Here is a 60,948-nt window from a genome sequence, read left to right as displayed (position 1 = left end):
AGTATTTAATTCAAAACTAATTCAAATTTCCTTTAAATACTGACCCCACAATCTTAGTTAGTGGGCCACGTTCTCTAACATTGGAAAAGACAACACTTTAATGGTAAAACTGTCAAAATAAGATCTTGACATGTGTCATGATCAAAGGTCCATATAAAAACAAACTCACCTTTACTCTTCTCACTTTTCACCATTTCATTTTCACTTTCACTGTTCCTCTTCTCCGCCAAAAATTTTCTCGAAGAAAACACTTTGAATTTTCTGCAACTTCTATCTTTAACCACGAAATCTTCACTATTCATCAAATTCTCACAAAAACACTTAAACAATGACGAACGCAGCAAGAACTTCTCATGTGAATCGCGAAGAACCCATTGATTTTACTAAAGAAATCGCCAGTGCTGCTCCTGCTTTTATGAATGAACCAGAGATCAATGAAGCTGAAAAAGCTATCTGGAAAACCCAGGTAATCATCCCTTGTACTGATACTCCACATGCATTCTTAGGCCCCATTTCTCTAGAACCTGAAACTCCAGAGATTAACTCTCTTTTCCCATGCATCGAAACTCAACCTCCTTTAATTTTCACAAAAGGTCCTTTTGACCTAAGTTTTGTAAAATCCAAAATTAGGACTGAACCAAAAACTTATCCAGAATACATTGCTTGGTTAGACAAAGTTCAAAAACAAAAGGGACAATTCTGGAAGGAGAAAGGGATTTTTGATCTCATCCAAATATCTCGATATGGTCCAAAATACCATAATGAATTGATATTTGCTGCTTTACATTTTTGGAACCCAATGAACAACAGCCTTCACTTGAAATGTGGAATGCTCACTCCTACCCTTTTAGATGTGGCTGGCCTTACTAGCTTAAAACCAACTGGATACACCTTTAATCCAGATGTTACCACCTCTCAATACTCAGTAAATTTCGATAGCCCTGCCTATGGTTTGTTTATAGCTAACAACCATGATACCGAATGTGCTGAAGTATCTGCAGATGAACATGTAGCTTTCTTGACCTACTGGTTATCTATGCATGTTTTTTGCTCAAGGTCAGTACAAGTCCCTAAGAAATTCATGTGTCTAGCTAGTCAATTACATGAAGGAACAGATATCTGTTTAAGCAAACTGATTCTAGGTTCTTTGTATGAAACCCTTAACCATACAACTAATAATCTTAGAGATTATCCCCAAACTGGTGGGAATTTAGTTGTATCAGGACCCATATGGTTGTTCCAACTATGGCTTTTAGCCATTTTTGGATCAAAACTTGCTTCGATTCTACCTTCCTCTTACACATCAGCATACTCAGACAAGACCACTGAAGGTATAGGCTTAGCTATGTTTCACCCCGATGGGAATAAGTCTTCACAACAACTTTTTGAGAATGCTTACGAAACCCTGCTTGATTGTCCCATTTTCACCCCTATGATGGCACCATTTACCACTAGGAAATATGGACCTAACTGGTTCAAAGAGGACTTTCCCACTACTTCGAAAGCAGCCAACAAAACAGAAATCAATGCTATATGGGAAGCTTATTTGACCCCTACCTATCTATCTAGCAGACTTACACCTGGTAGTCCTTATGGAGTATATGGTTATCAACCTAACCATGTAGCTAGACAGTTTGGTATGGTTCAATCGAAACCCAGCTCTTTGTTCAAAAGTATAAGTGAATGGAAAATTCCTCTGATCGAACCTGTGTGGAAATCCATAATTCAAGCCAGGAAAACAACTGTGTTCGAGCCTACATATTTCTCAACATCATTTGCATGCTCTGAAGCATTCTTTCGATGGTGGCGAAATTATTACACACGCCAATCCAATCGAGGGAATCCTGATGAATTGCTGCCTCAACTGACCAGTACTTTTCACACTTTGCAGAACAAAGACAAGAAGACTAGAGGTACGCACATTAAAGAAATTCAGCAATTTCAAAGATATTATCAAACAACATATGACCCTTTACATCCAAAGAGGACAGTATATTATGCTGCTCAAACTCTGAGAGATAAAGTTCGAGAAAAAATTCCAGAAACAATTTTTCCCCCTGGAACACCCAATAAATATCTTTATGTTTTAGAAAAGAAAATGAAACTAGCAAAACTTCCATCTTGTAATCTTGCTTTGGCCTTTAGGCCACCATACCCAAAATGGTTACTTTATAATTTCAAATTCCCACAAAATAATTTAGTAACCTATGCTAAATGCCATTTATACCAATATAATGGTGAACTTGGCTATGAATTATCCCAAGTTCGAATCGAAACTCCCAGTATCATGGGTATGATTTTTCTTTTACTAAAATATATTAATACTATTTTTAGAAGAAATAGTACTTATCTGTATAATCACATATTTCAGCTTTGCCTTTAACTCCAGGAGAAGCAAAGCTCGATGATGCCAGCACCCAGAACACTTCGAAAAGCAAGTCTGACAAGAAGAAAAAGAAAGCTTCCCAAACTAAAGAAGTTGAATCGAAGAAATCTGAGACTGCATCAAAGGAACCTTCTAAATCAAAGGAACCCAAAGTGAAAACAACTTCATCAAAAAGATCTTCTAGATCAAAGAACAAGAAAGAACAAGCAACTGTCGATCTCTCTGATGATGATAGCGAGGTGGAGATAACTAAAGAACAGATTGAAGCTTCCAAAGTAACACTTCCCAAAGTCCATACTGAAGGAAGAAGGAAAAGAAAACAAGAACAAATTTCACTTGTCCAAGAAAAGGAAGTCGAAGTGGAAGCTTCTGAAGGTTCTCCCCCCATCTCACCATCTAAACCATTCAAACGTCTTCGAAAGACTTCTCATTCTAGTGCTCATTCACATGTTGGTGATAATGGTTCGAAGGTATTTTATCAAAACCATATTTTATACGCAATGTTTCTAAGTATCTTGTTTTAAGCATTGATCTTATTCTTTTTAGGGTATCGAACAAGAACAAACTAATCCATCACAACATGGGCAAGTTCTTCCTTCTTCGAAGACCACTTCACCAATTGCTGAAGACAAAGAAGATGAGCATGATGATGCTAGCAGTCCAGAAGGTCTTAAAGTGGATCCTCCTCAACAACAACAAACAGAAACACCCACTGATGACTTGGTAAATGATGAATCACTCAACAATGATCAATCTTATTCTGCACCCACCCTTGGAGATAATGTATCAAACTTTGCTACTGAAGATACAAACATAACTACTCGACAAAATGCTCCTGGTGATGCAGAGATGATTGCTCAACAAGATACCCCTATGATCGATCTAGAAGAAATCGATCGATTGGCCAAAGATGATCCTTTCAATGCCTTTGCCTTGATAGCTAAGAGTAATACTCTTTTCTCAACTAGCACTGGCCAAACTTCTGATTCATCCAAGGGAAATCCCTCTGAGACTTCAAAGAACAACCTGCTAGCAGAATTTCAAAAGAAGATCATCGAAGCCAACTTGCTAGAGTTGATTGAAAAAGATGCTGGAGCTCTTGCTGAAATCAGGAGTTTATTTGAAAAACTTGGTGCTCTCCCAACTGGTTGGAAATTTCGAAACCTGTTTAATTATCTTGAACCAATGTTGGAGAGTGCTAATCAAAACTTCCAGAAGAGGAAAACTGATCAAGCTCAAATGGCAGAGAAGAAAGCGCATCATGATCAAATTGTAATCGAACTGTCATCCTTCCAAGAGAAATTTAAAACTCTTCAGCAAGAAAGAAACAATGCGAAGCAGCAAGTGGTTGACATCGATGCCAAAATTAAAGAACTGGAAGCTCAAAAAGCTGAAATTTTGGCTAAGGATGAAGCCAGAAATCGAGAAGCCAATGAAGCTATTAACAAATTCAAGCTCTCCAAGGAACTAGAGTCTACCATTGCTCAACTTGCAAGTGACAACCATGCTCTCGATACTCAACTGGCTGAATACAAGAGCCAAATCGAGAAACTCATCTCATCATTTGAGATTTAGTTCTGTTTCTATTTTATTCTCTAAGACTTTTATTTTATTTCAGCCTTATCGAATATCTTGGTCTGTAATGTCTTTATAACAATTCGTGGACCATTTTCTATTTCGAACGACAATTTCTTTTCAATCATCGAAATTCCTTTCTTATTTTCTTATATCGAATTTAAATTTTATTTAAATCCAAATAAGATTGGAACAATTTCCAAGACATTTTAATGATGAGGAAACAAAAAAGTAACTTTTTTGTTTAACCCAACAAGTTAAACTTGCCTAGGAAGTTGAAAAGAAATAAAACAAATAAATGACCTTTTAACACAGATTAATCCTTTTTTTTTTTTAAAAAAAAAAAAAAAAAAAACCTTTAAAACTTCCCTCAGGTTACGAAGTTAAGTAACCATTGGCCATCGGAATAACTGTTCCTACGTGTCATCATCTTCAAAGCAAGAAGAACCGTTTGATTGAGCCACTTCTTTCAACTTCCCTCCACTATAAATATGATTTTCCTTTTTATAAAAATCACTCTTTTCTTTGTTTCGTCTTCGTCTGAAAAATCCTTCTTACTCAAAGCTTTTTCTTTCTTAAATCATCATGACCACCATTGATAATCTGAGTGATGATCTTTTAGTCAAGATTGCTGCAAAGATTGCTGCTCAAAGCAGGAAAGATCTTTTCGCTTTTCGCCATACCAATAGCAGGCACTGGCGCGTCAGTGAGGATTCTGAAGTTTCTAGGGCTTTTGGAAATGATGTCCTCTACTTCCTCTACGACCCCAATGAATGGTACAACAATGCTATGGTGGCTCATTCTAAGTTTGCTTTTAAACTTAGACTCTGGAATCATGGCAACGCCATGTTCTGTATTCTTCGAAGCACTCAACACATGTTGGATGCTAATCCAAACATTGAAGAAATAAAACGCCTCCTTACTACTGCTATCAACGCCACTGGCTCTCTGAGTGCAAGGTACTACCTTCTTCTCATCAATGCGCTCTCCATGCCTATGCCAGAAAACATCCTCGAAAACTTCGAAGATCTTGCATGGACACATCGATTGGCAGAATTTCGAAGCGACATTTTGGGAGGAACTTCAACTTATCGATTTCGCTGTCCTTGGTGGAATAGGCCCATGCCTATTTGGCTTACTAGGCGTCGTTTTTGCAACAACTACCACAACTGTGCAGGAGATGGGAGAATTGGAGGTTGGTATTCACTTCTACCTGGGCCAGATCATGAACACTACTTGGTCAATGCTTGCTTCAAGTGTCGTCTCGATACAGAAATTCGCTGGTTTCTCGATCGTTTTGGGATTGTAACTGAATGGTGAAAACCATCTTTAAATGCTTTTAGTCTTTAAGTACTTTGTGTTTTCTTTTGTAATGGTTTTTCCATTTTAAGCATTTCGATGTAACCAGCCCATCAGTTGGCATTTTTAAATTAATGCCAAGTTTTTATTTCGAATCAAATTACTCTTGTGTAATTTTAATTTCTTGTAACATCGGTTTATATTTTTTCAAATATTTACCGTTTATGCGTATAATTCTCTGATCTTCTTGTAATTCTTCGATCTCATACGCATTATTCGAAAAAACTCTTAGAATTTTCCATGGTCCTTCCCAACTAGGAGACCATTTTCCTAAACATCGATCCTTTTTATCCATCGGCAAGATAACTTTCCAAACTAAGTCCCCTTGCAGGAATAATTTCGATTTAACTCTTTTGTTATAGGCTTTTGCTATTCTTTCTTTTTGCTTTGTAAGCACTTCTAAAGCCATTAATCTTTCTTCATCAATATCTACTAATTCATCCAACATCATATCCAAATATTGATTTGTTGGAATTTCGATTTGTCTTTGAATTCGAGTAGATTGAAGTAAGATTTCTGTTGGCAATACAGCATCATGGCCAAATGTTAATCGAAAAGGAGTAGTATTTATAGATTCTTTAGGAGAAGTTCGAACTGCCCATAAAGCTTCATAAAGAAACTCATGCCATTCTTTGGGTTTTTTCTTTTGGCTAGCTTTTCTTTTGATTATAGTAATCAAATTCTTATTTGCTGCTTCTACCTGACCATTTGCCTGAGCATAATATGGTGTTGAAGTCAACAACTTATATCCTATTTCTTCAGCAAATTTTACCATCTTTCGACCAGTAAATACAGATCCTTGATCCGTAGTAATAGTTTCTGGTATGCCAAATCTATAAATAATAAATTTTTGAATGAAGTTTATAACTTCATCTTGAGTAACATCTTTTAGTGGAACAACTTCTATCCATTTAGTGAAATAATCTATTCCAACCAAAATATATTTGTAGCCTTTGGATGACTTAGGTTTGATTTCCCCAATTACATCTAAAGCCCATCCTCTGAATGGCCAAGGTTTCACTATTGAATGTAATTCACTAGCTGGTACTTTTTGAATTCCAGCATGTTCTTGACATTCTTTACAACCTTTAGCAAAATTTATGCAATCTTTTAACATGGTTGGCCAATAAACACCTTGTCGAAACAAAAGCCATTTTATTTTATGGCCTGCTTGATGTGTACCACAAGCACCACTATGAGTATTCGATACAGCCAAATATGCTTCTGCTTCACTAAGGCATTTAAGTAAAACTCCTTCTGGAGTCTTTTTAAATAATTCATTGCCTATTATCACATAACTCAAGGCTCTATACTTGACTTTCCTACAAGTTGTGCCATCTGGATCTTCCAAAAAATTGACTATGGGTTTTCGCCAATCATTATCATCCAAATTGTTAATGACCAAAATTTCAGAAAATTTTTCACTCTGAAGGTATCCTTGAGATGCTTCCATGCTCCCAAGTTTTGGTCTTAACAATTTGTTAGGCACAATATCTATCGAATTACGCTTTGTTTTAATTTCAATAACCTCTTGCTCTTGTTCCTTCGAAAGTTTGTACCCAGAAGCCAATTGAGCTAAATCATTAGCTTCTTGATTTTCTGCTCTAGGAACATGTTGAACTTCAATTTGAGCAAAATGTTTAAGTAATGCATTAACTATAGTGTAATACATTATCAAAGTTTCTTTGAGGCATTTATATTCTTTTGTTATTTGCTTTATTACTAATTCAGAATCACCTCTAATAATTAAACATTTCGCCCCCAGTTCGAGCAAAATCTCTAAACCATTTATTAAGGCTTCATATTCTGCCTCATTATTCGAACAATATTGGCTAATTCGAAATTTATATTTGGTTACCTCATTTGTTGGTGAAACAATAACTATACCTATTCCAGAACCATTTTTATGACTAGACCCGTCGAAATATAATGTCCATGGAAATGTTTCGATGCCCCCAGTCACAGGTTCTTCAATGGAATGATCAGCAATAAAGTCAGCCACTATTTGGCCTTTCACAGTTTTCAAAGATTGATAAGTTAAAGAATATTCTGTGAGTGCCAAAGCCCATTTACCAACTCTACTATGCAGAATAGGTTTAGATAACATGTGCTTAATAATATCGAAATGGGAATAAACATAAACATCAAAAGGCTTTATATAATGCTTAAGTTTCATACATGAAAAATATAAACAAAGACATAATTTCTCACTAGGATGATATCTTGTTTCAACATCACTTAAAACTCTACTAAGATAATAAATGGCTCTTTCTACACCATTTTCATCCTCTTGTGCTAACATACTCCCTATAGTTCTTTCAGATGATGCTATGTATAACTTCATCTTTTTGTCTTTCAACAAAGGTGAAAGAATAGGAGGATTAGATAAATATGACTTTATGTCTTCAAATGCCTTTTGGTGTTCAGGCTCCCATCTAAAAATTTCCTCTTTCTTTAATCGAAGTAATGACGAGAATGCTTGCGCTCTGCCACTTAGATTAGATATAAATCTTCTGAGGAAATTTATTTTGCCTAATAAAGACTGCAACTCTTTTTTGGTAGAGGGTGCTTTAGCCTCCATTATAGCTTTAGTCTTATTTTGATTGATTTCGATGCCCTTTTTATGGACAACAAATCCTAAAAAATCACCTGCACAAACACCAAACGCACATTTTAATGGATTCATTTTTAATCCATATTGTCTCATCCTTTCGAATGATAAACGTAAATGTTCTAAGTGTTTGTTTTCAGAAGATGATTTCACAACAATATCATCAATGTAAATTTGCATAAAATCTTCAATAAAATCATGAAACATTGAATTCATTGCTCTTTGATATATAACACCAGCATTTTTAAGACCAAATGGCATTACTATCCACTCATAACATCCTAATGCCCCTGGGCATCGAAATGCTGTTTTAGAAACATCTTCTTCAGCAATAAATATTTGATTATAACCTGAATAACCATCAAGCATACTCAAATATTCGAAACCTGCTGCAGAATCTACCAACATTTCTGCTACTGGCATAGGATATTCATCTTTAGGAGTGGCGAGATTTAAATCTCTAAAATCAATACAAACTCTTATACTTCCATTTTTCTTTTTAACAGGAACTACATTAGCTAACCAATCAACATACCTTGCAGGTCTGATGAAGCCACATTTGAGGAGTCTTTCGATCTCTTCTTTTATTTTTGGTAGAATCTCTGGTGCAAACCTTCTTGGAATTTGCTTCACTGGTTTCTTGTCTGTCCTGATTGGCAATTGCAACTCTACTACCTTTCTACTCAAACCAGGCATTTCATGATAATCCCAAGCAAAGCAATCCTTGTAATTTTTCAACAGCGCCACAATTCGATCTCTGAAGCTCTTAGGAATCTTTGAACTTATGTATGTTGGTCTTTTTACAGAACCATCTCCTATATCCACTTCTTCAAGAGGATCTTGGGCCTTCATTTTTATTGTAGATCCCATTGGATCTTCTTCAAAACCCAAAGGTTCATAATCATAAATACAGTCTAATTTTTTATCATCAATGAGGTCATCAAAATTATTTTCTACTGAAGCATCGAAGACCTCTTCTTCTTTGGCTGTTTCAGCCAAATCGAAGTTTTTCTCGGCTACATAAGCCGTAATCTTTTCCCATATGCTGGGCTCAACCATCGATCAATTATTGATATCCCACCCAGTTGGTGAGATTCCATTTGCTGAATATTCTTGGTCATCAGTAACCCTCTTGTACGAAGTACTTCTTGTCTTCAGCAAATCTTTTTCCTTTACAGGTATCTTCTCATGGCAATCTTCATTGTTCACCACTACGAAGTCATCATCGAATGCAGTTTTCCAACGAAAACCCCATTCTGGTGCAAGTTTTACAAAGAATTTTTCTTCTTTAGTCATAGAACTTGATGCATCATTTTCCATGAATGGTGCAATATATTGAAGCTGTTTGTCAAAGTTCTTTTTGTTGATATCTTGATTATCAACTTCAGCTTTGAAATAATAACTCTGATCAGCCTCAATATTCTCTACCAAACCATCTTTCCTCCAAATCACAATCCTTTGATGCATTGTAGAAGGAACTGCACCTACAGCATGGATCCATTCCCTTCCTAATAATGCATTGAAATTGGCTTTAGAAGGAACTACCAAAAACACAGTTGCTCTGGTTATGCTTCCTACTACCAATTCTAGTTCGATAGCACCAAGAGATTGTCCAGTAGAGCCCTCATAATTAGTGAGCACTACATTATGTGGTTTCAAATCACATTCAGAAATACCAAGTTTCCTTAGAAAAGATTGTGGTAGGAGATTAACAGTAGCACCACCATCTACTAACACTTTGTTAATTCCAACACCATTTAACTTAGCTTGAATAAACAAAGGCTTTAAATGAAGCTTCATGCTATCATCAGGTTTCTCGAACACTGCATGTTGATCTTCGATGCAGCCATTATTCATAACATAATAACACAGAGGCCTATGACGAGCCATTTCCTCAGTGAAATCACATTCATCATCATGATTGGTCTTCGAAGATACATCATACGCATATTCAATTGGTAGTACAGAAACCATACATATAATGTCAAGACTTGGTTCAGAATCTGAAAAAGTAGAAGTTAGAATATCATCATCCCCTTTGGGGATGTTTAAAGCAGAAGATAATGGCGGGAAAATTCTTTCAGTAGCTGGTTTTTTAACCATTTCGAAAACTATCGGTTGTTTTCCCTTACTTTTGTCATCATTAGTGACATCTTTCAAAACTCCTTCCTTTTTCTGGCGTTGAAAACGGCGCCATTGAGTTCTAGTCATAGGATTCTTACCTTTATAGTTATTTTTGTAAGCATACTTGTTAGGATTAGAACTCTCCGGTTGGTCCGGAACTTTGACAGCTCTTTTTACCCATTTTGTTGGTGGTGCTGGAGGCGCAGAATGACCAGTTTTCTTGCCCCCAGAGAAAACCCAAGTATCAATAGGAGACTTCGATGAAGGAACGAACGTCTTCTTATGATTCTTCACTTGATACTTCTCTGAAGTTTTCATCTTGTAAGGAACACCTCTTTTGTTAAAGCCAAATTTAGAACGGTTCTCGAACCACCCTCCTTTACGTTTTGTTTGAGGTTGATATCCTTCAACTGCTTTTGCAGCTTCTTTATCGAACACTGCACTGCATCGAGGACAAAGCATAGCATTGGTGTTAGATATTTTACATCGGTTTAAAAAATCAACCAAATCTTCTTCAGCCTTTGGATATGCTTTCTCCATTTCCTTGGCCAATTGATCTTCAGTAACCACTGGCTCTTCAATTTGATGGTCCTCAGTAACCATTTCTGTATCAATATTATCTGAAATTTCCACCATATTGATAGAAATACCAGCAAACATGGATTCTGCCACATTGGCAGAAACATCAGCAAACATGGACTCTGCCTTTTTCACAGGATCTCCATCCACTTGCTGTTTTGATTTCTCTCCAAATTTCAGCCTCCGTTCGTCAAGAGCTTTTTGTACAGAATCCCTGAAACGAGTACATCGAGATAAGTTATGACCTAAAAAACCATGGAATTTACAAAATCCTCTTTTTTTCCTTTGTTCCAAAGGAGGCAACTTCATATTAGGTGGCACTAATATTATGCCATCATTAACTAAAAGATCAAAGATTTCATCACTTTTAGTAATATCAAAAGTATAAGTTTTAGAAGGATATTTGTCACTCTTGGGATCTTCAGGATTTTTTCCATTGGATGGCCTCAACATTTTACAAGCATATGGAGGTCCATCTTTTAATTCTGCTAGGTTTATATCATTGTCTTCAATGATATCTAAACCCCAATCGAATTCGGATTCACTATCTCCTGTTTCTATATAGGCAATTTTTTCCTTTTTAGGAAATTTGTTATGAGTTCTAGTTTTTTCAGCTTTAAGTCTTTCAACTTGTCGAACTTTGTCTGCCAATTGGGCCATGTCTCTTAGGTACTGGGTATCTAATTTCTTTCGAACAGAATAATCGAGGCCACCAGCAGCCATTTCGACCAATTCATATTCTGGAACAGAAGTAAAACATCTAGCCTTAAGGAGACGAAACCTATTGAGATAATCATCGATTGTCTCATGACTTTTACGTCGAACACTGGCCAATTCTTTCAAACTAATCTTAGATTGACCCATGTAAAATTGTTCATGAAAGGCTTTTTCTAATTGGTTCCAACTATAAATTGAGTGAGGAGGTAAAGTTGTAAACCAAGTAAAAGCATTTTTTGTCAAAGAACTTGGGAAATATTTCATTCTCAAATTTTCATTTTCTGCAATATTTCCTGCTTCCATGAGAAACCTAGCAATGTGTTCGACAGTAGATTCATTAGTTTCTCCAGCAAATTTGGTAAACTTCGGAATTTTCCAATTTCTAGGCAATTCAGCGTCTAAAACATACTCAGACAAAGGAGACACAAAATTTGGTCTATGTAAACCCATATTCAAACCATTTTGGGCTAACAAAGCCTCGACAATACCCGCTATATTATTCTGACCATCGAAATTGTTTCGACGGGCTTGTAAAACCACTTGATCGGCATCTTGGTTTCTGTTAACCAAAATGGGTTGTCTTTCAGGTTCTGCCTGAACTTGTGGTTGTACTACTTGTGGTTGGACAATATTTTCATGATTTCGAACCACTGGTTCATCAGCAATTATTTCAATTGCCCTCAAATTTCGATTTTGAGGCAATTGGGTATTTTGGATTGGTGGAGCGCCAAAGAAATTGGCAATTCTTTCCATTTGATCAGACAACCGTTGATAACTAGTATTGGTGTCTCGAATTAAAGGATTTATGACAGTACCAATTTGTTGGGTCATCATATTAACCATATCATGATTAGTTTCTTCCATAGTTTGCCTAATGGCAGCCATAGAAGCGTTGGTTAAATTTTGTTGGGAACTTCTATATGTTGTAGATATCCCAGGACCAAAAAGTTGTGGTAATGATACATTTAAATTCTCTGAAAACATATTACCACTAGTTTGTAAGCCTTGCATCAATGATGATGGCATACCATATGGCATTGATCTATGATCCCAAACTCCTTGAATAGAAGTATTATTTGGATAATCATGGGAAGTTTGGGTAACCATCGAAGGTATGGCTTGAGAAATTACTGTGGCCATCGAAGGCATGGCCTGAGACGATGTTTGAGTGACTGTATTACTAATCGGAACAGCTTGTGATGTTCTAACATTCCCTGGGGATGAAACATCATCTTCAACCGTCACTTGATCCACATCTTCATTTGAAGATGTTGGATTTGTTTTCTTTTGGTTGTTAGCGCGTGTCATATTAAGAAGCAATTTCTTGTTTCTTAATTGCATACACAACAAAACAAACCAGAATTAAAAGAAACTCTAACAAAAACTATAAACAAAAAAAAAAAAAAAAAACACAAACAGTCCCACTGGGCGTGCCAATTTGTTTACGTTGGATTTTCGTAAACAACCGCTGGTTTACACATGGTAACTTGCAAGATCAACCAGTAAATCTTAGGACATATTGTGTTTGTTCTTGTTGTTAGAAATTCTGTGTTTTGGTGTCGAAAATATAAGAAATACAATAAAAACAATCGAATTCAATCCACTTGAACTCAATCGAACTTAACAAAGTAAAGTGCAAGAACACTTAAAGAAAAAAGGGTAAATTGCATTGATTAAATAAGAGTTGGTACACAGATTCATACATTGCAACTTGTGACTCGTTTCTCGCTTCCATACGGATACTTTGAGTGTAAGTTTGTATGATGGAATTGTGACCTGTTTTTCCTATGAAAAACTACTATTTATACTAAGTCTAGAAATAACTACACTTCTTTGAAATTCAAACTACAACTGCCACAAGTCGACAGTTTTACTTATTTGAAAACAAACTTAAAATACAAACTGACTTAAAGAATAACCGTTGATAACCACCTTCGAAAACTGCTTTATCGAAGTCTTCTACCATCTTCGAACCCATATTTGCTTTCAATACAACACTCTGTTCGAATCTTCTTTAAATCTAGGTCAACTATACTTTGACCACATTTATTACAGCTAGTAAAATATATTGGCTAACACATTCATGTTAATAGCATAAAACGGCAAAGTATATATGCCTACAAATATGACTAATATGACTATATTCAAGTCTCCGGAATACTCATGTCTCCCGATCTGCAACGTTGACGACGCCAAAGTCATTGTCGTTGATCGGATCTGCACTTGCTCAAAGCTAATCTTTCAACCTGAATCAAATAAACACCGCACTAAGACGGGAAATCAAAAACACACCGCACAAAGACGAGAAATCAAAACAAACAGAGTCCTTTAGAGACGACGAAATCACAAAAACAAACTAAAAAAACAGAAAATATGTGAAATCACTTATTCAATTTGGATAGAAGGAAAAACAACTCATAGGGGTGATTTTTGGGTCAAAATTGACCTTAAATCACCCCTCTGACAAGAAAAAGAAGAAGAAAGGGGTAACGGCCAGGGTTTGAGAAGGAGAGAAGAGAAAGAGGAAAAACTCGAGCCTAATTTTTTTAAAATAGATTATATTAAAGGTCAATTATATGATGCATAAATAAGACAATTCATATTTTTCAATCAAAAATTTTTTGCATAAATCATAATGCAAAAACTTATTTCTACCATTGATCAAAATGTCTTATCGTTAGATTAAATGTAACTTATAGATCTAATTGTAAAAGAGAAATTTGTGTTAGTGCAAGACTTATCTCCGTGTTCACATTAGAGAAAGCATATATCGAGGCTTATTCCCATCTATAATTACTTGTTTGCTAGACAAAGTATTTTTTTTTAATAAAGACAAGAAATTTTAAAAAAGACAAGAAAAACTTTGGCAGACATCATAGTTAGTGTGGCGTAAGTTATGGAATTGTGTAGGTACCAGGAGTAACCAACTCATGCCAATTATTATTGTAAACAGTTGATTTGGGTCCATAGTTTTCACTTCCTTTCCATTTCTTAATCTTGAATTCTCGTACACTATATGTGTGTTTGGATTTATGTATGCATAAGGACAATTGCATTCCACATGGTTAGAGATCAATCGCGCGTTTGTTTCTCTTTTTGATGTCGGTATATAGTTTTCTTAAAAAACAAATAGTCTTTTTTGTTCTTTAACGTGTAATGAGTAATCACAATTGTCCAATGTATTAAAATTCTAAACTAATCTTTGATTGTAGGTTCTGTTATTCAAACTAGTGTTAGATGTAACAGCCCGATTTTCGTTAGATTTAATTTAATTGTTTTTATGTGTGTTTATATGTGCTCATATGTGATTAATTGCCTCTGTGTGTATTTTTGGTTGGGATTATTAGAATTCGGTGTTAGAAAGGTATTTTAGTCATTTTGAACTCAGGGGTATTTTGGTCATTTTGTGATTATGAGTAGTTTAGTAATTTTGATGAGGATTATTTTTAGTGCTTAGTGAGAACTATTATTATTTTACTAAGTTACTAGGGGGTTGTAGTAATTTATTTTATAACCGGTAAGTGACCGTTATTATTATTTAACCGTTAAGTGAGTAGAAACATTTTGAATTGGTTAATGAGTGAGTTAAGCCCATTAAACATTAAGGGTTAAACTCAATTGTGTAGAGCCTATATAACCTCTAGTCTTTAGAGAAATAGGGTTACACAACCAGTTTACAAATTTTTAGAAGAGGTAGAGAAGAGAAGGGTTTTGAAGAGGAAGAGCTAGGAGAGCTAGAGGAGGGTAGAGATTCAAGGAATTGGAGCTAAAGTGAAACCTTAGCTTAGAATTGTGAAGATTTAAGGTATGGGGGTTAGATTTCAATCATAATCTCTTAGTTTAATTTCTTCCCTAATTCTTTGCATAAGTGCTTATTTTGGATAAGTGATTATTGTGGACTTAGTTGTTGAAATCCGTGCTCTTGTTATGATGATATGTTTGAGTATATGAAATTGATGATAATTGAATTGTTGTTGATGAAATTGCATGTTCATAATATGTGAAATGGGTATATTGTGAATTGTGCTCTAATTGTTGAAATTATGCAATGTTGTTGTTGATTTGTGGTGGAATTCATGTTTATATGATGTTGTTGTTGTTATGAGATATTGTTGTTGTTGTTTCATGACTTGGGTGTTTATAATCATGGATTGGTGAGGAGATTTAAGAAGTTGTTGTTGTTTTGAGAAAATGGGTTGATTTGGTGAATTATGTTAAAATGGCATTTGATTTCATGTTTCATGTGTTTTTGAAAGTCCTTTTGAGTTTATGAACCTGTAAACAATCTTTGGAAACATATTTGGGTGTTGGGAGATCAAAATTTAGGATTTTGGGTGAAAAAGGGTTGGAACCCGAGAGTTTTTCTGCAGAACTGATGATTGTTCGCTTAAGCGAACGCTAAGCGAACGGTAAGCGAACAGCAACAGAAAGTTACTAGAGCTTGGTCGCTTAAGCGAGCTGTAAGCAAACGACCCCAGTAAGTTTCTGGAACTTGGTTGCTTAAGCGAACGGGTGGTCGCTTAAGCGAACAAGCCCAGTTTCAGCACCTTTTGCTTTTCGTTCTGGGCTTTCGAGGACCAATCTGAGCTTTGTAAAACACTTCTTTCAACTTGTTTAACTACTGTTTATACTCTTAAACCTATTGCAACATCTCATAGATGGGATTGGACTTGATTTGTGATCTTGAACTTAACTTTTGAAAATTGTCCAAGAACGTTGATTTTTCCGAAACTTGTTTTCTCAAGGAAATGGAGTAGGGTTAAGGTTGTGTACTGAATTATATGATTTATAAAAATGGTTGTGATTGGTTTCGTTGAGTTTTTACTTGTTTTGATTTGAAAATGGAATTTTCTTGGAAAATGATAAAGAGAGACGAACTTTGTAGAAAGTAATCTTTAAGTCCAATTACTTGGCAAATCTTTGGTGGATAGTTTGATATGATTATATGAATATATGTGAATGCTTTTTAGGTGATTGAATATGATATTTATCATAAGGTGTTGTATATTCTCCTTTACTTGAATTTTGAGAAATTGTATGGAGTTGTTGAACTATGTGATATAGTTGATGTTGATTATAGCCGTTTAATGTAGCCATTGATTATAGCCGTTGAATTATTGTGAACATATGCATGGTGAATTGTGTCATATGTTCATGCATCATATGTCGTGTCAGATGTTATATCCCTATAGTCGTTGATTATAGCCGTTGATGATGATGTTTTTGTTGCACCATGGGTGACGACCTTGAGGAGATTTGGTACCACATGCATATATGTGTCGAGTATAGGCGCATATCATATTGGCATGAGTCTTATTTGTTGCATTTGAATGATGAATGTTGATGGTAAGTGTGTTTGATGAATACATACTTGTGATATTTGGAATTGTCGTGTGAAAGTGTATATGGAAGTTAATTGCTCATGTAAATTATTTGAGACTTGATTTGATTCTTTATGTCAAATTGTTTATATTGATTATGATTGATGTAAAGCTTACCCCCAGTGGTTTTGCCACCTACCTATTTGTATGAATGGGTAGACGGAGTGCAGGAGTAGTTTGCTTTCGGTGAGTTGCTTGGTGATTGCTTGGATAGCGGGAGCTAATCTCCGTTGTCGGTTCTTTAGAGTCTTAGGTCTAGGCTCTGATTAGGTGTCAGTCTTTTGATTTCTGAATTTGCTTATGATTGTGGAGATTTTATACCCATTTGTCGGGGCTTGGAGATTTTCTTTATGAATTTATGTTGATGTTATGACATGTAAACTTTGGTGAAGTGTGATTTCTATCCGCTGCGACTGTTGAGAATTTTTATATATGCATGTTGTTGGAATTTTGTTGAAGACGTAGGTACTATTTCTTGAATATATTCTTTATCGCGTGTTTTATCGCTTTAATAGAAATAGGGCGTTACATTAGACGTTAGAATAATTCTACAATGCTAACAATTATTTTTTCTCACATAGACTGATATGAAAAAAAATGCGTATTTATAAGGACAAATATGACAGTATATGAGTATATATTGACGATCTAATATGGCATTATTGATGGAATATTATAATGTTAAAGACTATTTTGACATGCAAAGTGCACAATTAAGGAATATTTTAGAATTTTGATACATTAAAAAGACTATTATAACTACTCGTTATACGTTTAGAAAGGAAAATGATTGTTTACTCTTTTTTTAATCGTGCGTTCGATGCAAACCAAAAAGGAAAATATCAAACAAAATATGGAAATAAGGTTCTTGATATTTGTTGACATAAATTCTCATAAATATTTTTTTTTGATAAGGCAATTGAAGTAGATTAGACATCAAGGAGCCCAGAGACATCTCAACTAGGTTGGCTCCCCACTGAGACTTCTATCCTTTGTCGTCTACTTCATATGTATTATTAAAATATATATATATATATATATATATATATATATATATATATATATATATATATACACATATATACAAGAGGGGGGACTAGTTCAAAACACTCGAAACAATGCAAAGCGGAAAATAAAAAACAACCAAAATCTTAGGGAAAGCGGTAATTAGGCAAGCCAATTCTATCCCTAAAGAAATCTAGAGACAACGATGGAGGTAAAATGTCAAACCAAACCGCGCTAGTTAAATCATGCCCAAGAGAAGCCATAAGGTCCACACAACAGTTTCCTTTGCGATAAATAAGAGAAGCACCGCACTAGAGGAAAATTTGTAAACATGTCAATTCAGCCCAAAGTTGTCGATGGTGTATATAATTTGTGCTAGCATAAATAACTGTGCAGAATCAAACCGCACCACAAAATCACAATCCGCCCCCCAAAGAGTCCAAAGGTTTGGTAACAGAGATCCTCGGTTATCAGCATAATGTTTAGTAATCCTAATATTCGTTCAAAACCGTCTAGTAATCCTAATAATCCTAATATTTTTTTTATGATGTTCATGTGTTGTTATCTCAAATAGTTTATTTGATGCAATATAACTATCTTCCTATGTTTTTTTTTTTTTTTTTAGGATGCATTAGAACTACCTTCCTATTAGTTTTTCTTTTATAGGTAATCCAATGAAAAAATGACAACTGTTTACACATTTTTTCTAAAAAAATATTCATATATATAAATTTTAATTATAAAACATTAATAAATACATTTCACTTATCAATAAAATAACAAAACAGACTGGGATACGAAGATGAGTAAATACTCTGTATCTTTTTGAAAAGTAGGTATATGCCTTATAATAAATATTTTGTAACTTTCTTGATATATCAATCATATATAATTGAATTTTTTTTTTTATTTTCATAATGGAATTTTTTTCCAGTATTTGGTTAGTATAAACAATAAAAAACATACCCTTATGAAGCCTTATGTTTTTCATAAACAAACTACATGTCATTTCAACTAAAGAATCTTAACCGATGCTTCATTGATGGAGTCCATATGGCTTACAGATAAACTTTGCGTTGTTGCAAACAGATTAACTTTGCAAAAGTATAAACCCTTATCTCTTTTATTTTTAGTTGTATATAAGTAATGTGAATTGTTTGGTTGAAACGAGAATCCCTGTGGATACGATACTCTACCTATCACGTTATTACTTGGTAAACGATTTGGTACAGTTTCCTAAATTCGACCATCAAGTTTTTGGAGCCGTTGCCGGGGATTGTTGATAATTTCGACTAAGAAATTTAAATTACTTATTTCTATCTGTTATTTTTTTTCTGCATTTTATTTTTATGTCATTTATTTTTTCAATTTTAAAAATAAAAAATACAAATGAGTCTGTCCTACTAAGAACTTTGTATGGTTTGTTTCATGCGTTATACCAAAACAGGTATTCTGCAATTCAACCCAGACATAGACAAAACTGAACAAGCCTTCTGAAAGCAGCCTGAATTGCAAGAGAAAGAACAGAACAAAAGGAACCCATCCCAATTCAAGACTATTCATGAGAAGAGTCAAAAATAGGAAACAAAAATCCTTGCATAACTATAGGAGACAATCGGAGGCTGGATAACTTGGATGAAGTATAACTTGGGTTCCAAACAGCGAACCCTATCGTGTTTGACATCAAGAATAGTGTCATGCTTAATTTGAAATCTAACCAATTTTAATGTAAGGAATCAGAAGATTGCAATGCTCACTTGACACATTTTCTGGATGCCTGCATCACAATCAATCCAGCAAGGGTGTCAGAATCTAACAAGCGACTTAGGTTGTTTGGATATTCTCTAACCGGGAGGTCAAAGGATTGGCTGGACACACTACCAAGTGGTACAAACACAACTTGAGATCAGCTCAAGAGAGAGTTCTTGGACAAATATTTTCCAACTTCAAAATACTAGGCACGAAAGAAGGAGATTTTCAGCTTTAAGCAACAAGATGGTGAAGTACTTTATGACGCATGGGAAAGGTTCAAGCTACTATTGAAGAGGTGTCCAGGTCACAATTTTTCAGAAATGGATATCATGCAACCCTTCACAACGGGATTAAATCCAGTCACTCAGACGTTACTAAACGCTTATGCAGGAGGAGCTATGAAAATCAAGACAGTTAATGAGGTACAAGAGCTGGTTGACAACATGTCTCTAAATGAATATCATGCACACACTGAGGAGGAGGCTGCCCCAAAGAAGAAAGGTATGATAGATCTAAATGCTCGGGATTCTTTACATGCTAGTACCAAACATCTCATCATTCAATTAGAAACTCTTGCAAAGAGATTGGAAGCTCGTGAAGTTGCCTAATTATCTACAAATGCTACATGTGATTTTTGTGAGCAAGCTAATGAAAGCGGGGTACGTTTACTTATAAGTTTGGGGTTATCAGAAGAGCAGGTCAAGTATATGGGTACTTTCACCAGGCAACATTGGAATCCATACTCAAACACTTACAATCCAGGTTGGACAGAGCATCCAAACTTCTCTTACCGAAGCAACAATGTTCTCCACCCACCACAAACAAATTGCACCCCCCCGAGGAACCCAACAACAAATGAGAAAAGTCACTGAGAATCAGTGTTGCAACAACCTTCTTGATTACTTTTTCTCACCAATTGGTAAACCAATATATGATAAATTGGTCGTTATTACCAATGAAGATCGCAATGATTATGAAGACAAGTCTCCAAAGAAGAAAGAAGACCTAGGGTGTTTTAGCGTACCAGTTACCATGTGTAACTAAGTCTTTTTAGGCTAGGGTTCTAAGATCAACCTCTATTTTGGTTGTTGGATAATTTATTTAATTTAAAGTCTTTATTTAGTTATTTCTCTTTATGCTATTTAGTATTACTGTAGTGCGTATGATTTGTCTCGTCTGAAGCATAACCTTAACTTAATCTCTGAGGTGACATTACCTAATATCGATGCATATATATCTAATCAGGAAGTAATTAATTACTAACTAGGGAAACACACCGAAAGAGAGAAAAACCGTTAGAGAAAGGTACTTAGGGAGGTGACATACCTAATATTGATGCATATCTCCCATAATCAGGAAGTCACAAGTTACTAATTAAGGAAACAGGTGATATCACGACTTAAATCTGCCCAGTAACTCCATTCTTCTCAAACCTTGGTAAGGTAGACGCTGATAGGATTGCCTGTTTGCAGAACTCTTGAGAGAGAGAGAGAGAGAGAGAGAGAGAGAAAGAGAGAGTGTGTGTGTTATGTGCTTCTTATATTCAGAGATGAACGAACCTTGAAGAAGATTGGGACTACACTGATGGGGATTTAGGAAAGTTAATTTAAGTTTATGTTTCAATTACCTCTGAGAGAGTAAGACCCCACACAAAACTACCGTGTGATCAACATGTGCAACTCGACAGCTGGCGGAGAATGAACCCATATCTCTGAGAGAGTAAAGCCAGACACGTACCTACCCCGTGTGATCAGCAAATGCAACTTGACATCTGATATGTAGTAAAACCCCACAAACTCATCACTTAGATAAATAAAGATTAATAACATGGATAAGACTTGACTGTTACATAATTCCAACAATTAAATATAGGGGATTCAAAGAATCCTAACCATCGATAACATTCTGCAATCAAAATAGGTAAATTTTGCTCTGTTACAAACAGAATAATTTTTCAAAACTCTAAACCCTTATCTCTTTATTTTTATTTGTTCCCAAATAAGTAACAATCAAATGGTACATGATTTGGTACACGGCAATCCTTGTGGATACGATACTCTACTTATCACTTTATTACTTGGTAAACGATTAGGTACGCTTGCCTAAATCCGACCATCAATTAGTATATGAATTTGGAAATGGAGTCATAATGTATATTCCCCAACAATCAAATGGTTCCAGTTCTAAGATTCCATTTAGAGGCATTTCTTATTTTTTTATTCCTCTTGTTCTTTGACATTCATTGCATCTCAGTACAAAATCCCAACAATCCTTGAACATTATTGGCCAAAGGAATCCAGTTTGCAAAATTTTAGCAATTGTTTTATCCCTACTATGGTGTCCTCCATAAAGTGAACTGTGACAATGCCATATGATATCCCTTGCTTGTTTCTATCCCACACATATTTGCAAGAGTCCACCATTTTGGACTTTAAAGAGTTAAGGTTCATCCCAAGTCAGGCCACCTGGTAATCTTTTGCTTGCTTTGAAGTTCGCCACATCTGCAAAACCATGGTCATTGTCAGATTGCAAACATGTGTTCATCTAGAAATTCTTCACCTATGTCTCTCTCCTTATTCGTCACCAACTGATTCTCTAACCTATAAAGATTGTCAACAACAACAGTTTCTATACCTTTATTATCTTCGATTTCCAAATCAAATTCCTGTAACAAAATAGTCCACCTAAGCAGTCGGGGTTTCGACTCCCCTTTTGTTAGAAAATATTTAAGAGCAGCATGATCAATAAAAACAATTGCTTTTGATCCTATCAGATACGAACGAAACTTAATATCCACCAGTAAAATCAATTATTATGCTAAGGATAGAATTGAAAGAAAATCCACCAGTGGAAATTGTCAATTCCTTAGTGAAAACTTGATATCCTGGGCTAGTAAGAGACAAAGCATTATTGCCACATCAGAAGCAAAATACATCTCAGCTGGAAGTTGTTGCACACAACTACTCTGAATGAAACATCAGTGAGAAGACTACCAGATCTTTAAAAGTAATATCCCAATTCATTGTGATAATACTACTCCTATTTGTTTGTTAAAGAATCCAATTTTTCATTTAAGATTCAAACACATTGAGATAAAACATAATTTGAAAAGTGATTATGTTCAAAAAGGAGTTATAGATATTCAATTCATTGATATTGATCATCAATGGGTATGATATGCAGGCGCTGTTCGCGAAGCAAAAATGGTTGGAGTTCTTTGATGTTACGAATGGAGCATGCTACACAATGTTGGGAAGGGATTTATAGGTTAGGGCAGAAGTTGTCAAGGCTGCTACTGAAGAACAAGAGACTGAGATTCGCTCTTCTGTAACGGGGATAAAAATATATCACCATCACTCAATCCACCATAACTAAGATGCTAATAGCTGACAACTCTGGGTTTCAGCCCAAGCCATATCCAAGAACTATTTCTTATTTCTATTTTTGAGTGTATGGTTCGTAACTAAGATTTTATTGCGTCTCAATTATGATGATTCAATTCAAAAGTCTTTTTATTTTTTATTTTGAGATGCACTCTTTTTTATTTTCTATATTTTTTTGTCATGTAGCTTATTTTTTTGTGAACGCGGGTTCGAACCCCGACGTTAGCATTACAATGTCTCTAAGTTGTGTTCATGGGACAACCCTCTTTTTTTTTAAAAAAAAATTTAAAAAAAAGTTAAATAGTTTTTGGTTACTATAAGTATATTAAATTTCATTTTTAGTCCCTCTACAAAATTTCGACAAATTTTGGTCTCACAAATATTTTCCAGCACGACGTTAGGTCACAATTTTATATCAACTCATGTATACCCTTCAAATTCTTTAATTAATTTTCATTTAGTTGCTAGGAATATTATAATCACACGTGGGTTTCATATGTATCAACGAAATAACATTGGTATATAAGCCATTCCTATCAGGTTAGCTCGGTTGAAAAGGACATTGCATAATATATGCAAGGGTTAAGGTTCGTGTCGCACACACCCCACCTATATTACCTAAACGGTGAATTTCAAGCCACTAGCTACTTGAAAGAAAAAGAAAAAAACATCTGCATTTAAGTTCTCCCATTTGTTTTTGTTTTATTCTCTTTCTTCTTTTTCCCCTTTCTTTTTTTTCTCGACAAATTTCTTTCGGGTGTCATTATAATTTGAATACTCAACGGTATATGTCTCCCAAAGTGCCCTTCTCTCTTCGACTTTATTTGCGCATTAGTTAAGAAAGATGTATGCTATTTAATTAATTACTTTTAGAACAATTTATCTGGCAACTAAAAATGTACCAAAATATTTAGGTATTGTCACAGAAACCAAAACAATAGAGGAAATGTATGAATACAAAAAGATTATGAAAAAGAGATTTGTCTAAAAAGTTATTATAAAATGGTTGTATAAATATCATTTCTGATCGAGAAAATACAAAGTTATGGAACCCACATTATTTTTGGTTTACATCTTTATTTCACATAATCCAAAAACGAATGACATTAACGAGTCAAAACAAAAGGCCGACATTAAAAGATGAAGAGTGTTATTTGAACAACTATTTGGCTGATAACTTATGGGACAACCATAAATTACAAAGAAAAAATTGGTATTTGCACGAAAACCAAAGCAATAGAGAAATAAATTAAAAAATAATGTGAGTATGCGAGAGAAAGTTATCATAAAAGTTGTCACAAAATGGATGTTGAAATATCATTTCTCTTAAAAGATATGCACTTTTTTTGGTACAAAAAATATATACATTTTTATTGGGCGTGTAAGTTCTATAAACCATATGACTATTTCTTCCTAAAATCCATTTGTTTTTGTTTTATTCTCTTTTTCTTTTTTGCTTTTCTTATTTTTTGTTCAACCATCTCATAATTTCTTTCCGGTGACATTATAATTTGACCACACAACAATATATGTCTGCCATTCTCTCTCCGATTTTATTAGCGCATCAGTTGAAAAAAAGGTGTGTTACTTAAATAAATACTTTTAGAATAATTTATAAAACAACTAAAGATATAGCAATTACGTATGTATTGTTACGGAAATAAAAACCAACATAAGAAGAGTAAAAATACAATGCGATTATGAGATAGAGAATTGTTCAAAAAATTTCATGAGAATTGTTCAAAATTATCATAAAATGGTTGTATAAATATCATTTCGGATTGACAAATTACAAAAGTTTTGAGATCCACATTTTTTTTGTTTTGCATCTTTATTTCACATCATGCAAACAACGTATGGCATTAATGAGTCAAAACAAAAGGCTGACATTAAAAGATATGAATTGGATTGGATATTTTCCAAGTTTAACGGTCAGAGTGTGAGTGTGTGTTTTGTGTGTGTGAATTGAATTGGATATTTTACATGTGTATGAAGCCAGATGGCTGGCTAGTTTTTAAAGGCTCAGTGATTGGCTATGAATTATTTTGAAAGCGAAAGGTAAACCGATGAGAAAAGACCAGAATTGGTGGTTGTGTGTAGTAAGTGCGTGGCATAGAGGAACACTTGGTTCAAAACGATTAACGTTATCAAAAATACCCTCTCTATTATTTTTAGAATGCATTTTATCAAAATATTTAGGGTTAATACGTTTTTACCCCCCGTAATATAGGTCATTTCCGGTTTTCCCTCAGTAAATTTTTTTTTATTTACCCCTGTAAATAAAAATTTGTTTTGATTTACTCCCCTAGTAGGCCAAACAAAAACCAATTTTATTTTTTTCAAGAAATTTTCGTTTTTGTTTGGCCTATTAGGGGCGTAAATCAAAACAAATTTTTTTACAGGGGGTAAATCAAAAAATAAATTTTACAAGGGGAAAAAAATCAAAAATGACCTATATTAAAGGGGATAAAGACCTATTAACCCAAATATCTATGCTACACTAAATAGGGCAATTAAAGGATTAATAGGAAGATACTATTTTTGTTACAGATGTTGTTGTTATTCTATGTGTCCCGTCACACCGTCAACATCTGACACTTGCATTGCTCCTTTCATCAATTAAATGGTAAAAGACTCTTACTTTCACACACAATAGATAACATTGCGATAATTATATAATAAATACTAGTTAGATTGTAAATATTGTAGAATGTTTATAGATGTTAAATGAAAATTATAAATATTAATGTAATATTTCAATTAAATATTTTTCTCTTATATATTTAATAATTGTTTTTTTTTGCTCAAGGGGAAAACAATAAAAAAAAAGCTAAGCAATTCGCTGTCTAAATACCCGTGAGGTATCCGCCAGCAGAGTGATACTTAGCTGAGGAGGAGGAGACATTCACGTCTTTAAGGAATCAACATTTTTAGCACCAAACTTGGGCAACCAGTCAGCACATTCATTGCCTTCTCTGAAAGTATAATTAAATGAGACCACCCAAGGAAGAGAAGAGGGCTTCCTAATGAGAGAAAGCAAGTTTGCATGAGGATGGAAGTCATTCTGATTAGTATCCGCAATAAGATCCAAAGTTGTCCTAGAGTCAGATTCCATGATGATAGATCGATACCCAAGGTCCCATGCGATTTGAAGTCCTTTCCAAATAGCTAAAAGTTCATCTAGTAAATTAGAAGCTCTACCGCAAGAACCAGAAAATCCTAGAATCCAAATTCCTATATCGTTTCTCAAGAGACCTCCAAAACCTGCATTACCGGAATTTCCAAAAGAAGAACCGTCTACATTGATCTTAATATAACATTCAGGAGGGAGATTCCAACGAACCTGACGGACATCATGATGCTTACTAGTGGTACCAATATTTTAAAAAAAAAATTAAATAGTTGAGTCGCACCAATTATCGCTTTTATTTACAAATATATGCGAAAAAAATTATGTAAATATATAAGAAAGTTGATATGATAAAATTTTGAAAACTCATGACTATTTTGAAAATCAAAATTAATTTAGTGTGTCTATTAAATAAATTTTTATTTATATTTTAAACATCATTATTCAATGTTTGCATCGCTCTCGTTGCAGATTTAAAATGTTTATATCTTCAGCAAAAAAAATTATATACATATATGAGAAAGTCGATATGATAAAATTTTGGAACTCATGACTATTTTCAAAAAATCAATATTAATATAGTGTTTCTATTAAATAAATTTTTATTTTATATGCAAAATATCATCCAAAAGATTGTTTGCCAAAAGATTATAAAGTTAAGGTGATCATGAGTTTAAGATGAAGGTGAGAAAAACACGAGAAGGGGGGTTGAATTGTGTTAGCTTTTTCTTCATTTTCTCCTAAGCTGAAAAACACTGATCAGAAGGAGATAGAGTTATACTTCTGAAGTGATGTTCAGGACTAAATGCAGCGGATAAAACAGAGAGAGAAGGAAGAAAGACATAAAGCTATTATACAGGTTCCTTCCACAAACCGGAAGTAGTCATGTCCCCCTTGCACTTTCAAGGAGAGTTCACTAAAATGTAATATCTGATTACAAATGCTCACTGCTAAAACTAGAAAGAGACTTCAAACTACTCAAGCACAACTGCAAGAGATTTCCTATGCTCCTGAACACAATCAAGAGATTTCCTATGCTCAAGCACAACTGCAAGAGACTTCTATTCAAACAGAATTACAAAGAAAAATGTTTGAGGTTGAACACTTGATATACAATCAGTGGTGTTCACAATACATATCAGATACAGACTCTTTAAGACTCTAGAATTTCTAAGATATGAAAGTTGTTAAGAAATTCTAAGTGAACTTTTGATGCAGAACAATTTTGACAGAGTTTTAGGCACTTGTAAATTGTTGTTGAGTCCTTGCCATTCTCTAAGTCCTCAGTCCTTTATATAGAGGTGTGAAAGAGATGTTGTGAATTGCCAGCACATTAAAATAGAGTCGTTTGAAGCTTTGATCAATCACCAATGATCTTGTGCCTGATATGGCTATTGTCCTATGAAGGATCAATTTGAAATCCATTCCAAGTCTGAAGGAACATCGTTGCAGGCAGAATTGTTTTTCTTGTCTTGTAGCAGATCCAAAAACAGAGTAGTGGAGGTAGTTGTTGTACACTTTGTACAATTTTACTTTGTCAACGGTCTTTAAAAAACAAGCATCTAATGCCTTCAAATCCTTTCAAAATAGTCGTTGCTTCACTCTTCTAGTCTTCTGCAATGCTTAGACGAGATTAAATCCATTGAACAACCTTTGAAGCTTTAAATCTTGCATCTCTTGATGAATTTCAGCTTTTGGTGATGTTGCTTCTGACGACGTCATCACTTCAGGAGCACTAAACTTCAGGAGCACTTCTCTTCAGATGCTTCAAGCTTCCTTTTTTATTATTCCAATGCTCTCTTTTGTTCTTCCAGAACCTATTTAAGATATCAAATTTTTGTCTATGGTCATGTACACTTGAACAAATATTAGCATATCCAATTGACAATTTTTAATACCTTGTTATCATCAAAACTCTAAAAGGGTCATGTTAAACATATTTTGTTCTAACAATCTCCTCCTTTTTGATGATGACAAACATTACTATTTAAAAAGTTCAATTGTTGTTAACCTAATTAACAAGTTGACTATAAGGGTTTGAGGTTTGAAAGCTCCCCCTGAGTCTAATAGTACTTTAAGGTGAGGTTTGTAAGCTCCCCCTAAGTTCTATCCATGTTAATTAAATTCATCATTAAAAACGAAATAACACTCAGAATATTCTCACATTAATAGACTAAGAGATAAGAAGAAGGTCCTATTAATTTAACTTGATTAAAATTAAATTAATGGGGCTCAGAACCTATAAATACTATACATCTACTCCCCCTTTTGTCATCAACAAAAAGTATAAAAACTAAAGACAAAAAGAAAAAGGATGAGAAAAACGTAGTGAGAAATTCTAAAATAAAACTAATAAGTAAGCACATAGTTCAGAAGCAAGATATCATTGATCAGAAGCAGTAATTCATAAGCATATAAGTTCAGAAGCAGAAACATGCAAAGATACAAACAACAGAAATAAAACAAGCTAAGGGTGTGCAACTAAGGTTGGGCTTGTTTCTGGAACATTTCCATCATCTACTTCTGCATCTTGTTTGTCTCTTCTTGCTTGCTTCATTTCTCTTTTCAAATCTTCATTGCTTCTGATCAAGTTCTCTTCCCTAACTCTTGCTTCTTCCAGCTTAGCTTCTGTAGAGGACTTGTATTCAATCAGAAGTAGTTTCTGTTCAAGAAGTTCTTTCTTGAACTTCTTGTTTTTAGTTTCCATCTCATCATTCTTTTGCAGCAAGGCTAGTTCTGTAGAGACTGGATTGACATTAACCTTTGACAACCAGTTGACATTCAGCTCTCTTGGGTGTATACCTAATGGAATGAAATCAGTAGCATTTCTTTCTCTTAAGCATAAAGGAGTTTGCACCCAAGTCTTAGAACTTTCACTTCTTGCAGATTGTTGTCAACTCCTTTCAGCCAATCTTGAAGCTTGTTTTGAGCAGAGTCTTGAGCATCAAGACATGTTCTCTGAAGCTCAGTCAAGACAAAGTCTACTCTCTCTTTCAATCTCTTCCACTACTTCTCATAGCTATCTTTATGAACCAGATCATTTCTTGCTTGAATCAGCTTGTTGAGCTCCTGAGATATATTCTAACACACAACGACTAAGATAGTAGAATCTAGAAACAAGGTGGGTGGAGAAGGAACATTTGGTTTGGCAGGAGCACAAGGTTGAATGGCTAAGCTTGAAGGTTGAGGGTCATTTATGGAGATAGCAGTAAGAGTATTGGTCTCTGAAGGTTGATCAGAAACAGAAGTTATGGCCTCAGAGGATGAATTAGATTGCTCAAACTCAACATCAGAAGCTTATGATGTAACACCCCGTTTTCCCAATATAAATAAATGAAAAGAATATCAGAGTTTCTCATCAGAAACGGAGCATCACATTCATCTTACAACATTATCCACAATTATAATAATAGAAGTTACTATTTATTAAAATAACCAGCCTTTATAAAAATCCAATAATCATATGCAGCGGAAAAGTTTTACATCATCTTATAAAATCCTTGGCACTAAAGGCCACAACTTAACATCTTAAAATAGTCTTCCAGAAATTAGTCCAACAATAATAAAAGAAATACATAACAAGGAAACAATGCATCAAACAATCCCCATCCCATTACGTATCAGAGCATCCTAGACGACACGACGGAGACCACTCGCAAATGCACTATTCTTCGCTACCTGCAAGTTACTCATACGAAGAGCAACATTTTCAAGCAGAAGGGGTGAGATTTCACATTCATTAATAGCAAGTAACAATTCATAAAGAATAATCAACAACATATATATATATATATATATATTCATCATTATATAACATCAATTAATAGCATCCATTAATGTCAGAACAGCAACAACATCATCAAGAACGACAACAACATCTTAACAATCATCATTTATTTCATGTTATGACAACTCTACAATGCAACAACAACTCCTCATCTTAAACAACAACATCTTAGACAACTTCAATATGCATGTGGTACCACCAGGGCATTAAGCCCCCATCTCTAAGGTCATAAAGGACCTGTCGGGCATTAAGCCCCCATCTCTGACTATGCAACGACACAACTCTAATGCAACGACATAACTTTCGTACAACAACTTGAATGGCATAAAATTATAATATTATGTATAATACAATACTCACATAATGTATTCCAACATATCAACAACAATAACAACATATACATTAATCAATTACATTCATATCAAAGTCCAAAACATTCTTCAAAAGCAAATCAAGTTTGATCAATAAGGCATAAGCCAAATAATCATAAAACACCTCAACTAAATCCCTAATACTTAAGTTGAAGTTGGGAAACCAACCATAAGTTTTTGGACTAACTTGGGATTAGTTATGCTAAGTTTTCTTAAAGTTTTCTGAAGACCCACTTGGACTATTTTCATCATTACTCAAAATGTACAAATAATTTTCTAGTCACTCCCAAGCCATTAGAAAGCTAACTCAATTATCTACAACTTTCATGTTTACACCGAAAGTTAATTCAAAACAGAAACGGGTGAAAAAGACGCGAGAACGCAAAAATCGAAGTTCTGACAGCACGCAATGAAAACACAACAAGCGGTCACCCATGAGGGGCTGCCTTGCTGCACCCAGGCGCTGGCCAGCTGTGCCCAAGCATGGGCAGGCAGCAGCCAGGGACCTGCGATGCAGCTCTGTGCAGTCCCATTTTTTTTTTTTCCGGTTTCACCTTTTCGTCCGTAAAAACCTAACAATTACTCCAAATCCGATTCCGTTTTCTCCTACGTGTTCTATTCGACAAATCCTATTATATTTTACTGAAAAAAAATCATATTTTCAAATCTCCAAAACAGCTTATCCCAGAATCACTTATTTCTCAAAAACACTTAAAATCACTTTTTCTCAGAATCTCAATTTTCATCAACCCAACCCCAAATTTGATAAGGAACATTGCCTATGATAAATCTAAGACCTGAACATCAATTTAACATAACTTCAATGAATTTTCTATTCTATTAACAACCAAACACATCTTCAAAACCTAATTTCTCAAACAACCAAAACTATGAACATCAACATAAGATTTACCCTAATCCCCAAAACTCACAACCTGCAACCTTTGCCAAACCAATTTCAGAAAACATACTTAAGATTAGAGAATATGAATCCCACCCTTACCTTAGATTATTTTTTCTGAATTCCAACGGCTGCGTTCTTCGTTCTTAGGGTTCTCTCTGACTCCTCCTCTTTTCTCCAATTGTACGTGTTATCATTTTCTTTCTCTATAACTGACTCTTAACCCTTTCTATAATTGCTCTTCTCCCTAAAAACTACTCTCTTCCCTAATAATTATTTATTTCTAATAATAATACTCCTCACCCACATAATAATGATATTAATACTTATAATATCAACTATTAATATATATATATATATATATATATATATATATATATATATATATATATTCCATCAAAATATATATAATAAATCATAAAATATTCTACTAAAATGCAATAAATCAATTAAATAATAAATATTAAAAGTAGGGCGTTACATATGAGGTGATCATAAAATCAGGTTTATTGACTTTTTCTAAGGATAAAAGAGACTCAATATGATCAGGAACAAGTTGTTCATAAATAGAATGTTCAGGAACAACATGGTCAGAGGTAGGAACATTTGGGCAGGTTGTTGAGGCCATTTGTACGTTTGGTGCTTGTTGTTGGGGGCTTTCTAAAGCAACTTCACTAGAAGCTACTTCAGAGGCTTTTTCTAAGTTGGGCTCAACACCTGGTAATGCACAAGAATAGTGACTGACCATATTCTCCAATACAGAAGGTTCTGAAGTTTTGGTAGTTCAAGTAGGATGAGATGATGATGTCTCATTGTGAGTTGAAGATTCAAACCTTAGAGCTTCTATCATTGGTGGTTGATAAGTATGGTTAGCAGGTTGTCTTTCACAAACTTTATTTCTCATCTCAGACATCTCACCTATGCTTTTCATAATTTGAGGGTACACAGGTACATATTCCTCACGAGCAAACTTTTTGTGGAGTTTGGTGGATGGTGATGGGGATAAGGCTTTTTGTATGTTTTCATAGATTTTTTTCAAGGGAACATCATCCATGTGTGAAGAGGTTGAGGAGGTTGATTGAGAGGATGTGGTTGAACTTGGTTCTACTACAATAACATTAGCATTATATGGAGAATTAGTGTTACCTTTATCAGCTTCTGGAGCAGCAGCTCCTAAACTAGCAGCATCAACCTTCTGAACTTCTTCAGTAGTATTCTCATCAGCATCAATCATTAACAAACTTCCAGCTTCTGAAGTCACCAGCTCTTGTACTTCTTCAGTAGCCTTCACAACTTGTTGTGCACTAACTCCAACATCTTCCCTTGCTATGCTGGATACAGGAACTTCAATTCCCTTTTCAAGTTCCCTGATCTTTTCAAGTGCAGCAGCATCTTCAGCCTTCTTCTTCTCCAATTCTCTTGTGACCAGATCAATAGCAGCTACAATCTGCTCTTCATCTTCAGACACATACCCTGCTATCTTCAGCTTCCTGATAGCATGCTTCCTTTTCTTGTGTGGAATTGAAGGTTGAGGAGGTTGAGTTTGAGAGGTGCCAACAGCCTTGCCACTTCTAGTCCTTTTATTTAAGATCTTATCAGGCTCAAGATCTTCAACCTCTTCTGGAATAGTTGGTATAGCATGACCAACTATGTTCTCCTGAACACAAGCTTTCTCCTTCTTAGCTTTCTTGGGTTTCTTAGAAGGTTGTTCAGAAGCATCATCTAGATATTCATCTTTAGTGAGTGTTTTCCTCTTGGTCTTTCTGCTCTTTGCTACTGCCAAAGCACCACCATACATGGTTTCAGGAACATCTTCAAGCCTGATCTTCTTACCAGTTGTTGCAAAGTGATCTTTGATGAAGTTCATCTGAACATCAAGAGGATCTTGTTTGCAGATTGGAGGAAAATCATCCATTAGATTGGACATTGCATCAGATTCCTTTAAATTTGTGCTGAGCTTTGTATAAGCTTCCTTCTCTATCAAATTCATGTTCCTGAGAGTTCTTCCATTGATGATCTAGCCTGTTTCAGTATCAAGCTGTTCATCAGTGAAGAAATAGACTTTGTTGAGAGCTTTTAGAATCCCTCCTTGATGAAGAGTCTCTGAGATAAGCCTTCCATAGGGAACCCAACATCTCCTATTATCCTGGCTTTCCCTGAGCTCTTTAATCATATGCTTGAAAATGTACTTGGGCACATTTGCTTTTTCCTTCGTGATGAAGTAATGAAGAAAAATTATGTGCTTCAAGGAGGGTTGATCACTACACCACCTTTTGGTAGGAGGTTTTCATTCTGGATTTTCAGGAGCATTTTATTTTCCATGCTCAAATCACAGTATGCACCTTTCTTTGTGCTGTTGAACATTGACTAATTAACCATTTCATTCCAAGGACTGGTCTTGCTGTTACCTATACCACCTTTGAAATTTCCTTCTGAAGGTCTTCTGAGAACAATAGAAATAATATTTTCTGAAATGAAAACAGGGATGCCCATGATGCTTGATCTGATTTCTGTGCATGTGAATGGTTCCAAACCCATTTCTTCCCTTGATTTTCCTTCTAGAGTATGATCAATCAGCACTTTTTCCGTTTCTTCCAACTTAGCAGCCTTTCTGTCATAGAGCTGTGCTCTAAACCAGAAGTGTCTAACAAGTGTCTTGTATGTTGGACCATTCAACATATTGAAGTAATCCATGAGACCTTGTGCTTCGTAGTAACTTCTGATCTCACAGCCATGATGTGCTAACGAAGTGAAATCCACCGGATTCTCAGTTTGAATTTTAATTAAGATCCCATTCTTCAAGAGACATAGTTCTCCCTCTGATTTCATAAGCAGGAGCCTCTTGCATGTTTGTTTCTCGAGCAAAACTTGAAGACGCCATTTGATGTTGAAGAATTTTTTTGGGTTCTAGGGATTTGATTTTGAAGAAGATGAAGTTTTTCGCAGAGAATCAGTCTAAAATCAGAAAGTGTAGGTTGTGAAGTGAGAAATGTTTGTTTTTGTCTAAGTGTTTTTAGCAAAAACGATTGCAATTCAGAAGGGGACAAACAAACACAGCATTAATGAGATAGGGGGCACGTGATAGTACATTCAAAGCTTAAAATCATCATTGCCCTCTTACGTTATACACCAATACACTTAAGCCACGTCAGAGTTTCTCAGAGTAACTGTCAAGTTAGTGGGACAGGTGCTACCAAGAAGTAACTTCCAACATTTCCACTAACTCTGCTATTCAGAAGCACAAAACCCGGCTTCTAGAGTTCAGATGCTGATGTCATCTTCAGAAGCACGTTTTCCTTAGAACCTCAGTAAAGAGCTTCTGATGGACCATAACTTCTAAACAACTTTAGGACCTAAATTCCTATTCAGGAGCAAGCATTCTAATCAGACATAAAGTGCATGTTCAAATGTTTCTTTATAAAATCAAATCTTTCCACATTAAAAGGCTTAGTAAATATATCAGCCTATTGATGTTCATTATCAATGAATTGTATATCTAAGATTCCTTTTTGAACATAATCTCTCATAAAATGGTGTTTGATTTCAATATGCTTGGCTCTTGAATGTAGAATTGGATTCTTCGACAAACAAATAGCAGCAGTATTATCACAATAAATGGGAATACTGTTAGCATTAATCTGATAGTCTTCCAACTGATGTTTCATCCAAAGTAGTTGTGTACAACAACTTGCAACTGAGATGTATTATGCTTCTTCTGTAGACATAACAATAGTTGCTTGTCTTTTGCCAGCCCAGGATATCAGATTATCACCTAGAAACTGGCATTTGCCATTGGTTGATTTTCTTTCAATCTTATCACCAGCATAATCAGCATCACAAAATCCAACCAACTGATAATCTAAGGATTTCCTATAAAGGAGTCCAAGATTAGTTGTTCCTTTCAAATACCTGAAGATTCTCTTCACAGCAGTTAAATGAGATTCTTTAGGATCTGACTGGAATCTTGCACACAAGCATACACTGAATAAAATATATGTCCTAGATGCAGTGAGGTATAACAAAGAACCAATCATACCTCTATACAGCTTCTGGTCTACTGTTGTTCCAGTATCTTCTTTGCTTAAGGTGCGGGTTGGATGCATTGGAGTGTTCATCACTTTACAATCTTCCAGCTTGAACTTCTTCAGAAGCTCTTTAGTATACTTTGTTTGATGAACATATACTCCATCTTTGCTTTGATTGATTTGAATTCCAAGGAAGAACTTCAACTCTCCCATCATGCTCATTTCAAATTCATCCTGCATTAACTTAGAAAATTCCTTGCAAAGAGATGCATAAGTGGAACCAAATATTATATCATCAACATATATCTGCACAACAAGAATGTCTTTCTCAAGAGTCCTTCTGAATAGTGTCGTGTCAACCTGACCTCTTTTAAAATCATTTTTTATCAAGAAATTATTTAGTCTATCATACCAAGCTCTGGGAGCTTGCTTCAAGCCATATAGTGATTTCTTAAGTTTGTAAACATGGTCAAGATGCTTAAGATCCTCAATACCAGGAGGTTGCTTAACAAACACTTCTTCTTCTATGACTCCATTAAGAAATGCACTCTTTACATCCATTTGATATAATATTATGCCATGATTTACTGCATAGGATAGAAGTAACCTGATTGCTTCCAATCTCGCAACTGGAGCAAATGTTTCAGTATAATCAATGCCTTCTTGTTGATGGTAACCTTGAGCAACAAGTCTTGCTTTGTTTCTGACTACTTCACCTTGTTCATTCAACTTGTTTCTGAATACCCATTTTGTTCCAATAATGTTCTTCTACTGAGGTTTGTGTACCATATCCCACACATCATTCCTTTGAAACTGATTAAGCCATCATCTGAAAGTGCTTCATCAACTGTAGTAGGTTCAATCACTGATAACAGTCCTATCATAAACTCTTCTTGTTTGAAGTATGATATTGTTCTTCTAGGACTCTCTTTGTTCCCAATGATTTGATCCTCAGGATGTGAAGACTTGTACTTGAATGTATTTTTGGATTGATTTGCTTGCTGGGAGCCATCTTGAGCTTCATCAGAAGCTACTTCATCTTGAGCTTCTGAAGTTGGTTCAACTTCTGGACTATCTTCAGATTCAGCAATCTGATCAGGTTCTGGAGTGTCTTCAGGAGCCTGTATATCTGCAAAACTTTCACCTTGCTCTGGAGTTTTATTTCTAGGATCTTTGTCATCAAATTTAACGTGCATTGATTCTTCAACACAAAGTGTTTCTGAATTATACACTCTATAAACCTTTGACCTTTCAGAGTAACCTAAAAAGATTCCTCTTTGGGCCATGGCATCAAATTTCTTTAGGTAGAGCTTGTTAATCAGAATGTAACATGCACATTCAAATTGATGAAAGTAAGAGATATTGGGTCTTCTTTCCTTAAAGAGTTCATATGCCGTTTTCTCCAAGATAGGTCTGATATAGATTCTATTTTGAACATAACATGTTGTATTCACTGCTTCTGCCCAGAAATGTTTAGCCAAATTGTTTTCATGAATCATGGTTCTAGCCATTTCTTGTAAAGTTTTATTATTTCTCTCTACAACCCCATTTTGCTGTGGAGTTCTAGGAGAAGAGAATTCATGGACAATTCCATGTTTTTCACAAAAATTTTCAAATGGCTCATTTTCAAATTCTCCACCATGATCACTTCTTACTTTTAAAATATTCATTTCTTTCTCAGACTGTATTTGAGTGCAGAAGTTACTGAATACATCATAAGCATTATCCTTACTTTTCAAGAATTTTACCCAAGTCCATCTGATGTAATCATCAACAATAACTAATCCATATCTACTTCCATATAAGGATGCAGTGCTAACTGGTCCAAATAAATCAATATGAAGTAATTCTAAGGGTCTGGAGGTTGAGACAATGTCTTTTGTTTTAAAAGATGATTTCACAATCTTTCCTTTCTGGCATGCATCACAAAGTGCATCTGAATGATAGTCAATGTTTGGTAGGCCTTTGACAAGTTGTAACTTATTAAGCTTAGAGATTAATCTCCAGTTAGCATATCCCAACCTTCTGTGCCACAACCATTTCTTATCATTCACTGACAGAAGACAAATTACCTTCTGATCAACCAGTTCAGAGAAGTTAATTTTATAGACATTCTCTATCCTCTTTCCCTTGAATACTATGGACTTGTTTTCTTTGTTGATTACTGTGAAGTTGGCCTTTTCAAACATCACATCATAACCATTGTCACAAAACTGACTGATACTCAAAAGGTTATGTTCAAGCCATCTACCAACCACACATTATTAATTGAGATAGAGGAGTTACCAATAGTTCATGTACCAATGATCTTGCCAGATTGGTTGCCTCCAAACTTCACATTTCCTCCTTCTTTCATTGTGAGGGTGAGGAACGTAGACTTCTCTCCTATCATATGCCTTGAGCAACAGCTGTCTAGGTACCATGATTTTTGCTTTTCCTTTGCTCTTAGTCATATCTGTAGCATTGACAATTTTAGATTTAGGTACCCATTGTCTTATGGGTCCTTTGAGGTTAGTACTCGAAGCTTTACTCTTCACTTCTTGTACCTTGTGATGTAAGTTTGATAACTTTTGATTAATCATTACCTTAGGTTTAACACCTTTTGGTTTTGATTCCTAGAAGCAATAACTGTTTTGTTCTTCTGAAACTTAGATTTCAGGACTTCAGATTCAGGTTTCAACAGACTCTGAGGAACAGGTTCTGATCTCTTCAGAATCTTGATTTGTGAATTCTTAGCATCAGATTTTATCATTCCCTTTGGCATAGAGTTCTTTGGCTTTAAAGTAATCTTAGCCTTAGAGCTGGAAGCTTCAGGTTCTGATTGAACTACAGTTTCAGACTTAGCACCTTCAGGTACAAAGAAGGTTTTCAATCCTTCCTTGATGCATTCACAACATGCTTTAAGACTGATTTCATTAGGTTTCCCTCCTGAAAATCCAATCCCTTTACCATTGTTTCTGTAAATGCTGTAAATCATTAAAGCAACTTTGCTTCTGTCAATACCAGATATAATAAAATCCTCAAGAGCAATTTCATGTTTACTTAAAGATTTTCCATTATACTTTTCTTGTAGCTTCTGACAAAGAAACTTGAGCTTCTCTTCATAAGTTTTACAAATGAAGTCAAAGCCTCCAAGTCCTTCTCCAGAAGCTTTCAGATCCAACAAAGTTGATTCTTGTTGTTTCATTAAATCAACATATTTTTCTTTTAAATCTTTCAACTCATTGGTTCTAAGTTCAAATTGTGTAAGAAGTTCTTTAAGAGACTCAATAAGTTCTTCTCTGGGAATTTTAGAATATACCTCATTTTCATCTTCAGAGTCTGAGTCAGGTTCTACTTCTGAAGTCACAGTAGTCACTTACCCCATAGCTACATTGGCTTCAACTCCAGCTTCTTCCTTTTCAGACCCAAATTCACTATCTAAATCTTCCCAGGTTGCCATTAAACTCTTCTTAATCTGTTTTCTGAATTTCCTTGAGTTGAAACTTGACTTCTTTAACTTATCCATTGATTTCTCCTTCTGAAGATCAGGACAATCAACAATGAAATGTCTAGGCTTCTTAAAGTTGAAGCATCCCTTATGATCTTCTTTCTTGGAGTGCTTGTAACCACCTCTCTTACTCAGAAACTTCCTGTTCTTCCTAGCCAGATACTCAAGCTTGTTGGAAAGCATAGCCATCTTCTCAGTAGGATCGTCATCAGAGTCTCCATCAGGTGACTCTTCTTCAGATTCAATAACTTTAAGAGCTTTTGATGACTTCCCTTTAGATGGTAGAGCAATAGATTTACTCTTCTTAGCAGGCTCATGTTCATTTAGACTTATCTCATGAACCATGAGAGAGCTGACAAGATCTTCAACACTTAAAGTGTTTAAATCTTTAACTTCCTCAATAGCAGTAACCTTAGGTGTCCATCTAGCAGGCAAGCTTCTTAGTATCTTGCTAACATGATCAGAAGCAACATAACTCTTCTTCAGTATATGTAATCCAGAGACTAGGGTTTGAAACCTTGAGTACATTTCCTCAATAGTTTCATCATCCTTCATCTTGAACAACTCATACTGATGAATAAGCATTAGAGCTTTTGCTTCTCTGACTTTCTTACTGCCTTCATAGTTTGCACAAAGAGAAGCAAACATTGCCTTAACAGTGGATTTGTCACTCATCTTCATATACTCTGCTTTAGGTATAGCAGTGACAAGTGCTCCTCTGATAGTATGATGCTTCTTGTAGAGTTTCTTCTGAGCAGGAGTATGTTTCTTTCTATCAATAACAGCTCCTTCTTCATCAAGGACCAAGTCACCAACACCATCTTCAAGTATGTCCCATAGTTCTTCATCCAAACCCATGACATAGCTATAGAAATTGGTTTTCCACCAAGAAAATTCTTTAGGATCTCCATTGAACTTAGGAACTTTTCCAGAGTTAGAACTTCAGGATCACCATAATCATATGGAACAACATTGTTGTTCCCCAGATCCAGAACCAGAGCCTTCACCAGATATGTTTTTCTCAGATCTTTTTCTGTTACACTGTTAAGTGTTAAGACAACAGACCAAGGCTTTAGATACCAATTGAAGGTGAGAAAAACACAAGAAGGGGGGTTGAATTATGTTAGCTTTTTCTTCGTTTTCTCCTAAGCTGAAAAACACTGATCAAAAGCAGATAGAGTTCTACTTCTGAAGTGATGTTCAGGACTAAATGCAGTGGATAAAACAGAGAGAGAAGGAAGAAAGACACAAAGCAATTATATAGGTTCCTTTCACAAACCGGAAGTAGTCCTATCCCCCTTGCACTTCCAAGGAGAGTTCACTAAAATGAAATATCTGATTACAAATGTTCACGACTAAAACTAGCAAGAGACTTCAAAATACTCAAACACAACTGCAAGAGATTCCTATGCTCTTGAACACAATCAAGAGACTTCCTATGCTCAAGCACCACTGCAAGAGGCTTCTAATCAAACAGAATTACAAATAAAAATGTTTGAGGTTGAACACTTGATATACAATCAGTGGTGTTCATAATACAAATCAGATACAGACTCTTTAAGACTCTAGAATTTCTAAGATATGAAAGTTGTTAAGAAATTCTAAGTGAACTTTTGATGCAGAACAATTTTGACAGATTTTTGGCCCTTGTAAATTGTTGTTGAGTCCTTGCCATTCTCTAAGTCTTCAGTCCTTTATATAGAGGTGTGAAAGAGACATTGTGAATTGCCAGCACATCAAAATAGAGTCGTTTGAAGCTTTGATCAATCACCAATGATCTTTTGCCTGATATGGTTATTGTCCTATGAAGGATCAATTTGAAATTCATTCCAAGTCTGAAGGAACAGCGTTGCAGGCAGAGTTGTTTTTCTTGTCTTGTAGCAGAGACAAAAACAAAGTAGTGGAGGTAGTGGTTGTACATTTCGTACAATTGTACTTTGTCAACGCTCTTTAAAGAACAAGCATCCAATGCCTTCAAATCCTTTCAAAATAGCCGTTGCTTCACTCTTCTAGTTTTCTGCAATGCTTAGACGAGATTAAATCCATTGAACAGCCTTTGAAGCTTTAAATCTTGCATCTCCCAATAAACTTCAGCTTTTGGTGATCTTGCTTTTGATGAGATGCTTCTGATGAACTTGCTTCTTAAACCACCAATATGACTGAAACTTCGCCTTGTCACATAAGACCTGCAAGTTTTCCTCCTTTTGCTTAAAAATTCGTCTATTACGCTATTTCCAAATAATTCAAAGCCACAGATAACCAAGGAACATACAAGGAGTTTTGAGCTTTATGCGAAAAACCCCCTAAGTTACCAAACTGATTAACATGATGTCATACCCCAATTTTTGACCATTTTAAAACTTTTAATCATATTTTTAAAGCCAAATAACTTCGTCGTTTCAGACGAAATTTCGGCAGAGAGGTATTTTAAAATACCTCAGTTGGTTACCGAAAGGGACGGTTTTACATTCTTATTAATTCATTTATTTCATCTTTATTATTTTTAATTCTCATTATTTAATTTCCTTTTTTCTTTTTTCTTTGTACCTTATGTTTTTTTCATTATTCTATTTTTGTTTCCATTTTTATATTTTCTATCTTCTTTTCTTTTTAAAGTCACGTTTTTTTCCTCTTGTTTTTTTTAGTCTTTTTTAATCCATTGGTACTTCATGTATTTTCATCCAAATCCAACTCACGACAGCCTGTAATGTCCCCTCTAAACTAAGCCACAGCAGTTTGTGTTGCTGCCTTAACAGACCCACTGTCTCAATCAAGCTCTATAAAAACAAGCATATGAAACCAGCAAAGGGACAACAAGTTTCACTCCATTTTTTCAAATCCAAGCCTGCAATCATAGCAAGAAAAAGACACAAAAATTTTCCAGCAAGAACACACAGACTAGCCGAAATTCATCACAAGCATAACCATTCAAAACCTCACAAAACCCCACAAACCCATTCACGAACCACAACCCAATATCACATCATAACCAGAAGTCAACCGCACAACCCATTAACCCCAATCGGCCTCAACCATCCAAACCGTCACAAAACCAAATCCGTTGAAGGAGAAGGTAGTTTTTATTGTTATCTCCAATATTAGATCTAGGGCTATACATCCATTGTTTGGGACTTTTGTTGAAAGAAAGGGATAGAGAAGAAGAAAACATTTCAAAAGCCAAAAAAAAATCAAAAAGAAGAGGAGGTTTTAATCTCCAGCGTGGTGGCGCCGCCACTCTGGCCGGCCAACCACCGCGCCGAAAAACTCATAGCAACCGGAGAAGGTGACCGGTGTGTCACCGGAACTCTAGAGAGAAGGCAGAGCCTCTCTCTCTCTAGAATGAGAGAAGAGAGAGAATTTTTTGTTCAAATGAAAGAAAACCGGCCTCCCACTATATATATAGTACTAAACCGAACCGGTTCAGCCTTGAACCGGCTTGAACCGGTTCACCTCCTAGCCCAGCGCCCCCAGCTTCCCTTTTAAGCCCAATTATGCTTTTTTCATTACTGGACCCCCCCTTTAATTGCCTGCACACCCCCAGCACCTACCTTATTTATTTTGCATGCATTTTAACATTCTCTTGCATTTTCATATTTTTCTTTTGCATTTTATTCTTTTACTTGATGTTTATTATATCATTATGGATATTTAAATTTTGTCTTTAAATACACACCTCAATCCAGAGTGCTCTGGTCCTAATTTAACTGTTAATATTATATTATTCTCCAGAACAATCTGGTCCTTGTTTAATTAAATTAATCCAGAGTGCTCTGGTCCTAAATCAACTGTTAATATTATATTTCTGCTTATATAATCATTCTCCAGAATATTCTGGTCCGTGTTAAAATAACCTCATATTTCAGCTTAACAATATTTTTCTCATTCTGCTTATATAATTTTCATATCATTATTCAAAATAACAAAAACATACAAATAACAAAAACCACAAAAATATTTTCATAACAAACCTTGATCTTAAATCAAGCGGTCGTCATTTTATTTTTATTTTCTTAATCAAATCATCAATCAATTTAATTCTACTTTGAGTCATCTTTCTTTCAATATAAAAAATACAAACAAATTTCAATTTGTCATTTGGCTTTTCATTTTAAAACCTTTTTTCAAAAACTCATAAAAAACACTCAACCAATCAAACGTCAATTTCTACCCCGAACTATGAGGTTTTGATCCCTCACGGGTACGTAGGCAAAGGACAAGCGTCCTTCCAAATCAATAAAATTGTAAATAAATTAGGTCTTTATTTTCTTTCATCATTGCAAATTTCATTTTTTAAAGCAAGCAAGTTTATAGCACAAAAGTTAAATAAAATCAAGAGGTTCTCGTAGAGTACTACGAATATTTAGGGCGCTTAACACCTTCCTTAAATATAACCAACCCCCGAACCCTTAATCCCTAAAAAATGTGGTATTTAAACCTTTTTCCACTTTCTCTTGAAAAGAATTAAATGTTCAGTTGTGAAATCAAAAGCGAGTCAAACGCTAATCAAATGGCCTTTGACCGTGCGAAAAATGACGCGACAGAAATGGCGACTCCACTGGGGATTAAAAGTAAGAGGTTGAGCCTAACTTGGCTTTGTTTAAATTTTGTGCTATTAACTTGCTAAAAAAAATATATTTTTTTATAAAAGATGGAAATTACGTGTATGTTTGTTCTCATTTCTTCTTTCTCATTTCTTTTAACGTGAGTGGTGAGATAAGTCCAAACCCAGGCTTGAGAGAAACATGAGATAGGAGTGGTAGAATCATAGTGGCATACCGAGAGTATTCTCGTGTCTTGACGCATGTGATATGGCCACACTTAGCGGAGGAGCTTAAAGTGATATATGTCGGCGTGTGTTTTCACGTTTAGACTTTATTACTCTTAAGTTTCCGTTTGAACGCTAAGGACCTTTAGTAACCCTTAAACCCATCTTGGCTTTTTAGGACGTAGTGCGGTGGCTAACCGGGTGTTTTCTCGGAATTAGTCGACACGCGATACTACTCTCAAACGAGACTTTCCTACGAACGTTGTTGGACCGGGTGTTTTCTTGGTATCCGATAAAATTCGGAGGGCGTTGGACTTTGGGAACTTTGTAGAACCCGTGATACAAGTACAAATGAAACCATAGTCCTTACCAAATGGCGTTGTTACCCTTGACTCCAACATTATGGTCTAAACCTCACCATGTTTTCACCGTTTGTGTAGCATAATCATGCATACATGCATTCATCCACAAATCTTTTGTTCATCCATTAAAAAAACATCGAAGGATTTACATAAGTTTTGTAAACATCAGAGATATTCCAACTTGTAAAGAGGAACACCAAGAAATACAAACTTTTAAAATCTTAACTAAGCTTTTGCTTTTGTTAAGAACTTCTTCCTTGGTTTCGTTCTTACCTTTTGAAAATAGAACCGATTGCAATATCATTACAAATTTTCAAATGAAATCATGTTCAGCTGCGATGTTTACAATTCACCTTGACAAATCCTTCGATAACAAAACCAAAATTGTACATTTTTTTGCATAAACATATCATGCATCATCTTGCATTTCATAAAATTCCAAACTCAAGTCTCACTGAATCTTCTTTTCCACAAAAGGTTAAGCCGTCTCAACTGTGGCCCGACGCACTCGCTACCGGTCAACTATTTCGTGCGGCACTCGAGCAAACTTTAAGAAGAAAATGGAACGTATCGAGCAAGATAATTTGGCACTTCATGAAGAGGTAACAGCCATGAACACCAAATTGGATGAGTTGGCCGACATGAAAGCGAAGATGGAATAACTAACCAACCTGGTAAAGTTGTTGGCAGTTGCACATACTCCACCTCCTCCTCCTCCTCCTATCAAGACTCAAGCCGAAACTGTTTCTACTGGCCCTGAATGGACTTTCTGTGATGACACTCCGAAGCACTCTGCTCCTCAGCGCTCCGCGCCATGGTTTCCTCCTCTGATTGCTGGCGAGATACTCCGTCCCATTGCCTGTGAAGCGCAAATGCCTACTTTTCAACATACAGCTCCTATTCCTCAGCAAGTTACGATGTTTCCTCCAACTGTTGTGACTTACTCCGCACCTGCTGTTCATACTATACCGCAAGAAGAAGAACCCATCTTCCATTCTGGGAGTGTGGGGGCTCATGACAGGGTTAACGACTTACAAGAAAAGTATGAAGAGATGCAACGGGAGATGAGAGCTCTGCGGGGAAAAGAAGTTTTTGGGAAGTCTGCTTACGACCTCTGCTTGGTACCAGACGTCCAGATACCCCATAAATTCAAAGTCCCAGATTTTGAAAAATATAAAGGAAGGTCATGCCCAAAAGACCACCTGACAATGTATGTAAGGAAGATGTCTGCATATGCTAAAGATGATAAGGTCCTTATCTACTTTTTTCAAGAAAGCTTGGCTAATTCTGCTTTGAAATGGTACATGAACCTGGACAAGACAAGCATCCGAACTTTCCAGGAGTTGTGTGATGCCTTTGTACAACAATATAACTACAATGTAGACATGGCTCCAGACCGGGGTGACCTTCAGGTTGAAACTCAAAGGGACAAAGAAACATTTGAGGAATATGCTCATCGGTGGAGAAATATTGCTGCCCAGTTTAGCCCATGGATGGAAGAAAAGGAGATGACCAAGTTGTTCTTGAGAATTCTCAGTCCATTCTACTACGAAAAAACGGTAGGGAGCGCGTCCAAGAGCTTCGCGGAAATGGTCGGCGTGGGTGTAAGTGTAGAGGAAGGGGTCCGAGAAGGACGAATAGTGAAAGATGGTGCATCTACTAGTGGTGCGAAGAAGTATGGTAACGACTTTCCAATGAGGAAGGAACAGGAAGTCGGTATGGTGAACAACGAAAGAGCCCAGCGACACTATCCAGCCTATCAACATTTTGCTGCCATCACACCCGCCCCCAATACAAATCAACGACCAAATCATCAACCACAAAGGCTTCAGGGACCTCAACCATATTATCCACCACTATACCAACCAAATTATCAACCACATAATCCTCAACAACTCTACCAACAACCGTATTACCCTCCACCACCTCAACATCAGCATCGTCCTCTAGCTCAACAACAGCCTCACCCTCCTAGAAACCGGTTCCCTCCTATACATATGTTGTATAAGGATTTGTTACCCTCCCTACTTGCAATAAATTTGGTGCAACTCAAGGCACCCCCTCAGATGCAAAATCCTTTACCTCACTGGTACCGTGCCGACCGCACCTGTGATTTCCATCAAGGGGCCCCAGGGCACGACATTGAACAGTGTTATTGTCTTAAGGATGAGGTTCAGAAGTTAATCTAGAGCAAGGATTTATCCTTCACAGACTTAGGTCCAAATGTGCAAGTCAACCCGCTACCAGATCATAATATCTAGTGTTTGTGACACATGGGATGACCAACTGCAATCGGGTCGTCATTGATATTTATCTTCCGCTACTCAATTGTTCAAGAAATGTGTTTGTTGTTTTATGCTTTTCTCAAAAAAAAAAATCCTTTCATCCCGCCGAGAGCGAAAATGAACTTATGTATGGCTTTTTTGTTTTAAGTACTTTCCATCATTAATGAAAAGATCATTTTGATCCCAACTTTGTTTTTATTTTGTGTTGTTTCTGGAAAAATGGTAATACGAAAAAAAAAAACTAAAAAAAAAATCTTCTTTAATCGTTCTCAAGTATTTACATAATCATAATTTACAAAACCAACAAATCAAAGCATATGCATTAATAAACCCGTTGAACACTTTAACAATGTACTCTCTTTCAACTTTGAGTTTCCTTGTATCCTAGACCGAAGAAAAAGAGGATGAGAGTTTCCCAATAAGATATACTGCCTACTGGGGCATCTTGGCCGTCGAAGCTGGAAATATCAAGAAAGATTGTCCAGAGGAGGATTTTCATGTACAAAGACTGGCACGAGATGCTACCATCTGCCTTGCATGGGTATTGTACTTCATTACACACTTCAACAGGGACAATCCCCTTCCATCCCTCAGTATACAATATAAAGGCAATACTTCTCGTGGAAGTCAAAGTCCCGTCAACGGGAGTTCCAATAAAGGTTAAACTGGATGGAATTTAAAAGTGTTACGGCCGCATGTCGTGGACATTTATATTAAAAAGATAAAGTAAGTATGCGACAAAGAAGGGTTGTCCCGCGAATGTCAAGGAAATGTCTTTGTGCGCAAAATATATATTACCCGATCCAGGGGCAAATGGATGCCAAATTACAATGAATGGTAGCAAGCTTGTATGTCCTGTGAATACTGATGCAGTCAAGAAATACTTTGTTAAAAAAATGAAAGCTCGATGAGTCATAAAAGCGACTTAGGCAAAAATGAGCGACTCGATGGATTGAAAACCAGAAAGGGCGGTCCATGCAAAAGTTAGAGACATGAACAAAAAACAATTATCCTGATAAGTTGAAACCCGCAAGGGCGATCTATGCAAAAGTTAAGGATCATGACAAAGTAACTGCATCGGGTCAGACATGACTCACTTGGAGCATACCTGCTATCAAAAAAAAAAACCTCCAATTTGAAGCATGGGGCATACTGGCTATCAAAGAACCTCCAATATGAAGCATCTGCAAATCAATGACTCGGAGCAGTGGAATTCAAAGTTGTCAGGGAATATAACGATTATTGTGTTCAATGTACCTTTACCATACATTTACCATTTTCCAAAATTTTTCAAAGATCCGCGGAGCCACGCCTTTGGCATGCTACCACTCCATTACATTAATTTGAGCCTGTGCCCATTTATTTGAAATTCTCATCCATTCTGTTTACAAAATTTTCTTCTATTTTTTATGATTATACTTAAAGCAAAAAAAAAAATTTTAAAAAAAACTTTTTCATGTCTTTTGAAATGCATAAACAACGTTTACATCTTCTTTGAACTTATGAGTGGGTGAAACATACATCAACATCCGTCTCAAGGACAGTTAAACTCTGCAATGTAAGCATGACCGAAAGTTGTGAGATGATCTCTGTCAAAAAAAAACAATACAAAAAAATATGAAAAAAGAAAAACACAAAGACAGGGGCATCCCATTTTAAGTGGGCCAAATGGAAGAATGCACTTTATGCTGGTTTGATTCATGGCGACTTCTGCCAGTGACTTGTTGGATGGGCATTATCTCGGCAGTGTTTGATTCATCCCCAAGTGATGTTATTCCGCAATGAAGAGTGTTGAATGCTTGTAACGTGATATTAGGCCACTTCCGTGTCACCTGCCCAATCTTGTCTCAACAATCTTACCATTGTAGTGTCATATGAGTCTCGTACATATTCATACATTCATTCATTCATGCATACATAACACGCATGCAAATATCATTCATACATAGTTGCATTATTTTTTTTTTGTGTCTCACTCCAATGCATAAAAAAGGTCATCCCCAAACTGTCTAATTCATAAAAGTCACCAGTCAAATTTGTTTGAAGTGGCAGGTCCCACCAAATATTCATCTTTACCAATGTCTATCCAGATTTCCCCATTATTTGTTCAAACCTTATCTCAAGTGTCCTTTGTTAAATTCTTGCATGTTTGTCTTTACCCAATTCACGGTAATAGACATGCGTTTCTTTCTTGCATTGTTTGTCTTCACCTAATTCACAGTGACAGACAAGTCTTTACCTAATTCACGGTAACAAACAGGTCTTTACCTAATGCACGGTAATAGACATGGTTATATCTTTTGCATTTTTGTCTTTCCCTAATTCACGGTAATAGACATGGTTTTATCTTTTGCATTTTTGTCTTTACCTAATTCACGGTAAGAGACATGTTTCTATCTCTTGCATTGTTTGTCATCACCTAATTCACGGTGACAGACAGGTCTTTACCTAATTCACGGTAAGAGACATGTTTTTATCTCTTGCAGTGTTTGTCTTCACCTAATTCACGGTGACAGACATGTCTTTACCTAATTCACGGTAATAGACTGATTTATTTCTTGCATTTGTTCGTCTTTACTTCATTCACGGTGACAGACAGGTCTTTACCTAATTCACGGTAATAGACCAATTTTCTTTCTTGCATTTGTTCGTCTTTACCTAATTCACGGTGACAAACGAGTCTTTACCTAATTCACGGTAATAGACGTGATTTTATTTCTTGCATGTTTGGTCTTTACCTAATTCACGGTAATAGACATGTGTTTTCTCTCTTGCATTGTTTGTCTTCACCTAATTCACGGTGACAGACAGATCTTTACCTAATTCACAGTAATAGACACGATTTCATTTCTTGCATTGTTTGTCTTCACCTAATTCACGGTGACAGACAAGTCTTTACCTAATTCACGGTAACAGACAAGTCTTTACCTAATTCACGGTAATAGACATGTTTTATCTTTTGCATTTTCGTCTCTACCTAATTCACGGTAATAGACAGTCTTTCCTCCCCAGTGATAATTATCAGTTTGTCCCTCAGTTGGCATATGCTTGCCGCTCGTTGCATTCATAATTGCATTTGCATGCATTGCATTCTCAGCATTACAGCTGATCAAAATTGGTGTACTTAGCATTTAAGTCTCTCCGACCCGTTGATGTAAAAAATCATCTTTTTAAATCCTTGTGACGAAGAAACTTAAATAGGGGCATCTTTCATACCCCAATTTTTGACCATTTTAAAACTTTTAATCATATTTTTAAAGCCAAATAACTTCGTCGTTTCAGACGAAATTTCGGCAGAGAGGTATTTTAAAATACCTCAGTTGGTTACCGAAAGGGACGGTTTTACATTCTTATTAATTCATTTATTTCATCTTTACTATTTTTAATTCTCATTATTTAATTTGCTTTTTTCTTTTTTCTTTGTACCTTATGTTTTTTTTTTCATTATTCTATTTTTGTTTCCATTTTTATATTTTCTTTCTTCTTTTCTTTTTAAAGTCACGTTTTGTTTCCTCTTGTTTTTTTTAGTCTTTTTTAATCCATTGGTCCTTCATGTATTTTCATCCAAATCCAACTCACGACAGCCTGTAATGTCCCCTCTAAACCAAGCTAAGGCAGTTTGTGTTGCTGCCTTAACAGACCCACTGTCTCAATCAAGCTCTATAAAAACAAGCATATGCAACAAGCAAAAGGACAACAATTTTCACTCCATTTTTTCGAATCCAAGCCTGCAATCACAGCAAGAAAAAGACACAAAAATTTTCCAACAAGAACACACAGACTAGCCGAAATTCATCACAAGCATAACCATTCAAAACCTCACAAAACCCCACAAACCCATTCACGAACCACAACCCAATATCACACCATAACCAGAAGTCAACCGCACAACCCAATAACCCCAATCGACCTCAACCATCCAAACCGTCACAAAACCGAATCCGTTTAAGGAGAACGTAGTTTTTATTGTTATCTCCAATATTAGATCTAGGGCTATACATTCATTGTTTGGGACTTTTGTTGAAAGAAAGGGATAGAGAAGAAGAAAACATTTCAAAAGCCAAAAAAAAATCAAAAAGAAGAGGAGGTTTTAATCTCCGGCGCGGTGGCGCCGCCTCTCTGGCCGGCCAACCACCGCGCTAGAAAACTCATAGCAACCGGAGAAGGTGACCGGTGTGTCACTGGAACTCTAGAGAGAAGGCAGAGCCTCTCTCTCTAGAATGAGAGAAGAGAGAGAATTTTTTGTTCAAGTGAAAGAAAACCGGCCTCCCACTATATATATATATATATATATATATAGTACTAAACCGAACCGGTTCAGCCTTGAACCGGCTTGAACCGGTTCACCTCTAAGCCCAGCGTCCCCTGCTTCCCTTTTAAGCCCAATTATGCTTTTTTCATTACTGGACCCCCCTTTTATTGCCTGCACACCCGCAACACCTAACTTATTTATTTTGCATGCATTTTAACATTCTCTTGCATTTTCATATTTTTCTTTTGCATTTTATTCTTTTACTTGATGTTTATTATATCATTATGCATATTTAAATTTTGTCTTTAAATACACACCTCAATCCAGAGTGCTCTGGTCCTAATTTAACTGTTTATAATATATTATTCTCCAGAACAATCTGGTCCTTGTTTAATTAAATTAATCCAGAGTGCTCTGGTCCTAAATCAACTGTTAATATTATATTTCTGCTTATATAATCATTCTCCAGAATATTCTGGTCCGTGTTAAAATAACCTCATATTTCAGCTTAACATTATTTTTCTCATTCTGCTTATATAATTTTCATATCATTATTCAAAATAACAAAAACATTCTAATAGCAAAAATCACAAAAATATTTTCATAACAAACCTTGATCTTAAATCAAGCGGTCGTCGTTTTATTTTTATTTTCTTAATCAAATCATCAATCAATTTAAATGTAGATAAATTAGGTCTCTATTTTCTTTCATCATTGCAAATTTCATTTTTTAAAGCAAGCAAGTTTATAGCACAAAAGTTAAATAAAATCAAGAGGTTCTCGTAGAGTACTACGAATATTTAGGGTGCTTAACACCTTCCCTAAATATAACCAACCCCCGAACCCTTAATCCCTAAAAAATGTGGTATTTGAACCTTTTTCCACTTTCTCTTGAAAAGAATTAAATGTTCAGTCGTGAAATCAAAAGCGAGTCAAACGCTAATCAAATGGCCTTTGACCGTCCGAAAAATGACGCGACACATGATCCACGACATTACCATTGAAAGCCACCCAAAAACAAGCATATCCTTCACCGACACTAACTTATTATCTGTTAGCTCAAATAATATGCTAATGTTATCACGCAGCCACCCACCATCAACCTGACCCACACCCTCCCAAATGTTATTCATAGTTTTCTACCAAACTGTGCCCCCTCCCCTCCCCACACATAGCCGACCCTCCTCCTGCCCATATCGAACATCTAACACTCTACACCATAAACTACTTGTATCCTCGAGCATGCTCCAACACCTTTTACCAAGCAAAGCTAAATTAAACTTCTTTAACCTCCTAACCCTCAAATAAATTAGTTTCATAGTTATCCGTGGAAATTTGTAACACTTGTGAGGACTATTATCCGTAATTTTTTTTTAAAAATAAATAAATTCAATTTTGCAAAATGACCATTATGCACGTAAAATTAAGGAGATCATAAGTTTTAATAAGGACAATTATGAAAATTTGTCGGAATATGATTTTTTATATGTTGTTATTCGATATGTTGTTATTCGATATATGTTGTTATTCGATTTCTATATATTTTTTTTGAAGGATCGATTTTTATATGTTGTTATGTTATGAGATATCGTAACTAGGATAACTTGGAACTTATTCGCATGGCTCCCAATATTTACTCCACGTTTATTTCGGTTTTGCGTACTACCTGACTTCCGTTTTCATTGCACTAACCTCTCTTTTTTTTTCATGAGGAACTTGCTTGTTGGTTTGGGTAGCTCTCAAACCACCTAGTAGGAAACGAATAGGGATTTCTCTTGTCCTGAACTCCTTCCCTCTTATCAGATGATCTTTTATTGAGTCCTTTGAACTGCGCTGTCCTCATCATATTGTTATCGCAACATAGTTAACTTGTTGCAAGTTATCATAATTTCTAAGCGAGAGAATTGAGATATTAAGAGAGAAGAATAATGTTTAATTGATTGTAAACTTGTTATTCTCATTAGCAATGAAAGTATGTGTACCATCATGGAAATTATACTTGGGTCCCACTCAACTATCCATGTCACAGTCGGCCACATGTTCGCCATGTGGCGGGATACCCAACACCCTCCAGACCCATGGAAACTTGAGGGTGGCTATATGTGCTTGATGGGTGATCTCATAGTCCATTAACCAAGGGTGTTAGGGCCAAAGTCACCCCTGACTTGGTCCTTCCCTTGGATGTCGTATGCTAGGAATCAAGGAGAGAAAGGCCGATGAATAAGTCGAAAAAGATGGGAGCATGGGGGAAGTTGTTTCGACTTCTACTAGGTTTTCGACCTTATAAATACAACAAACATATCCCTCATGACACCTTATGACCTAAACACACAACCTACTTCTCTAACTCAGGTAAAGCATATTGGTTCTAGGGTTGGAACTATTGTGCTTCAAACAAGTACAACGTGTTTACATTATTGTTATATACAAACTTGTGCACATTACTTGCTTATCAAATAGTAAAAAAAAAATAAACTTTGCTTAAAAGTAGGTAACCATCATAACAAACTATGTAACTACTTTATATCTTAACTAACTGTGAGTTTATCTTAACTAACTTGAATTAAAAGCTAACATCCCCCTTTACTCAAGTTTTATAGTTTCACCATTTCAATCATCCTTCTTAAATTGACATATATGTCAATCTTCACAACTTTAGTAAACAAAGCAGCTAGTTGTTCCTCAGTTGGACAATGTATGACTTTAAGAATTTTTTTGTTCACATGTTCTTTGATAAAGTGAGATCTTGCCTCACTGTGTTTGCTTATTTCATGCAGCACTAAATTCTTAGCTAAATCTATGGCATATTTGTTTTCAATGAGCATTGTAATAGGTCTGCAAACCTCTATCTTCAGTTCCTTCAACATAGAATCTAGCCATATTGCCTAACATGGTGCTAAGCAACCTGCTATATACTCAGATTCACAAGTGGAGAGGGCTACCGCGGGTTGTTTCTTTGCACACCATGATATTGGAGCAATCAGAAACATACACAAGTACCATGAAGTGCTTTTTCTTTCAATTTTATCTCCAGCGTGATCAACATCATACAAACCAACTAGCTTATAGTCACTTGATTTCTTATACAACAAATCAAAATTAGTAGTACCTTTGAGATAACTAAAAATTCTCTTAACAACAGTTAAATCTGATTCTCTTGAATTTGATTGAAATCTTGCACACAAGCATAAACTGGACAACTTATAAGGTCTTAAAAATGTTAAGTAAAGCAGCGAATCAATCATACCTTTGCATACATTTGAATCTACCTTACCATTACTGTCATCCAGACCTATCAAAGACACTGAATCCTAAAGTTCCCTCCTTCAATTTTTACTATAATGAGATCTCAAAAAAACAAAGAATGAAGTCTTAAATAGTGCACAAGTTCTGAGAAAATTGGGTCGCGATTTCCCACCAGATATGCGAGTTCGTACACAATGTGAACTGAGCGTTATCCATAAATTGTTTCACGATTTCTCATCTTCATGTCACGATTTTGGCGGAGTCAATATGTAACGGCCCATTTTTCGCTAGAATTATTTTATTTATTTATTGTGTGTTTATATATGCTTGTATGTGATTAATTGCCTTTGTGTGTATTTTATTTGGGATTAGTGAATTTTTGGCCTAGAAGGGTAGTTTAGTCATTTTTATATTCAGGGGGTATTTTGGTGTTTCAGCGAGTAAGGGTGAATTAGTCATTTTTATTAAGAATGTTATTTTTGTCATTTTAGTGAGATTGGTTATTTTTACAAAGTTACTAGTGAGTTAGGGTAATTATTTAGAGACGGTAAATATACAGTGTTTTAACGGTTTAAGTGAGTAGTAACTTTGGTGAATTAGTTGGTAAGAATAATAAGCCCATTAAGACAATTAGAAACCAAGCCCAATTAGGAGGTGGTATATAAACAAACTCTTATGAGAATTAGGTTAAACCTTCATTTCATTTCACAAAAACATAAGAGGTAAAGAGACAAAGTGGATTAAGAGGATATAAGAGGAGCTAGAGAAAGAGAGCTTGGGGTTTGAAGAGCTAGGAGCTAAAGTGAAGCCAAAGTTAGGCTTCTTGAAGACTAGAGGTAAGGGGGATGGTTCCTTTTCAAAATTAAGCTATAATCTCTTAATTTCAATTATGAGTTTAAGTGCTTTTATGTTAATTGTAACTTTTGGTGATTGTTGATGAAGAATTTCATGCTCCTAATTCATGTGAATTTGTGGGTATGATAAACTTCATGAAATTGATATGTTATATGCTTAAAATTCATAGTTGTTGTTGTTGAAAAGTTTTTTCGATGATTTTTGCTTAAATGATTGTAAATCATGAATTGATGAGTGATTATAGTTGAAACATGTTTGAATTCACTTCATAAATGTTTATAAATGATTGTATGTTGATGAGGTTTGAATTGGTGTGGTTGTTTATGAAGTTTGAATGAAAATTGGAAAATTATGTGGTTTTGGTGAAAGATGAAGAAGATGATGATTTTGATGATGATGATTGGTGTTATGATTCAATGTTTGTTGTTGTTTTGATTGCCTTTTGATGTTTATAAACTAAGGATCAAGTTTTGGGGACGAATTCGGGTCAAATGGGATCAAAAATGGGGATTTTGGATGAAAATTTGAGAGTTCCCGAGAGGGAACAACCAAGAACAGGGGTGCATGTTCTGGTTTTACTCGCTAGGCGAGCTGTTGCTCGCTGTGGTGAGTTGCCCAGTACATAACCCCATGTTTTGGGTGTTCTGGGAACTCGGGGATTGATCCAGACTGTTCCAATTCAATTCTTTTGATGTATTTAATTGTCTTTGAACTTCCTAAACCTTTGGAAATATCAAATGAAATGGATTGAACTTGGTTTTATGGAATCGAATGAAACTTTTGGAAATTTCTCAAGAACGCATAATTTTTCGAAACTCGTTTTTCTCAAGGAAAAAGGGTAGGGTAAGGATTGTTTATCGTAACCTTGATTTGTAAAAATGTTTTGGATGGTTATCATGAGCTTTAACTTGGTTTTGTTTTGAAAATGAAATTCTTTTGAAAAATATTAAAATGAGAGGGACTTAGGTGAATTTTGGAATTAATCCGAATTGTCCTACGATACGTATATGTATATGCTACTGCACTCAAATGTGAATTGTATATGTACTTGGTTGAGGCATTTGAACTTGATTACTTTGATTTTGGGGAATAATCGGAAAATGCTAGTTTTTGTAAAAATAGACGAACTTTGTCAAATTACTATTTTATAATCGGATAACTTGTAAGAGGCTTTGAATTCATGTTAACATGATAGGATGTGAATGAATTGATGATGATTGAGTGTTTAATATGATGGATACCAAAATGTGGATAGATGTCCGTCTTTTAGGTGAAATGTGAATTTGAAACTTATCGTTTCTTTGAGGTGTTAAATGTTGATGATGATCGTGATGATGATTATTTTGGTGATTATAAATTGATAAATTGATGATGATTTGTTGTTTGTATGGATGTAAGTATTTGATAATGCAAATGTTGGTGAAAAACATAATTGGTGATGATTATTATGTTGATGTATATATGTTGGTGAATATGCATTGTCGAGTTCTTACTTGAAGTTCATGCATTCATAGTTGTTTTAAGGTGAATTGAAGAATGTAATTGGTGATGTTTATTACATAGCTTCTGCAAAACATAATTGGTGATGTTTATTATGTTGGTGGATTCATTAACGGTAAGATTATCTCCGGAATCTTATGGTACCACATGCATCTAGACGAGTCTAGAGCATTGCATGCATTTAATAATTGGTGAATCGAGTCATACTTGAATATGTGAATCGGTGTATATGTGCATTGGTGAACTTTGGTGATTTTTGTGAATACTCGAAAAAGGTGAATTGTATGCCTTGATTGATTGTACTTGCATACTCAAAATGATTTATGATGATGTTGAAGTTATTAAACATGTGAATTTAAATTATGCTATTTACTTTCATTGATTATGTTTAATTGTGAATTGTGGACTATCCCCCAGTGGTCATTTGGTTGGCCACCTACCTTATTCTTATGAATGGGTAGACGGCGTGCATGAGTAGTTGCCTTAGCTTGGTGAGTTGCTGGAGGTTAGCTTTGGAGCTACCTCATTTGCTTTTGGAGTCTTAGAGTCGGGATTCGATTTAGGGGTGTCTGTCTGTTTATTTGCCTTTTTGGCTTGGAGAGATTTTATTCACTTAGAATGTTGAATTGAGATTTCTTATTTGGTGATGTAGTATGATTATGTACAAGACTACTTGGATATGTTTTATTTAGCTATCGATGTGATCATATTATTATTCCACTGCAATGTTTGAGAAATTATTTATTCATGATGAACTTATAGAAGAAGTAGCAACTAAATCTTTTGCATAATTTGTATTATTTGCGTAATTTATCGCTTTAAGGGTTTAGGGTGTTACACAATACCTCCAAAACCTAAACTAAATCACGTTGCGATTTTCACACGACTTTTGCTGAACTTCAATCATCAATTTTGAATTTATTTCAACAACTTGTTACTGTTCCGGACCGACCATGAGGCTAATCCCATAGTGACAAGTGGGCAAAGCGTCCACCGACTTAAGGAACATCGCCTGAAAGACCACACCGACAGTCGTACGCCTTACCCCACTCGAACGCCCCCCTCCCCCACCCCACCCCCCACCCACGCATCAAGCACCATACACGTGCCAATATAAGGGTGACCTTGCTTCATCCTCAAGGTATGATTCACTTTCCCACACTTTCTTACACACACCTCTCATTTATCATACCGACTTGATCGTCGAGTGCTAACGTGTCTGCAGACACCTTTCATCCCACCGCAAGATCACTTCACCATCGCACCAGAGCACTATGCCATTACCATTGTCACCATCTATTCCCACCGGACGGATCAGTTACACTAACGGACTACTTTTGACCCGGGTAATGCTTTAACTTCATAACAAATCATCTTTTGTAGTGTAAACATATTTCAAGTCACAAGCCAAGTCATTGCAGCCGAAATTTTTTTAATACCTACAAAAGAGAAGAGAAGATTAAGAAGATAGACACTGATTTTAATTACATCCTTCAACTTAATTTAAGCTAATTAAGCCAAATGTCAAAAGTTGAAATCTAATGTAACCAAATGCCTTATTTTGTAGTATTAGATGAATGCGAAAGTAGAATATACACAAATATTTTGACATTATAAAATTATATTATTCTTTTATATTCACAAAAAGTAAATCTTCAAATTGAAGGAAAACAATAATTAAAACCTGGAACCGTAGAAATAAACGGTGTCTGTGTCCAAAATTGTGTAAAAACACATTTCTCTATCTAATATCCATACCAATCAAAAAAAGATTGTAGTATAGACATTTTCCATACTACAATCTAAAATAAAAAATGGAAACCAAACACTTCAACATTAGAAGTTCCATAGTGATACCTCCTCATATTGAAAGTCTTGTACTTCAAAATCTTCATACTCATGCTCCATACTATGTGTAGGGGACATTAGTGCCATATTCCTCCACAACTCTGGCATATTCAACACTTCCTCTACTTCTTCTTCGACTTCAACACAAAACATATTCAACAGTTCTTCCTCTTCTTCCACTGCAACGACAACAGCCACAACCGTGTCAATGTCACTAGTCATTAAAGTCTTGTCTGGTCTGAAAGCCTCGGCAGCTTCTGCAGCTGCCCTTTGAATGTCTTTTGCCTCAGCGGTGGCAGGAATAGGAAGCCTCCACGCCGAGTCTGCAAAGTTGAGACAGGCGTAGCGGCCCCTCAATGCAATTGCTGCAACGTCGTGTGCACGGGCAGCCATCTCGGCTGTTGCAAAAGTCCCTAGCCAAATCCTAGTCTTCTTATTCGGTTCCCTCATTTCACACACCCATTTATCTAAGTTCCTCTTCCTCACACCCCTATACACCGGGTGGCGAGTCTCCTTAAACTTCTTCCTCCCTGCTGGTTTCTTTGGGCAACTCGCCGCTAATCGCCCCTCCCCATTGTTATTAGCAAACATATCTATATGTTAGAGAAAGTAGGAAAAAGGTTTTGAGATGGATGGAGTGTGCTCAAGATAGAGTTGGTGTTAAGTGTTAAGAGAGTCAGGACTAAGGTGTTAATATATAGAGGGAAGCATGATTGGTTTCAATTGAACAAAAAATTAAGGTAACAGGCAAAGGGTGAGCATGTGTTTGTTTTGTTTGAATGATTTGGATATTTTAGAATTGTAACTGTGTAAGAAGCCAGGTGGTTGGCTATAGTTATTGTAAACTTTGTGATTGGTCATTAGTTATGATGAATTATTTTGAAAGAGAAAGAGAAATAAGAGAATAGAGACAGAGAGAGGAAGTGTGCTTGTGTTTAGTACGTTGACATCAATTAAAATATTACAATTTCATGCCATCAAAATATCTATTTTCTTGAAGGCATGTTATAAAAATATCTATTTTCTTGAGGCATGTTATGAAAATATCTTTAAAATGACCTACATGAAATAATGTTGTTAAAGGATTCAAAGGATCCCTCAAAAAAAAAAAAAAAAAAAAAGGATTCAAAGGAATATACTACTATTTTTGGGGCTCTGAAGTTCCCAACTTTTGTCTCATGATACGCCACTACGACCATGAAGATGTATATAATGCTCATAAATTGCCTTCTTACAAAGAATTTAAAAAAAAAATGTGAAATTCTTGATAAAGACCAAATATGAATTTAGAAAATTGCTACTCAAAGAAGGGTTATACGTACTCTTTAGAAATAGAAATTTTGAAACTTGAAAAATAATTGAACTCTTGAAGATTCTTATGAAAAATCACCAAAAGAAGATCGATGAACCAGATTTGCTTGTCATTTGGATCCGGGTTGTCTCAATCATTAGTCCGGTAAAGCTCTTTATTTAATATACATGTATATATGTTATTACTAGTAACTAGCAACAGGCCCGTGCTAAGCACGGGCCCGTGCTCCGCACGGACTATTTCTTAAATCGTGATTTATGCGTCACAACGCAGTTACAATATTATTTACATTGAGAATTAAGAAAAAAAAATTAATGATAAAGATGAAGATAATAATAAAATCATTGAAATAGTTATTATTAAATATTATAAAGTGGTAGACTAAAAATATGTAAAAATATTATAAATGATAAAATCACAATAATGATAGCGGGGACGTTAATAAGCCCCGTGATTTTTATATATCATTGAAAAATATTTGTAATTTTTTTAGCATTTTTTTAATTTTTATATGAATTTATAAACAATAAATATGTATATCGTGCAAGATTGTTATATCAAATTCTAATTAGTATATTATAATTACTCCCACTATTATTTAGAAGATACAATTAGGCATGGCAATGAGGCGGGTGGGGACAAGTTTTACCTTCCCTGTCCCCATACCCCACTACCATATATTTACCCGCTACCCTACCTATATCCAAAGGGGATAAGAAATCGAATCTCATCTCCGTCTCTAACGGGTTCGGGTATCCCCACCCCATCCCCGCAATGGATAATATTCTTTTAATAAAATAGAGGTATTTTCTACCTCACACACAATGTTGCAATGCGTTATCTTGCAAAGAATGACGACGATAGTCGATAGATCATGACTATGGTGATGCAGAATAGAGAGAACTATGAGAAGTGAGTGTCATCTGATAGACTGAGACTCTGATTGTGTAACTGAAATGATTTATGGTTTGAGTTTGTTTTTATATAAAAGGGGGCAATAAAATGATTTTCTACATTCAGGACAAGTTTGGGTATGAGTTCAGGGTGGGTATACATATATCCCCGTTACTCATCCCGTACCCGTATTTTGAAATCGGGGAAAACTCAAACTGAGTCAAAGCTGGGAAAAACCCGTCAAATTGAGTTTAGTTCGGATGAGTACTCGCGGGTATGAGTTTTGTTGCCATGCCTAGATACAATACATAAAAAAAAAATTAATTTAACTAATTATTATGTGACTGATTATTGTCCCATGTATGATTTGTACAACAATATTGGTTAATGTCTAATTAATTAGAGAGTAATGTTTGTCTTGTGTTTTTTTTATAGTCATTCTTTGAAAGGATATAATGATTAATAATGAATAACGATTAAAAATAATAATTTTATAATATGACATTAAGATAAACCAAAAAATGTATGAAAATCATTTATACAATAGAAATAATCTTGAAGATGTGTAAATTTATGTAAAGTAGTTGTATTTCTCATAATAAATACTAACCCGTGTATAATTTATAAATGAGAAAGATTTTTTAACTCTCTCAAAGTTATCTTATTTGTGATCATTCAATTGGATATAATTGATTAAATTTAGATGTAAAAATATGTATAAATGAGAAATAGTCCTATGCTTTTTTTTTTGTCAAAAATAATTCTTGTGCTTTTTTCTTTTTTATTTACTATTTTTTTTCCCGTGTTTTTTTAAGTATTGGTTTAAAATGTTTTCCTATATTTTTTATATTATTCATAAGTGAAATGTATTTATTAATGTTTTTTATTAGAAACACATGATGAGATAAAATCACATGTGCGTCATAAAGTTTATTTTTAGTAAATGTAAATTAAATATATGACAAATTTGTTACGAATTAAAAAAAAACGACATTCAATAATTTATAGATTTTTTTATCATGATAAAAACCACCTCTTTAAAAAAAATTAGGA

The 60,948-nt window shown here is 35.4% G+C and overlaps 2 protein-coding genes and 2 pseudogenes across 2 annotated transcripts; 2 read left to right on the top strand and 2 right to left on the bottom strand.

Moving 5' to 3' along the window:
- The first annotated feature begins 328 nt into the window (after positions 1-328).
- LOC146916460 (uncharacterized) lies at positions 329-5,281 on the top strand. The gene is made up of 2 exons (XM_085721647.1): positions 329-1,056; positions 4,921-5,281. The coding sequence occupies exons 1-2, from the start codon at positions 329-331 to the stop codon at positions 5,279-5,281; spliced, it is 1,089 nt and encodes a 362-aa protein (XP_085577773.1).
- A 13,884-nt stretch (positions 5,282-19,165) lies between these two features.
- LOC146916459 (uncharacterized) lies at positions 19,166-20,097 on the top strand (annotated as a pseudogene).
- Positions 20,098-31,845: 11,748 nt separating this feature from the next.
- On the bottom strand, positions 31,846-33,942 carry LOC146916458 (uncharacterized; annotated as a pseudogene).
- Positions 33,943-56,622: 22,680 nt separating this feature from the next.
- On the bottom strand, positions 56,623-58,593 carry LOC146916457 (dehydration-responsive element-binding protein 1C-like). Its single transcript, XM_085718556.1, has 2 exons — positions 57,699-58,593; positions 56,623-57,280 (listed from the first exon to the last, which is right to left on the bottom strand). Exons 1-2 carry the CDS (start codon positions 58,278-58,280, stop codon positions 57,254-57,256), a joined length of 609 nt encoding a protein of 202 aa, XP_085574682.1. The 5' UTR covers positions 58,281-58,593; the 3' UTR covers positions 56,623-57,253.
- Positions 58,594-60,948: the final 2,355 nt, after the last annotated feature.

Source organism: Medicago sativa, chromosome 6, assembly GCF_051527215.1.
Source record: "Medicago sativa cultivar Bolivia chromosome 6, Bolivia_mono, whole genome shotgun sequence".
Taxonomy (NCBI): domain Eukaryota; kingdom Viridiplantae; phylum Streptophyta; class Magnoliopsida; order Fabales; family Fabaceae; genus Medicago; species Medicago sativa.
This window is presented reverse-complemented; position numbering and strand designations above follow the sequence as displayed.

Coding starts and splice junctions, on each gene's coding strand:
- LOC146916460 (XM_085721647.1), top strand. CDS start 329: ATGACGAACGCAGCAAGAACTTCTCATGTGAATCGCGAAGAACCCATT. Junction 1,057..4,920: donor ATGCATGTTTTTTGCTCAAG/GTCAGTACAAGT, acceptor TCTGAGTGCAAG/GTACTACCTTCTTCTCATCA.
- LOC146916457 (XM_085718556.1), bottom strand. CDS start 58,280: ATGTTTGCTAATAACAATGGGGAGGGGCGATTAGCGGCGAGTTGCCCA. Junction 57,281..57,698: donor AAGACTTTCAATATGAGGAG/GTATCACTATGG, acceptor TCTCTTTTGTAG/GTATTAAAAAAATTTCGGCT.